At 37.9% G+C, this 68,805-nt stretch overlaps 1 protein-coding gene and 2 long non-coding RNA genes across 4 annotated transcripts; 2 read left to right on the top strand and 1 right to left on the bottom strand.

The window, feature by feature from the left end:
• Nucleotides 1–36,001: 36,001 nt before the first annotated feature.
• On the bottom strand, nt 36,002–40,709 carry LOC140048022 (uncharacterized). 2 transcript variants are annotated; one of them, XR_011845031.1, is made up of 6 exons: nt 40,208–40,709; nt 39,314–39,384; nt 38,672–38,755; nt 38,045–38,124; nt 37,423–37,512; nt 36,002–36,815 (listed from the first exon to the last, which is right to left on the bottom strand). It is a non-coding gene; the product is annotated as an uncharacterized lncRNA (long non-coding RNA). The 2 variants fall into 2 exon arrangements; XR_011845032.1 differs by having other exon boundaries at nt 38,676–38,755.
• An 8,140-nt stretch (nt 40,710–48,849) lies between these two features.
• LOC140047593 (uncharacterized) lies at nt 48,850–51,801 on the top strand. Its single transcript, XM_072092629.1, has one exon. The coding sequence runs from the start codon at nt 48,850–48,852 to the stop codon at nt 51,799–51,801; it is 2,952 nt and encodes a 983-aa protein (XP_071948730.1).
• A 14,627-nt stretch (nt 51,802–66,428) lies between these two features.
• LOC140046730 (uncharacterized) lies at nt 66,429–68,453 on the top strand. The gene is made up of 3 exons (XR_011844828.1): nt 66,429–67,157; nt 67,399–67,524; nt 68,156–68,453. It is a non-coding gene; the product is annotated as an uncharacterized lncRNA (long non-coding RNA).
• The last annotated feature ends 352 nt before the right edge of the window (nt 68,454–68,805 follow it).

Below are 68,805 nucleotides of genomic sequence, written 5' to 3'. Positions count from 1 at the left end.
TATTATTACTTATTTTAAGAAATATCTTGCTTGAAACAAGAATTCTATAAAATACAAATCGGAATATTCTTACTTATTTTAAGACAAATATTGCTTGAAACAAGAACTCTATAAAATGAAATTCGGTAAATTCTTACCTATTTTAAGAAAAATATTACTGGAAACAAGAATTCTGTAAAATCAAAATCGGAATATTCTTACCTACTTTAAGAAAAATATTGCTTGAATCAAGAATTCTATCAAATAAATTGAGAAAAATATTGCTTGAAACAAGCATTCTATTTAAAAAAATCGGTAATAGTAGAGGAAGCAATGCCCAAAAAGTGGCTTATTTAAAGAGTTAGTGCAACCGGCAAATTAACAAGCTGAATTATATATCAAAATGTTTATAAATTTATAGGCTTTCAGAAACTGTATGATGACACTTTCAAAACTGATGGCATTTTTTATTACAACCCTTTAAAGACAACTCACTTTTTTATTCTATGAAAAAAATCCACAAGTAGTTTAAAAAAGTTTTTGTAACTTATCATTATAAAATGGGGAAAATATGATTTTTTTTTTCCGGTTGTAGATTTTTATATCTTCACTTCTATTTCATGATAGGTTTTCTTGTTAAATGTTGCTTAAACTTCAAATATTATGAGAACAAAATAAAAAGAACCTGCTATTCAATATTCTCTAGGTTCTTTTTTAGTTTAATACATCCCTATTTTTCATAATGGAAGAGTCCAAAACTTGTGCGTTTACATTTTTCGCTGTGTCATTTGCTGACTATTTCAACTTGAATTGTAAGACTATCTTTTAATTTTGTTAATTAATATTTTATATATAACTACAATCTGTAAAGTAGTATTAATAACTTAATAAATCATATAGCATCATAGTAGCTTCTCAAAACATTGATTCTAGCATTACTATGTGTGTTTGCTGTGTTTTTGTAGGGACCGCTTTTTCTAGGCCCACTTGCTTTTCCGCTGAATTTGCTGCTGCTGCGTGCATAGTCAGGTCTCCCTAACAACATACAACATTTGTATATTTTAAGCTAAAAATGATGAATGGATAGAAATATCCAGCTCTAACATCAATATATTTTATGTGCTTCAAATATTGACTACGTTTGTGCTTTAAATATTGACTAGGTGAACCGTATGGCCTAGCCTCCCTACTAATAATAAGCTAGCTAGCCTTAGCTAGGCCATGGAGAATTTCTCCATGGCTAGGCCTGTAACTTTTATAGACACTCTATGCTAGGCCTAGTATAGCTTTCAGTACAGTATACAGTAATTGTTTTTTAGTACGTCATGTATTTATTTTCAATTATTATTTAAATGAATTTTTGTGAATCTATATTTTAAATAGTTTAGATTGGTCATATTTATATTAATTTAATAAGTTATTGAATTCATCTTTTTTAGTGGTTTGTGTAATTGTAACAAAAAGAAATATCATTTTAATGACGACAGAACCAACTGCTCATCACGACTGTTGTCATTTTTTTTTAATTATTGGTTTAACAAAGGTAATTCAAATAAATTAATATTATTACTATTTTAGTATTAGCTATTATTATTATTGTTATAATTATTATTATTATCTAAGTATTAGTTGTTATTATTACTGTTATTATTATTTATTATTATTATCTAAGTATTAGTTATTATTTATTATTATTATTATTATTATTATCATCATTTTTTGTTTTGTTTAGATTAAACCTTAGGACAACCCATGTAATTTAGATACCGTAGCTAGAACGGTCATATATTTTTAATTAGGCCTACTGCTCTAACAGAGGTGAGTTTAAATAAGTTATTTTACACTATTAATTTATTACTAGCGTTACCATTTTATAGTAATACTATTATTATTAATATTATTATTACTATTATTAAATTGTTGTTATTATTATTGTTTTTTATTATTTTTTGTTTTGTTTAGATTAAACCTTAGGACAACCAATTTAGATAGCTATAGAAAGATTATGCCTAGCTTTAGGAATGTAGGAACTTAAAAATTTCATTAGTCGACAAGGACAAAGGACCAACTGCCCATAAAGTACCACGGTTATGTGGTCCACCAGTACAGAGGCACGATCACTTTGCGCTCCATCTCCAGAAGCTGTTCTACATGATGGGCGTGTTGATCTCCGCAGTTTTCTTGGTGAACGAAAGCGAGCGAGTCGATCGACATCCCGGCAAGATCGACTTTGTTTTTGTGAGTCGTCCTCTGCTTTACGCGGTAGAGGCTGACGTTTTTGCCATAATAGTCAACTTTTTGTACCTGATGACTCGTTTCTCGTTTGAGAGACATCTGAAAAGATACAGACAGCCGGCCGTATGGGAACGCATGATATTGCACACTGCACCTGTCGGCGCGGCTGTCATGTTAGGACTCCTCGCGTACAGCATACCGTACTGTTACTTGACGACGGAGTACGTGCACGAACCGTTTTGCAGTTCCTCGTTCACTCCGACCACAAACCGAGTACTCCTCATACTCGCCGTCATCGCTTCGGTCGCCCACATGATATACGGAGTCTATCACCACTGGTGGTCCACGAGTACCGTGCACTCGGGCGACAGGAACAGGGGAAGAGGAGGAAACGATGACGACGAATTTGACGACGGTTACGAATACTCGAGATTGATGGACAACACAGACGACCGCCATCTGTTAGGTGGCAGAAGAAGCCACTCGAGCAGACGTTAAAAAAAAAAAACGTATACACAGTGTTTTTTTACTTTTACTTTTTATTTATTTTTCTTTTTTTAAATCATATTTAAGAAACGATGTGAACATTTTCAATGTAAAATAATTATTAAAAATAAATAAAATAAAAATAAGAATTTAAGAAATAAACCCAAACACATACGGCAAATTATCATCACCAGAAAAAAAAAAACACAAAAAAAACCACAAAAAACAAAACAAACAAAATTGTAATGTCGAAATACGAACGAAAGAGGTACCTTCCTCGTTCTACGGACTACCCGTCTACATCGAAAGCTGCCCGCGCTCGTTACACCGCCCAAGATGTGCAACTCCCTTCTGTCGGAGGTTACGGTCCCTGCTATCCCAAAATCAATAGCGTGAAGTTGAAAGTGTACATGGTCGGTAACGAACCGCGACCGGAACTGCCGCTTCTCGAAGAAAAGGTGAAAGGCGGCGAAATCCTGTCCATGCGAGAGTTTCAGAGCAGGTTGGACGACACGTTGCAGAAGGACTGCATAACGTTGTCTCAGATGGTGAGGCTGGCCGGAGACCGACCGATGGGTGCCGGCATCGTCGAAACTCTGTCGAAACTTGCCGCCGATAACGAAACGTACACGCTTTACACTCTCAGGTCTATGCCGAAGATGAGAGAGGCGATCGCAAACGGAGATGCGAAGTTTTCGAACGTCGGCAACGATCCGCGTTCTATCGACAGGTTCAGGTCTCGGTCGTCTTTCGGAAACGTCGCGTCCGTGGCGGTAGCGTTGACCAGCATTGCCAAGCAGCATTGGCATTTTCTGAACAAGAACGTAGTCAACAAAGGCAACGCGTTCCCCTTAGGAAATCAAGCGAAACAGCTGACCGTGCTGATGGTCGCTCGCATATGCTGCGCCAACTCGTGCCACTTTTTCGATAAAGAGCCGAAAGCTGTGGCCGTGATTCCGGCTCGGCTAATGTCTACCGTCGATTCGGTGCTGGAAGACGAGAGCGGCGGAAACGTGAAGTTCGACAAGCTGATCAAGACCGTTCTGAAACGCTTAGACATGCAGGAGGCGGGAACTGGTGTCGAGAGGTATCTGAGAGAGTACGACTGGAGCGAGAGATCCGCGCGACTCGTACAGATCGGAGCCCGGCTGACGGAGAAGGAAATCGACGACGACGACCAACCGCCCGAACGCAGGACGGCCGTCGCTTCCGGAGTCGATGATTCGCAGCTCAGAGTCCTGCTGCGCCGGCGCTGTCGTGTCCGTAAGTGCAACCGTCGTTTCAAGAACGACTACAATCGTATGCAGCACATGGAACGGGAGCACTTGTACACGATGGCGGACGTGAAGCAGGTGACGGACGTGGACGTCACCGAAAGAAGTCGAATGTATCAGATAGTGGACGAGCACACGCTGCTGAGGCAGTACCCTTTCCTCGAAGACGAGACGGACGCCGCCGTCCACCCGGACTTTACGAGACGATCCACCGAATTTTGCGAGGTGCACACAGAGAATCTTTTCAGGCTGACGACCATCGAAAACGAGTTGGTGATGTGGAAGAAGGTGAAGAACATGGACGAAGCGTGTCGTGCTCAGAGACGCTGGCGCGAAGAAATGTTGGAGGAAGGGAAAAGACTCGTGCTCGACGACGACAGGTTCAACGCGATCATGGCCATGTCGACGGCAGTGAGCAGAAGGAGGATCGACGAGAACCGGACCGACACGAACTTCCTGTCGAACATGAAAAAAACGGTGGAGGATAACCCGATGGTAAAACTCATGAGGATGAACGAATCCGACTTCGATCAGACCGTCTCCAACAACGACGGATACGACATGAGCGCTTTGACTAACAAAACGCTGGGCTACGACGGCGCTATCTTGCAGGCGAACGCGAGAAGGGCAGCCCAATACAGTTTTAGGTTGATAAACGCCAAACTCGATCCAGAAGGTGAAATCGCAGTTACGAACGCTAAAAGACGACTTAGAGAACAGTACGGCGGCGGCGACAGGTTTTCCGAGGACGAAGAAAAAGAAGAAGAAGAAGAAGAAGAAGAAGAAGAAGGAGAGGAAGAAACGAACGAATGTCGCCCTGGTGGCGGCCGCGGTGGCGGTGGCGGTGGTGGTGATGGCGGAAACAGCAGCGGTGGTGGTGCAGTAAGCACCGCTTTGGCCGTAATGAATCCGACCGCTATCAGGGTGCACAGACTCGACGCTTTCAAAGGAATAAAAACTATCGTCGACGAAGTCATGGATCCGCGAGTAAACTTTGGCCACGAGGCAGCTGGTCAAGTCTTAAAAAACATAGTGAATTTCACTAGATCGAAATTCAAACTGTCGGAGGCCGGTCGCAAAGCGGCCTTCGACTACTGTTACGGCCAGTTGCGAGGCATTTTCGATCTGAGCAAAGACCGCGAGCGCAGGCAGGCCGTCGTCAAAGTATTCTCCGACGTCTTCAGGTTTTTCAATTCCAACCAAACCGGACGACTCAACAACCTTTTCGCGAAGAGACGGTACGATCGCTCCGATCCGTACATGAGGGTCGTGGACGTGGACGGTGCAGATTCGTACGAGACGCTGGTCGGCGGACTGACGATTTCCATGGAGTACAATCGTTTAGACAAAGACGACGCTGCAAACGCCTCTGGCGAGTACGCCGAAGAGGTGATGCGATTCCAGCGTGAAACGTGCGCCATATGCATGTATGAGTTCGGATGTCGTTCGCTAGAAGCCCTGCCTTGCAAGGCCATCGCACTCGCCGAGTCGTTAGGCGAAAGCGCCCCGAACGCTCAAGAGCTTATCCGTGCCGCCAACGATCACCGCAGCCGAGGAGAAGAGGCGGACTGGAACGGTGCGCACATCTTTCACAAGTCCTGCTATCGGGAGATGATAAGGAATCGCGCCAAAGACACGCGAATGAACTCTGTCGAGTGTCCGAAATGTCGGACGGTCACTCACGATGCGGCCGCCTTGAACGTGATCCGAATGAAGTTGGTGAAAGCTAACTTTGAGGGAAACATAGACGAATTTGACGACGACGTGTTCGACGTCAAATCGGAACTTGGTCGACCGGTCCACTTTCTTGTGTCTTGCCAACAGGATCTCGATCGCTTGAAAGAATCGGTCAGAAAACTTTTGAAACAAAAGGACATGAACGCCGGCAACTCGAGGACCGACGCCACCAACAGACCTTACAAAATCAGCCCGTTGAGCTGGTACACCGACACCTGCGACGATGTCGAAGAGGACGTGGACAAGTTCATCGCCAAACTCAAAACCGAGACGATCGATGAACGACGTGCGCGTCTCGATAAAACGAGTTATGCACGTGAAGAGGATTACCCTCCGAAGACATTCAAGACTTCGAAGGACCGATCGTTCCTTTCGGAAAGACGCAATCTCTACGGATCGGAAGACTACACTCCCACGACTCCTGTCGCTTTCTCACGATAGCGACCGTCATCGATTTTTTTGTTTTTGTGAGGAGTTTATAAGAGGCCAAGGAAACTGCACGAACTGTTTATTGCACTGCAGTATATGACACAAGAACCTTTAGCCAGGCCAAAAAAAAAAAATAAAAAATTTTTTTTTCGAAAGTTGCCCAAGACTCGAGACGCATAACAATGATGTATCGATTCAGAAGATTAAAAAACTATTCAGACAAGTCAATCGTACTGGTCACACCGAAAAGAACGCAGGATGCTGAAAAGACAAAGGACGGGTACATAGGCTTTAAAGACGGTTCGCCTCGTGCTCCATGCGTCAAGCCTACTCCTCGCTTGCAGAGAAAAAGGTTGTTTAATGTAAGTTAAAGAGACGATTATTATTATTTTTTTTTTTTTTGTGTGTGTGATGTTGATGTATTCTTCCCTTTTATTTAGTTTCTCCCCCCCCCCACCCCCTCCCATTATCTATTTCTGATTTTTGTTTTCTTTTTTTTTTCTCTTCTTCTTCTTTAAACAGCAATGTGATTTATCAGACAAGTAGTTTGGGACAATTGAAGATGGATGCATGCAAACTTGATGATTTTTAATTTTAATTCAACTATTGCACTTGAACAGAGGTGAAAAAAAAAACCAAAATTTAAAAAAAAAAAAAAAATTAAAGAGGCAATTGACCAATATAAATGTCACCAAGTAAACTGTTTAATAAAACAAACCAATTTTTGAGAGAATATTTTTTTTTTTGAAAAATCAAAAATGTCAACGACCAACGTCTTAGACATTCCGCTGGAAGTGTTGTGTGATATCGTGAATTGTCTGAGCGACGATAATCTTAGCCTCTTGGAGGTGGCCAATGTGAATTCTCATTTTGGTAACGCATTGTATAATCGAACGAAAACGGTGACGGGTGCCTTGAAAGACATGGAAAGTAAAGAAGTGAACATTTCGAGAGAGACTCTGAACCGCCTACTCGTTCACGATCTGCAACACGTGCCTCACGATAAAAGACCGGAAGGCATCCGTATATCGCTAGCCAACAAGAAAGACGAAAATCCGACATTTTCATCGGAGGTTACGCCGTCGGCCTTCTCGACCCTGACGTGGCTGACGGTCGTCAACGCCAATCTCGAACCACGTTTCCTGACGAACGTTCTGAACGACGTCGACAGCATAGAGTACGTGGAGTTGGTCGATTGCTCCGGTTTGCCGTTCGACGAAAATGCGAGAGTTGTCCGAAAGGTGCGACCCTGGACGTTGAGATGCGTCGGCATGAGGGTGTCGCTGAAAATGCTAGTCTCGGCCTTAGGCCCAACAGGATACGACGAAAGACCTCACTTACGCTACGTGGTGTTCGTCGGCTGCACGGTTTCCGTCAAACTTACGCGTCATCACGACAAAGGTTACGACAGGTGGCTGCGAAAGTACGACGGAACCAACAGGGCCAAGTGCATGGTGAGACACATGAACTTGACGTCCGTCAGCGATCGCTGGAAGACGACCGAACCGTTCGATCTGAGCGAGGTGGACGATTCGTACCTTCTCACGACCAACATCACGCCGTATTTCGAAGTCGTAGAATTCTCGCCCAAACCTCGACTGAGCAAGCTGGGCCTGGCCAGGTTAATTGCTTCCACCAACCAACCTACGCAAGTGACCGGAATAAGGTTCGCGATGGACGTCAGAGACGGCGCGTTGGACAAAGTCGACGCGTTACCTTTCGAACGTTTGACGAACCTGACCACGATAGAGATACACGATTCCGAAATTTCCGACGCTTTCTTCGACGAACTCATGAACTCGAACGAAAACTTGAGGTTGGTCAAGCTGACGGGGTGCACGAAACTGTCATTCGACGACGTCGTCGTCCGCAAAAAAAGAACACGCTGGACTCTCCACATCGAGAACATGGATTTCGAATCACGGAAGCTGGTGGCCGCCGTGGAACCTCATCAGTCGATATTTCATTTCTCTTCGCTTCAGATCGATACATGTCGCTATGACCGCAGCGTCATGCTGAAGTTGATGCTTCTGCACGGATGGTTACGGGTGAGCGAATACGACATAAAGATAGACGAGTTTGTCGACCTCAGAAATTATCTATGAAAACACCCAACGAAAGAAAACCTAAAAAAAAAAAAAAAAAATGTAATTGCATGCTATGATTTTAGTCTATTAATATTATTAGACTTATATAAAATAAATAAATGAATAAAAATCAAAGAAACTTTGGCTCGTTTTTTGTTGTTGTATTAATTTCTGTTTATTTATTTTTTTTTTCGAAAAATATTAATTACTAACATAATCTTTAAAATTCATATGCACACATTATATATATATATATATATATATATATATATATATACACGCAGGCACCCACTCACACCACACCCACACAAACACACCCTGCACGCACGAACACACCCTGCACACACAAACACACCCGCACACACACGTAAAAAAACAAAATTTCACACGATGGAGAGTACCATATCGGAACTTGAATTACGGATTTTGTTGGATTCGTGTCGAGGGGGCATGCGCTGTTGCATCGACTGTTCTCTCCTTGCAGGAGCCGTGCACTTCTCTCGCGGCATTCGGTGCAATTGCGAGATAGCCGGATTAGGAATCCCAAACGACCATTCTTCGTTCCAGAGGTCCGATCTCCATCCCACCGTGGCGTTGATAGCTTGCCGCATGTCGTCTTTCTGCAGGTCGATCGTCGACGACAAGAAACATGCAGACGGAGTGGTGTTCGTCGACGTCAGACACATAGACTGGTTAACTGTGATACTCATCGGCATGTCGGAAAACATTACGGCGTTGGTGGACCTGAAGGAGAAAACGTTGAGCATCAGACCTTGCAGGATAGAAGAAGACGACAAAGAGGATCTCGCTCGCCTTAAAGCCGAAAGGTGTACCTTAGCGATGAAATACGTCAGGAGAAAGAAGAACGCAAAGAAGAACGCAAAGAAGGAGTTGAAGAGGCTGCGATGAAGATAAAGAGGTTCGCGGTCGGCTACGTGGTTACGGACGTCAAACTCGAGGCCCGGGACGAAGAGTACGACGTGACTCCCGACGTGGTGAAACGATGGAATCTCGAGAAGCTCCCGGTTCGTTGGAAGCACGTGAAGGGACGCGAGAACGGCAAAGGCGTGCATTCCCCGGACGGCATCGGCACCGTCCGGAAATGGTGGAGAGATCGCACGTACCCCGGATCCAACACGGAGAACGGCGGGGCCGTCGCCGTCCTGTTGGAGATCGAGGACGAGAACTTTCTCAACAGCCCGTTCTCTCGGAATCTGAACTGCCTGTCTCTCAGCTACAGGCGAGCCGATCACACAAAGTGCGTAGAAGTTTCTCTGGTCGAGACAGGCCAGAGGAAAGGAACGGTGGCCGTTTACTGCGATGACGAAGAAATGGCGCTTAGAGTTGCCAGAGAGAGATTCGGGTATAAGCGTGGAGCAGAAAACGGGCCTGCGGAGAACGTGATGGCGTCTGACGAGAACATTCTGCAAAAAGGTGGAGACGATCGAAAAACTTGCAAGCACCGTTTCGCAGGACAATCTCAACACCATACTGTGTATGCTCAAGAGCAAGGACGAGTGCAACAAACAGAAGCTAGACACGTTCAAAGAAAAGTTGGATCTCTGGAGGGTTCAGTTCGGAGATTTCATTCTGAACGTACACAAGATCGCGCAGGACAAACAGGGGCCGGAGTACAAGAAAAGGATGAGCGACTTCGAAGAGTTCACCGAAAAGTTGACGGCCCCGAACGAAAACGAGCACGTGGAAGTGGACGTGGCGGCTACGTTCAGGGCCGCCAACGAACTCGTCGACGACGCCACGTCGGACAGGGCTTTCAAGAACCAAATAAGCAATCTTTTAAAGCAGCGATTTCCGAAGATGCAAGAAGACGTTCACATCACCGGAGCCTCCTCGATTAAACAGATACTGGACGTTCACAGAAACTTGCTGGCGAAAACCAACGAGAACGCTGTCAGCGTTTGCAAAGATTACTTCAAAAGCGTCGAAGAGCGACTCGGCGAAAACGAGCGAGGTCGTTATTTTATTTTTTATTTTTTTATTTTATTCAATTTCCAGGTAACATACAAAAATCATAAACAAGGTACGGCATCATTCAACAAAACAGAACAAAAGTACTATCAGCACCTGCGGGTAACCAAAAGTGGATCAATTCAAAAGAACTGCACTGTCGAGTGGCTTTCCCAACTAATAGTACGAAAAACGCAATAGACATAAAAACACAATGATAGTCTAGATGAATTCGATATCAGTAATACATTTTTTCAAATCCCTTCTAAACCCCCCAAAGTTAAACAGGACTTTGTTACGAACTTCATGCGGGATACATTCCCATATTCGAGGGAAATTAACAAACAGGGAGTATTTAAATGCATTAGTTCTAGCATACATGTGTTTAAAGGTGAGGGACTCTGGATACCGAGAATTAATTGTAAGGTATTAAAATATATCAAAATCAATTAAATTATGCAAACACTTAACTACAAAAATTATACTATGAAATTTCATTCTTTGAACCATATCTGGTAAATTTAGAATCTTAAGCCTGTCAGTGAAATCGCCTTCAACACACAATTTAGTAACCCGTCTTAATGACTTGTTAATAGCTATATTATGTTGTTTTTGATGTTTTCGTTCGAGGAAGAGAAGACACAGCCGCATAAGCGGCGAACGACGAAGGGACTCTTCCCTCTCTCCCCGGAAAAGAGGCAGATATTACGGTTCCGACAACAAAAGAGAACACGAAACGGAGCAAAGGGATGAGCGTCCCTACAAGAGACAGAAAGCCGACGAGAGTAGCACTCTCGAGAAACTCGCCGATCTTTTGGAAAGCCGAGCCGCCTCCGCCAAGGACCTCAATCGACAACATCTTGCTCCTCGATCCCCAACGCCGATCCATTCGAAAACGACGACGGTAGACGCAGGCTACTCTGTCCCAGAAAATTATTACAACTACAACTACTGGGAGGCACGCAAAGAAAATAACCGCTATCGAAAACAATTTCGTCCCCGAAAATGATTAATTTTTTTTTGCAAAAATAAAAAAAATAAATAAACTATTTTTCGTTTTTTGTTTTTTTTTTTCACCCCGCCATTTTATTGGGTTTTTCTCCCCCAAAAAAACAAACACTTATCGTGGTCTCCGGTTGTAGTTGACGCTGAACCAGGTCTTCTTCCCTCGCACGGCGTTCTCAAAATTTTCGAACCAACTCGGAACGATCTCCGCAGACGGATCGAGTGCCGGCGGAATCGGTCCGTGGCGATCGCTGCCACTTCTCGAGAGTACGTCTCTGTTTGAGGCGGTCATGAGAGTGACCACGTCGCCGGTGGCAGCAGCTGCGGCAGCATCCTCTTTCTGCGATCTCAAACTCGTCAGAGACACCTTCAGTTTGTCCACGCATTCGACGTAACGATCGGTGGCTCTTGAAACCATACGATCGACGTCTTCTTCTACAAAGTCGTCTACCCTGTAGTTTTCCGAAAAGTATCTGTACACGCAACTTTCCATTTGCATTTGCATTTGCAACAAAAACAAAAAAAAATCAAAACGGAGAACCAAAAAAAAAGATACAAATAAGAAATACGATAACAATATTAGCCTTAAAAACCACCCCTAAAAAAAAAAACAAAAAAAAAACCTCCCAACAACAACATTACCTCACACTATTATGACTCTGAGGGTTCAGTTAAATCGATTGCCTTTTCCTGAAAGCAGTGGGCAGAATGCCACTCCCACAGACACCGGGTTCGCCCGCTTTCAAGAGTTGAGTCGCAAACATGCAAAAACGCTCGAGCAACTGCGGACCAGCAACGACGAGAACGGCAGGTTGCACAAGGTCGTCGAAGACCTCCGGAACGAGCTCGAAAAAGCGATCGAAGAACGTGACGGCCTTCGTGACCACCTTGAGCGATGCCCCGGGGCTGGCAGTCGATCCGCTTCCGAAGACGAGCCTACCGACTTGGAAATATTGGCCGAAACGTACGCGTCGATAGTGAGCGTGGACTTGAGCGAGTTGAGAAACAAACGCACGATCAACGGGATTGAAAGCTATTACGGCGTCGCTATATGGTTCAAGCAACTGCTCGACGACACCTTCCATTATCTGGACCAAAAACTCAACAAGAGTCTCGGTATGGATAAAAACGAGTTTGTTTCGATGCTGGTGTCAAACGGACTGGCCGGCGATCTTTGTCAAATGATGAGACAGTTTCAGATTTACACGTTGAACAAGAACAAACTCACAACTTCTGTCAATCACAAACGCATCTCCAAGAATCTTTCTCAAGAGTATCAAAAGTTCGTCAGGGTGATCGTCGAACAGATCACGTTGCAAGCAGCCGCCGCCGCAGTCGACACCCGGCAGACGTCGGCGTAGGAAAACACATCGAAGTAAGTCGTCTCCGTCACGACGTCGAACAACTTCTCCTCCATTTCCCTAGTCGGACCGTACGCCACCAGACGCGAATCCGGATCAAAGCTGCCGCTTTGGTGAAACTTTACGAAAGGCGGTATGGAGAGCGGAGCCATCAACGACGCCTCTTTGCACGAAGCTTCCATGATCTCGGGCGGCAAGTGTTCGCCGCCGCCGCCGCATCGTATGGTATTGTCGCTCGTCCAGTAGACGATCCCGGTCGAAGAATCTCGGCTGGTACGACCGTCGCCGAGGAACAGCTCGTCGTTGATGGGATCGTAAAGACCTACCTCGGAACCCTGATGAACGCACGGCCGCCACCTTTGAAACAACTGCTTGAATCCGGGGTAGCGATCGGCGTCGAGCAGCAGCCCCAACGTCAGATATAACCGAATTTCCCACACTCACGTCATATTGCGAATTTTGGACAAAAAGTGTTTTGAGAGCGCTTTTGATTTAAACATTAGCGCGAGCCTATCTTACCGCTGAAAATTGTATTGGGAAACCCGAAGACTTCACGCGAGCGAGACGAACTGACTAAGAACATTATTACTATAGATTTTCACTTCATACACGCTTATTATTGAACAATAGTTAGTATAAATAACTGCTAGTTAATTAGAGACATTCGATGTTACTAAGAATACTAAAGAAATTACTTATAATACAAATTTAAAAGATTTATAACGATTCTAGTTTAGGTAACATTCGCCCATTAACAATGAAAACAAACAAATCCTGCGTAGGAAATCGCGGAACTCTAAAAAGTTTGTTTTAATATCACGCTAAAATTGTTTCCGAATTTTTAAATACATATTTGTAAATAGCATGTTAAATTTCAATATCTTTACTTTTAATCCTCAAAAAATCAAAATGTTGATATTTTTTAAAAGAATTTTATGATCATTTGAAATCGGGTATATTTACTATCGATCGCGCTCCGCCGGTGCCCGAGTAGGTGTGTACGCGTCGCTTTTGCAGGCTCTATTCCCAGTAGCGAGTTTCGGTCGCGCTAACATAAGCAATGTTTTCTACATTTACATGCATTAGGGGTAAATTATGTTTAATTGTTTTTACCGCATAACAAAATTCCCAAATTTATTTCTTTTCTTGCCTAACCGCTTCTGTCACCCTAAAATCAAATACTTTAACTGCATAATTTTAAGTGACAATAACATACAAATAGGCCTACTTTAATTTGATCACTTCTTCGCAATACTTTAAAGTTGTTGTATACAATTATTTTAAGAATATAAATAAAAACACACAGAAACTAATAAAATGGCAACTAATTGAAAAGTCAAACTCATTTATTTCATCAATTAAATATTTGAAAAAAAATCAAATCAAGTAAGGTACTGCTGTGTAGGCCTTAAATATGATTATTGTATTTTTTAGTTTTAATTTGTATAATGGCCTAGGCCTAATAATATAGTACTAACAACATGTTTATTTCTAAAGGCAAGAATAACAAACAGCTTTATTTATTTACCTTCAATATTAAATCTATGAGAAACCTCAATTATGAGAATCATTTAAATTTCTGTCACTGTACATTTCATTATAATGAAAACCTTTAATTTAAAAGACATTTAATTAATAAGAGCTGGTCAAATTTTTTTGAATGTCAACATGCTGTCCATAAATAGCCGCTTTCAAGTGATGCAAATGTTTTCTGGAGTCAGATCCTATAAAAAATATAGAAATATAAAAAGTATCTTAATTTAAATATGTATTTGAAAGATGGGCTAGAGGTATACTGCATGATAAATTAGGCTGAAAAACCTAACATGTGGTCCAAGGCCTACTACAAGGCCTAGCTTAATGTTTTAAATCCCATAAAACGTTTGAATTTAATACAAGTACAAAATCTAATTTATATAGAGTTGTAAAGTGTGGTACATTCAGTACATTAATTAAAATAAATGAAAATGGGGCCTAATATTAATAAATAAACATGTAAAAAATTGGCCTAAACGACTACGTGTGTATCTATACGCATTGATTAACACACAGTACGCGTTGGACCATCAAGGCTAGGCCCAGCTTCGCACAAACCACCGTTATACATGTGATTTGTTTACCTATTTCAATCGCCATTTAAAAAATACCTGAAAATATCAACATGCCCATTTTTTGTCAAACGAATATTTACATTACATAGTAACTTTTTATTTAGTCACTCGTTTACTCAAAAATTGAGGAATTTTTTTATGGTCTCGTAAAAATGTACAATATTATTATTGATAAAAACCGTATAAAATTTAACAAAAAGAAGAGCAAATTCAATGATTACCTGACACGATCATAACTGCTATCCTGTTCCAAAAACCAAGTCACATGCTTCTTCAACCCTTGCTTTCATTATTTTCATGAATTATTCATAAGGAACTATAATTTAAGGCTTTCAATTGGTTAAAAGAGTTTAACCCTATTAAAATTTTTAATTCACATCATTTCCGGGTGATGTTGTCGCGCTTCGATGAATCTCAGAAATCACAAATGACCGCTAGAGGGCTCACTACTTTTTGTCTAGTCTAAATGAATGTGCCCCAGACGCACCAGCATCATCGACGGAACGGAACGTATCAGACGTAACATTCTTTGTTCGTTGCTTGAGCGTGGGACTTTCTTCTTCCTGTCGGTAACCGTTATCCTCGAGTTCAGAAACGTTGCCCTTTGAAAGAAGGTGTCGCGTACGTCTTCGTCGCAAAACAACGGTTTCGTCTCCCACAACGGAAACAGACAAGTGCTCGTCGCTATCGTTCCTTGACCGAAAGCAGCGGTGGCAAGAAGTAACCTTCGTTCCTCACCGGCCACTTCGATCCGAGTGCGATGACGGCGTTTCGATTCGATCACGCTCAAAGCTATCGTCTTGCCGTTGTCGTACAGATGTCTGTCGTACGAAAAGTGGCCGTCGTAAATTCTGACGCCGAAGTTCTTTCTTCCGTCCTCCAGTTCGACTGCGATCGCTGCTCGTCTGATTTCCGTCGGGATGGACGTTCTGAACCACAGTTGAAAGTGGAATTTGTTCTGCGCTATCTTACGAAACAACACTGTGCTCGTGGTCGACTTTGAAGAACCTCTGTAGTCGGATGCGATCAAGTATGCCACTTTGGGTGGATGAGGAGACTGGAGACTGAGAGAGAACATAACTATACCTTTATTTTGTTTGTGTGTTTCTTTTTTTTTTTTTTTTTTTTGTACAATTTTTACTTTGAATAATTAAAAAAAATAATATATATATATATATATATATATATATATATATCCAAATCTACAAATAAAAGGCTTAGCCATCGTTTATGAAGCCACGATGTAGTTGTAATAGTGTAATTTTTTTTTGTACAAAAAATTCCAGTTCATTCGTCAGAATGCTGCTGGAAGACAAAGAGCGTTTGCACTTACACCGTGTTCTACTCGCGGAATCGTTAGAACCTTTACCGGTGCTGAAGGGTCTGGTGAAAAGGCGGGTGTATAGATTGAGACAAGCCGAATAAATTCTCTCTATAGGCAGTAGGCAAAGAGTGGTTACCTTTATCCTTAAAGACATAGAAAAACATGGCGAGCATGCATACCAGGCGTTTGTCGGATCACTTCGAGACGCAGGCTACAAACACATCGTCTCTCTGTTCTGAAGGGCACGGAAGAAAGTTGACTATAACAGAAGCAACCGAAGGAATGGTTGTCGTCTGAGAAAAAAAAACGCATATTCAAGAACGTCGTGCTTCTTCTCTTAAACCGAATCCCTATAATGATTTGGACTATGTTATATGAAATATAGTTTACAGGCCCCACGAATAGGAAACAACATTTCGTAGCCGAGTTTTTGTGGTTTTTTTTTTCTCTCGTATATTTCTTTATTAAGTTTCTTCCACTAAAAAAAAAAAATAACAAACAAAAACAAAAAACAAACAACAAACAGTATTCCTAATAAAAAAAATATCAATGATATGGAACTTTAGACTTATAGTTAACGTCTTGATGTCTGCGTTTCGAATTGTTGGTAGTTTGGAAATTTATTAATTCTAAAAGTGCAGCCGGTAGCCTCGTAAAACAGTTTTTTGTAAAGCTCTTTGTCGAACTTGCACTCTACTAAATTTAAGGTGACAACTTCGAAGATCGGTGTCATGAATTTGACCATGCCGGCCTCTTCGACGACCATATCGATCAGGTTCAATTGCCTCAGTGCCGTGTTGGGGACCGTTCTCACCTCGCCGAAAGGATCGCCGCTGCAACGTTTCAACGTTATCGCACTCATGCTCGGGTGGTGCGACATGACAACGGCAAGAACATTTTTCTCCGCAACCGAATCTATCAAAAACAACGTCGTCAAAGAGTCCCAGCACACCAACCGCAGACCCTCGAGCATGCCGCATAGTTCCTCGTCGTAGCAGTCGAACGAAAGTTCTAGGGAGGTTTCGTTCAAGGATTCGGCTAAATGGTCGACGGCCGCCTGAAAACTGATCAAGTTGACACGGTGCATGCACACCGTGTCTCTTCCTCCCGCTTTGTAGGGGCGAACCTTCAACCGCTCGGTTTCTTTCCACACGGACGAGACCGAGGTCAGGTTGAAGTAACGACCGACATCGGGAGCGTTGCTGCGCCCGTCGTACGTAATCAACAGCACACCGTTCTTTGCTCGATTGTCCTCCGTCACTTTGCAGTCGGTCAGTACCACGTAGAAGGTGTATTGCGTGACACGCTCATCCGGAAGCAGGGTTTCGCGGACGTCGTCCAAGTGAACGTTCATGTTTCTCAAATGTATCGACGAATATCGTATGCCGTCTTCCGGGACGAGTTGCTCAGGGGACGGGTGGAAAACGTCACCGGTGCAAGAGTCCAATTCCAAATACTTTAGGGAAACCACAATCCCTTCCAAGATGCGACGCAATGTCCCCTTTCTAAAATGCACGTTCTTCAGCACAAGGTTGGCCAAGTAAAATTGCGGCGAGGTCAGCTGCGGATCGAGAAGAAACTTTCGGTGAACGCACATCAACACGTTTCCGGGTCGGTGGATAGAAAACTCGTCCGCCGTAAACCGACGTGGATGTCTGCACAATCCGACGACCGCCTCGGTGGCAACGATTTCCAAGTCGCCCGACAGTTTCTCAAGGAAGGGACTCGAATTGGCCCACTGTAACTTCGACGTGTTGTCTAAGAACGAGAAAATGTGCAGCAACAATTCGGTTGGCAGTTCAAACAAACGGCAACGAACGATCTTCTTCGCTTCGTTATTTTGTCTGCAACGTTTCGCTCGTTTTTTTTTGTAGTCCTCCTGCCATTCTCATGCGCTTGTTATTCGGCCAGACTCTATCCATTCTATAGATGTGTCAGAACCTGAAAATCCCACTATATATGCCGGGGTTGAGGAAAAACACATACATGCACACATCGGAGGGGGCTATTATTGTGGAAAATAGGTTGGTTATAAAAAGAGAACAAAACTGGAAATAATGCTGCAAAGAACAGAAAAGGAAAAACAGAAAATTCAAAGAACAGAATACTTTGAAGAGAGGTTTAAACGAATTTTGTGGATCGAAGGCTACGATGTGCATCGAGACGTTGGCACAGCAGACCATACCACGCACGAAATTTATTATGACCATCAATGGCACGTTCCGGAGAATTTGAAAAGTATGGACAGTCATCCAACGATAGCACACCCGAATTTGTTGGGAAAACCGATATTGAAAATGATGATCGCATATCTACTCCAGGGAGCGTATATAGAATTCACATACACTGGTCGACGTAGGCCTACGTATTTCATCGATGAATTGGACGAGTATCTGCAAGGAATCCGGTTGCAATACGTCAAAGGCGTAGTGGTAAAGTTTTACGATTTCACAAAGACAGAAAAAAGGGAAGTCTTGACAACGTTCTATCGTAACGTACCGGATGGTATGGAACGTGCGATGACCAGAAAACACACTATCCTACCGAAAACTCTGTCGGATGTCGTAGAGAACTTTTATGTTCCACAGGGATTCTCTCCCCTTCCAAAGTCGTTTATAGCAGGCACGCAGATGGCTATGCAAAAGGAATATAGATTTGTCATGAAGAAATTACATCCCGACATGACAACGGAGCTCGTACAAGAATATTCTACGTTCACACCATCTAACATTCAGGACGACATTCGAATTTCCGAAAGGTTCCTTCTAAAGAAGAGTGAAGAAGCTGACAAAGACGATGAAACGAAGACATTTGTAATATTTCAAAGTCATCATGATTGACAAAAATTTATAGAATGCATTTGGTTTTTCTTTTTTCTTTTATTAATTGTTTTCTTGAATAAATATCAATGATTACAGAATATTTTGTTTTTATTTTATATTTTTTTTTTTTTTTTGGTCCGATTACATTTCTCGTAATAATATTCATTATAAACATATGTTTTTCATTTTATTTTAATTTTTTTGCATAATAAATCGGTTTCTTTGACCGTTTCAAGAAACATCTCAACGGGTTCCAACATGCCTGGCTCGCGGACGTACTCGCAGTCGAACCAACCATAGCCGGATGTTTCGTGCAATAGTTTTGCGAAAAGACGTTCGTCGAACACGCACATTTCTAAATTTAACCTGACGACGTCGACGATCGGTGTCATGAATTTGACCATGCCGGCCTCGTCGACGACCATATCGATCAGGTTCAATTGCCTCAGTGCCGTGTTGGGATGCGTGTCCACCTCGCCGAAAGGATCGCCGCAGCAACTTTTTAACGTTATCGAGTTTATGTTCGTGTGGTGCGACATGACAACGCCAAGAAAGTCTTCCTCCGCCACCGAATCTATCAGAAACAACGTCGTCAAAGATTCCCAGCACACCAACCGCATACCCACGAGCATGCCGAATCGTTCCTCAAGGCAGCTGTCGAACGAAAGTTCTAGGGAGGTTTCGTTCGAGGATTCGGCGAAATGGTCTACGGCCGCCTGAAAACTGATCAAGTTGACACGGTGCATGCACACCGTGTCTCTTCCTCCCGCTTTGTAGGGGCGAACCTTCAACCGCTCGGTTTCTTTCCACACGGACGAGACCGCGGTAAGGTTGAAGTAACGACCGACATCGGACGGGTGGCTGCGTCCATCGTACGTAATAAACAGCACACCGTTCTGTTCGTGATCTTTCTCCGTCACTTTGCAGTCGGTCAGTACCACGTAGAAGGTGTATTGGGTGACACGCTCATCCGGAAGCAGGGTTTCGCGGACGTCGTCCAAGTGCACGTTCATGTTTTTCAAATGTATCGACGAATATCGTATGCCGTCTTCCGGGACGAGTTGTTCGGGGGAAGGGTGGAAAACGTCGCCGGTGCACGAGTCCAATTCCAAATACTCTAAGTTAACAACAATCCCTTCCAAGATGCGACGCAATGTCCCCTTTCTAAAATGCACGTTCTTCAGCACAAGGTTGGCCAAGTGAAACTGCAGCGAGATCTGAGGCAGTTCGAGAAACGGTTTGAACTTTCGGTGAATGCACATCTTCACGTTTCCGGGTCGGTAGATAGAAAACTCGTCCGCCGCACCGCCACGTTCACGTGTGCACAATTCGACGGTCGCCTCGGTGGCGGCGATTTCCAAGTCGCCCGACAGTTTCTCCAGGAAGGGACTCGAATCGGCGAACTGTAACTTCGACGTGTTGTCCAAGAACGAGAAAATGTGCAGCAGCAATTCGGTTGGCAGTTCAAACAAACGGCAACGATCGATCTTCGTCGCTTCGTTCATTTTTCTGCAACGTTTCGCTCGTTTTTTTTGTAGTCCTCCTGCCATTCTTGGATGCTTGTTATTCGGCTAGACTCTATACATTCTACAGATTTAAATCCTACTATATAATGCCGTGGGGTTGAGAGAACGTAACCAACTTGAGGAAGGTCCAGCGTTGTTCATGCTTTCCTCGCATATTATACATTTTTTTTTTTTTTTTTTTTTTTATCATGTTTTGGTATATAATATATAATTTTCTTTATTTTCATTCGTGGCTTTCAAACATCGACATAACCTTGTCTCCTCTGTGCTGAAGGAATGGAAGAAAGTTACTTCGAAGGCGAACCGTTGCTGACGAAACATCGCAAACTCCTCGCCACGTCCATGAACCTGTCGGCGGTACTCGAAGCATTGGTCGTCAGAGAAATATACTCGCAGGAATTCGAGAACTTTGTACTGCGTATGGACAGAGAGAAAGGGGTTAAAGAGAATCGGATGGCGTATTATCTCATCGACGACATTCGAAGGTATCCGAAATTACACGCTCACGGAGCTTTCGTGGATTCTCTTAAATGCGCCGGCCACCACGATCTTGTTGCCGCTTTGAGAAAAGGAGCGAAAACAACTTTCAACACGCCGTTCGAGAAAGATCATCCTTTTTCTTCTTTCAAGTCGGCGATGGTCCGTCTTTCGCACTACGAAATCGATCAAACATACAAGAAACGATTGCGAGAGAGGAACGTTCTTCTGAAACGCATCGACCGGTTCGCTGAAACGATAAATCTGGAGGCCACCGTCAGACAAATGGTCGTCCGAAGAATTTACGAACCCGAATACGCAAATTTCCTCCTCGACGGTGACAGACAGAGAAACGTTTACTTTTTCCTCAACAACGTTCGGAAGCATCAAGACGAGTCCGGTTACAAAGCTTTCGTCGAGTCTCTAAAAGCAACCGGTCAACACGAACTCGCATCGACTTTGGAGAAAAAGAAATACAAAAAGAAAAGACAGTCTGTCGAAGTTCCAGACTTCAGAATTTTGTCCGATCAAAAGTCGCAATGTTCGTGTATCTGACACGTGTCAAGTATTCCAAGATAAACGGAAAGTTGTACCTCTACGGCTGTCGTTGAAGACGAGGAAAGTGAAATTCACGTCGTACGTCGAAGACGAAACGGACGGAGAATGCATCATGCGCAGAGGCGACGATCCAATTTCTTGCGCCAAGAAGTACAGGAGGCTCACGACCGACGAAAGGAACGGCATCAAGGTCGACAACCTCTTCGGCAACCTCCCCTTGTCCGTGGGCGACCTGGACGCTCAGTGCGCGGTCGGGGTTCACGGATGCGCTTGGCACAGTTACTCCGAAGACGAAGACGGCAACGTCGAAAGCTTGACGTACGACGAGCAGATCCACTTGGAACGACAGAACGTTCACCCGGTGCGACTGTCGGTGTTGTGCGTAGTTCTCAGGTGGGACGTGAACGGTCGAATAATTTCGGCGATGCTGTCCGACGGAAAGAGACTGCATGGCAAAAATTCGGAGATCGACACGCTGTCGGAAATCGCAAAGTCGATCGAATCTGCCGACGTGTTCGTGTATCACGGTGGTCGGGTCAAGGACAGCATCGTCGCCAGATGTCGGGTGTGCGAGGTACCCCTTGCCGTTGACGGGTTCCCCGTGTGCTTAGACACTTTGAAACACGTACGGTCGCCGGCGGGCGGCGACAACGACTCCGTCTACGATTACGTCGGTTACGAATCTTGTCACGAGCTAGCGGCGAGCTTGTCGGCGAAGAAGCTAGACGACGACGTTTGCGTGCTGGAACGCTACGTGTCAGAGGTGGAAGCGAAAAAATTGGTCGAAATCGAGACGAACTTGTCCAGAATAGTGGGAAAGTTCCCCAACGGATCGTCGACCGGCGTCCTTTCGTCGGTGCTGTGCAGAGAAGCGCAGCGTCAGCGTGTGGTGTTTCCGAGGAGCAATGCGGACCCGAAGCCCAAAGGAAGCGTCAACGAAGACGAAACGTGCAGAGGCGGCCTGGTGCTGGACACCGTGTCCGGCATTCACAGAGACGTCGACGTGTACGACTTTCAGTCTTGCTATCCGAGGTTCATCATCGACAAAAACGTGGACGAGTCGACGGCTCTCGAAGACGGCTCTTTCGTCGACGCCGAAGTACGAGAAGGTCTGCTTCCGTCCGTCATGAAAAGACTGGTGTCGGCCAGAGAAGGAAAAAACATCACTCCCCAGAACTCCGCCGCGTACAAACAAGCGGCCAACGCATGCGTCGGATGTCTGTGCACGTCTGGCAAGAAAAGCCTTTACAACCACGTGACGGAAAAGTGCAAGGAACAACTGAACGCGCTAAAAAATTGCGCCGAAGAAAACGGTGCTCGGGTGCTGTACGGCGACACCGACTCGTTGTTTTTGGACATAGTTCCAGGCGGGAGACAGGAGCTGGAAGAGCAATTCGCCCGAGTCTTGGGTGAAGGAAGCTTTCAAAGGTTCAAACACAGGGAGACGCTTCGCGGCTTGCTGCTGACGGACAAGAAGAAAAGGTATGCGTGTCTCCATGCCGACGGGAGGGTGAGCACCACAGGAATGACGAGGCCCGGCGTCGAAAGATTCGTGTCTCGACTGGAACAGGTCATGATCGACATAGCCCTGAGGATCGGAGACAGCAATACGGCGGCCGACCATTGCGTAAAAGAATTTTGTCGAGTCGTCGACGAACTGAAGGACGACGAAGCGATCGAGGTCCGGGACGTCGTTCGAAAGGGCAAAAACGAGACGAACTCTCACAGATTCAAAAAGAGTTGCGCCGCCCTCGGATGCTACAGACAGACGCCTTACCACCTGAAACACGGAGGCGTTTTCTATCATCCGCTGTCGCATTTGTGCATCCATCCGACCGTGGAAGTCGAGCACTTGATCCGAGAGCTGAAAAAATTTTGCCAACTCGACAAGAGCAACGTTTTGAGCGTAATCGTTTGGAACGCGGAAGCAGGGGACTGCCGAACGAGCATATTGCATCGGTTGAAGGAGATCAAAGATACTTTGGAAAAGATTCCGACGCACCAGCCCCGGAAGGAGCTGCAGCTCTGCGGAGGGTGGAATTTGTTCAGTGGCAGTTGCTGTTCCACGGTGAAGGTGTCGACCGCCGAAGAAGAGCGACAGGTTAGAAAAAACGAACCGGTCTTTCGAAGCGTAGATCTCGAAAACGGGGAGAGGAGATTATTCATCGTAAGATGTACGAACGCTTTGTGTTGCGACGCACACCGATTCTGCGGAAAGGCATGGAACTACACAGCAAAAGATGAAGCGTAAAATAATGCCCCCCCCCCCCCCAAAAATAAATAAATAAAAAAATAGTTTTAAGTCTACTTTCGAAAGAAGAAGAAGAAAAAAAAAAAAAAAAAAAAGAAATGGTCAAAGGAAATAAAAACACAAAAAACCAAAAATATTGTTTAGCAGTTTTTTTTTTGTATTCTTTTGTTTGTCAATTTGTCAAAGTATTGCGCATCCGCAAATCACGGTCACGTCCAGATTTTTTACGCCGAGCAGTAGATTCCCTGAAACAAACGGCGAATCGAGAAATTTGGGTGGTCGTTCGTCGATCTCGTCGTTCATGCATCGTTTCAACCTCTCCCTTCTTATCTTGTTTTCGTCTACGGCGAGATCGTCTTCGACAGGCTCTAGGTGTTCTCCTAGAAAAAGCGAAATCACCTTTTCCTTGCATTTCCTGTCCGTTTCGTGCAACACGGTCGATTCGGTTATGCAAGAAGGCAACGTGGTCCCGGTCGCTCTCAACCGTTTCCAAACGCTTGGCAGGAACACGTCCGAGTCCGTCGTGAAAGCGGTGTGTCTTTCTTTGACCTCGGTGAGTAACCTCAGAGGACGGACGAATTTGGCCGAGACGGAATTGAAATATTTTCCGTACGCCCACCAGTCTCTCAACGGGTTCGTTGCGTCTTCCACGACGTCCTCGACAAATTCGAAGAATTCCACTTCCGCCAACTCGAAATTCAGGATGCTTTCCGTCGTTTGCGATCCTTCGAAAACGAGACGGGAAGATCTATCGGCCAGACCTACCATCAGTCATTGCGAGGTTTCCAGGGTTAAAAGGGCAGAGAAGAAGTCTGCGTTAAGCCATCCGATCTGTCGTCTGTCGTGCCCGACGAACATCGGAGGCGGGCCCAAATGCACGCCGCTTCTGCCTACGCCACCTTCCGTCTCGGCCAAATTGTCGAGGCAGGTTTCGACTGCGCAAGCGACGTTCTTCGGACACAACGGTAGCGATCTGTTGTACGACAGACACAGATGCCTCAATATTCTCATCAGAAGCTCGAAGTAAGGGTTGTCGGATCCGTAACGCCTTCCGTCGAAGTACCACTGGAACGTTGGAGAGGGGTTGCCACTTCTCACAAACACGCTCCAATCGTCCAGAGACTGCAGAGTTCGGGAAAGCGTCGTGTAGTCTGTGTAATCTTCGATTCTGGTCAACCAGAGACGACCGGTCAGATAACGCCTTCCGTAATCGTTGCCCTCGTCACCGCCGCCGCCGTCGTCGTGTTAGTCGTCGTAGTCGTACGACTTGAAATGTCTAGGGTCGACTGTCATTATCTTTGACCACCTGACCTGCACGGCAGGTTGAGGCAATCCCAACTTCAACACAGGTCTCTCTTTGAGCAAGTCCATAAGAAAGATTCTTGTGAAACATAACAACAACAAAAAAAAAAAATAATAAATAAAAAACACATATATGTATATAAATTTCAATTTCCTTTTATTTCAAATGACCATCATTTTCTTAAATTTAGAAGATAAAGTATTTTCACTTTCTGCTTTGCAATCTATCAATCTCTCTATTTTGTCGATCACTTCGCACAAGTCTTTTTTGTTTTTTTCATCCGCATCGCCGTCGTTGCCGCTGTGTTGCTTTTTTTTTTAAGCCGTAGCACTTTCAGAACCCTTTCCATGTGGAAGACCGGCATTTCGATGTATATGTTTGTGCTCATTCTTGTGTTGTTTTTTTTCCCCTTTCTTTTCTCCTTTTCTGTGAATTTTGTAAATATTATTCTTTTCTTGCAAGTCTATTTCTGTATTAATATACTGTAAAATGTTTACTATTTAATCAGTTATAGTTGTTTTTCTAAAATTTTTTTTTTTTTTTGCCTCTGTCTATTTCGTCTTGAGCAGGTACCTTGAGCTCAACAGTACTTCTTCTTCGTTGTAATATCCAAACAACGCACGGTATAAAAACTGTCAGGAATCCAGATCTTCGTAACCATTTTAACTTTTTGGTTACTGATTTAACAGGCCCGTAGAGTAGGCACTGTCACTTCTTCTTCTTCTTCTTCTTCTTCTTGATACTTAAATCATGTAAACAAAAATTTTCACCGCTGCCACCATGTAGTGAATTTATTTTAGTTGGTTCCGAGCTTTCTCAGGCGTATATATTTCCACGCGACGTACACAGCTGTCACTGAATGATAACTCATACAAAAGGTATATTTAACTCAACTAGAACTTTTATTCCTTGTAATTCGATTAATACATCTTTCTACCACTACCAGTCAAGCCTTAATATTCTCTTTATCATCTTTCCATTTATCTACTCTGATCTTATTCTCTCTTCTTCTCTAATATCTATTACATTCCACTTTTATACTGGATATGCAAATTTTAGGCTTCAGAGGAGGATAACATTTTCCCTCCAAAAATTATACGATTTTGATTGGCTAATAATATAAGACGGACCTGGTCTAAAGCATCCTTCTCTAAACACAGAGAATCACAACATAAATAATATGACACTTGTCTTCTGTGATTGTTCATCCATTTTAAAGTGTCATAGTAAGAAACGTTCAAATAAATATTGTGAATGTTGCTACCACATTTTGTGTTGATTTCTTCACCATTTTCCACTACTTGCTCATATTGTTCATTCAAGTGTGTTAATACCTATTAAAAGAAAGACATTATTTATTAAAATATGTACATAAAAAGTTTAATTGTGTGAACGTTGGTTTGAACGTTATTGTTTTGGAAGAATTTTCAACATAACGGTACTAAGTACTGTAAAGTACACATTCCAAAAAATATTCAACTTAGATTATTTGGTCATTTTCTCTAAAATAATTACATTATTGGATGTACAGTATAGGCCTAGTTACAATTTTCACAAATTTATATTAGCATTAAAATCTAATTAATCATGAAGGAAAAACCAAGCACCATAATCGCTCCTGGCCCTGGTGGTGACCTTATTTTCTATTTTTGGCAGCCATTCACAAGTTTTCGCTTTTTGAGTTTCGCTGCTCTTATGTATAATTTTTTTTAATCACAAACTCTACATAGAAAAGAAAATTAAATGTTTTAAAATGAATGAAAAGTGATATGAATAATGATAAACTAAAGACTATTATTAATATTATAGTATTATACTAAAAATAAGACGAGTTGGTGGTGTCGAAATTCACACAAGTCACAATAAAACCATGGAGGTATAAAATATTTTATTTTTATACCTCATGCTAAAACCTTATTCCTTACTCCATGCTCACAGATGAATGTTATAGGCCTAATCCTATTTAAAGCTAGGTTGGCAATAACTATTAATAAGGCTTACAAGTTGTATCTATTAGTATTAGCTAGGCCTGCTACTCACTCAGTGTGAACCCTCACTCAGGCCTACAACTAGGCCTAGTACTACTACCACTACTAGACTAGATACTACTCTAGGACTAGCCAATAGATAGGGGATAGTACACTAGATAGCCAGTACAGCTGTAATGGGCTAGCTAGGCTTCCTATACTAACTAACAAAGCTGGGATCAGGTGCCGTTTTCGGCCACCTTGACTTGTATGGACTATACCATTATAAAAAGATGGGAAAATAGGGGTGTCCCATTTATTAATTGAGTGTGTTCATGTGTTAAAATACTGCTCCTTTTGTTCTTTTGTTTTTCTTGTTGTTTCAGCAACAAAGGGAAAACAACTACGCCCTGCATGCTGTAGAATTAATTTCAGTTTTCAAGTTAATGCAGTATATTATGGCTCTTTATTTCTATATAATTTTTACAGGTTTATAGATACAGAAAGTATATAAAGAAAGTTTTTATTCCAGTTAGGCCTACAAATAAAAAATATAATTTACCTAACGATAACACAGTAGTACATTTAATAAAGATGACAGTAGTACATTTATCACATACTGATTATTAGCATGGAGTAAAATTCTTTACTCCATGTTATTAGGTAATCAGTAAAACAATAAACATTATAATTTTGTCAGTGAATCTGTACCATTTTGTTCCCAGAAAACACAGCGTTTGACATTGCATGTTTTTAGGTTTGGTCTTTCTAAAAAGTTTTAAACACGTTTTTAAACGTTTCTGTGTAGAAATACATGTTTTAATTGAACAACGTTTGCATCAAAACGTTATAATAGCGAATGTAAAACGGAGCTGATAATGTCGCCATGAAGAGGATGATTGGTGTCTTCCAATATAGCATGGAATACATCGGCAAGCTGTTCGCTGTAGAACGAGTCAAGCATTTGCATACTAGACAAACCAATTACTTTCCACGCTCTACCCAGCACCTTCTCAATTCGGTCTTTATCCCCCTTACATTCCCTTACTGATATTCCTAGCCCAATATACAATATGCCCAAATAGAACATCACTGATTAGTAAAACATAAACATTCTATAGTACAAATATCCTGCTTTACCCCAAAGAACCGAGTTTCCTCAAGCAGTACAGCCTTGTATTTAACCTCTTAACTACGATCAACATGTCCACCCATTTAGCTTTAGTCAAACACTACTGCCAGATACTTATCAATAATTGTTAACAATCTCTACTTCCTTTACTTTAATTAATGTATACTGTCAGACCAATTATGTTTTCGAAAATCAATCCTTATTTCTTTCGTTTTATTTATGTTTAGTTCAAGAAAATAAAAAATATGATTTATCTACCGATAGGATTGGGCCGATTAGAATGCATTTGCCAATATTCGTACATATTTCACAACATTATAGAGTTTAGGTAATTTAACCGATTGTAATGTAGTATTTAGGATGTTTTAATTCCGATTGTATTGTAGTATTTAAGATTTTCTAATTTCGAATCCGATTGTACAAAAATTTAAAGTGTTTAAATCTAGATAGGAATAACATAGGCCTAGTATTTAATATGCTTTAATTTTGATTATACTGTAGTGTTTAGTTTAGTTTTTATATATAATAAGTAAGTATACCTACTTATATAGTTTTTATTTATTTATTTATTCATAGGAATCACCTTTATATCGGTGTCACACATTTATCAGTTAATGGTGCATCCAATTTACAGACAAAATTACAAATAACATAAGCCACAAAGTTCTAAATACTAATACATAACATCAAAACAAAATGTAAACTAATTAATTAATTTATAGATCTGTATGAAAATACATAATACGTAAATTGTACAATATATATAACTACAAAAATTAAAACAGAACAACAAAAATACAGGATAGGCCTAAGAAATAAAACTTACAGATACATCCTCATAGAGATGTATGTAGCTTGTTTACTATATTAATCAATTAGTTGAGAGAGGTAATGCGGATAACATTGTAGATCTAGTAACCCATGCTTTCATTAAATATGTTTTACAATAAAAATCAAACATTTTTCCTAATGTTTCATTTTCAGTGAATAAATTGTCTAGCATAAAGTGGTGTTTTAACTGAGGTCCACAATTAAAATTATCCCGGTACATACTTAATTATTGTCTAACAGAGTTTAATGAAGGACATTTAAATAACAAAATGGTTTACTGTTTCTTTTTCGTTTGTACTACACATCTTACATAATCCTGTGTCATGATTTGACCAGGATTTTCTATGACCCTCAAGATCTAGAGAGTTTGATCTTGCTTTAAATTTTAAATTGATACTCTTAAAATTAGTTTTATCTAACAAATATTGTTCAAAGTTTGGTTCCTTTATACATAGTATATTCCGTTAACGTTGTGTTTTGCATGGAATTTCGTTTTGCATTGTGCCTTTGAAAACCACTCGTTATGATCAACTTGTTTATTATTTTTCCTAAATGGCTTTATCCAGTTAGTAGATGGTTCTTCATTAAATTTGTCTATAAAATTAGTTTTATATAAAATATCTTAATATAATATAATAATATTGTAATATAGTAATATTGTTACAAAATCTTGGCATTCCCTAACACTAGGCCTACCTAATAATAACATGCCTTTTTAAAATGCTAGTTTTTGATGTTCTGTATTGTTCCTTGTAGTTTGTACTGTAGGTTACATAACAGAACAATTGTATTGTCTTCCCATTAATAGACACCCTTCTCTACATAAAACATAATACACCACACCCCTATCATAATAATGGTATAGTCCATATAAGTCGAGGTGGCCGAAAACGGCACCTGATCCCAAAGCTGCACCATAGAAACTACAGTTCTTACTTACCAATCTGCTAGGGCCTAGCCATAGTCTTTTCTTCAAGTAGGAGTTGTTTTTGTTGTTGTTAAACTACAGAACTTTCCCACATCGTCGTCTCGCCATATCACGTCGTATTTTTTTTCTGATGACCTAGAGGTCACATACACGCACAAGAATCATACAATATGCATAACTCATAAGCTAATTCAGGTCAAGGGTTAAATTAAACCGGAAGCCAGCTGGCTGCCAGCCAACCGACTTCCGGTTGACTATTTTTTACTTTAAATTACGATTTTCTAAGGTAAATAATTTTTTTTTTGATCCAATTTTTTTTCAAAGTGAATAACTTTTATGTATCATTAAAATGGCCTTTAAAAAAAAAAAAAATTGTTCAGGGGGACAATACATCTTTAAATAAGCCAGTGGGTAAATCTTTATGGAATTCATTCAAAAGGAAAGCAATATGCTTAACATTGAATGTGAAAGATATAACAATAAAGAAACAAGTATAGAAAAATGGGTAGCTTTAAGAAATACTATTATGTTAATATAAATTCTAATTTGCTCGATTATCAGAAAAGGAATTCACAGTGATACGAGTTACAGGTGGTGCTGATCTGATTTAAGAGCCATTGTCTGTAAGAATCAAAGAAATATCAAAAAGAGTGGCAGACTCAAAAAAATGGATTTCTTTCAAATTTTGCACATGGCTATATATGTGTTGAGAGAAATCAAATATGAAGTATTTTTTATTTCACACGTATATTTCCATGGCAACGGCCAAATTTGTGTTTTTGACAAATTTTGTTCTTTTTTAAGGTTTTTTAAAATGGATATTGGTACTACTTTGATGAACGATATTTTTGTTTTGTTCATTTAATTATAAAAAATAATTAGTGTATGCATAATAACAATGCATTGTGTACCTGTTTCAAATTTTTTAATTTTTTTTTATTTCATACTTTGGGAGATACCATTTATTTAAAAAGGGGTGTTTTTCACTTTTTTTAAATTGTTCAATGCAACTAAACTTTACTTCACCATAACGCCCAAAGTGGTGTATTTTTTTAGCTGATTTATTACAAATAGGTAGTTCTAATGTTTAATAATTGATTTCTAAAATAAAATACTGGGGTAAATTTAAAATCTACAAGCAGTGTTGCGAAAAACATAGGCATTTTTATAAAAAAAAAACATGGTATATTAGTAAAAACATTTTATTTTCTTTGATTATTTGATTTGAAACTCATTGGTCAGAAAAATTCTTAATGTTTTATATAGTTCTAGTTGTGTTGTGAGAAAAAAAATTAATTTTTAATTATAGATTCTGTAGTTCCCAGTTTTAATGTCATTTTATAGGTTATATCCTCTGGAAATTTGAATAAATTATCAGATCGTTGTGAATTTTAATCTTTGCAACAGATTACTCCTCTCTTATTTTGAGGCTCCTCTTTCATTTGTTTACTTCTTTTATTTGCTAACCTAAGCAGATCCCACATGCCCATCCACCACCACTTTCGACTACCACCCCTCACCCCCCCCCCCGACTATAACCATAAAACTGCAACACTTTGGTCGATCATCCACTATAGAGTGTCAAATGCATGCATTCAAGCACCACCCACACTGCCGCTACTATCGCCCCAATAAATAGACGGATTCAAACTCCTCCATCCCACCCCTCCCCCTTTCTCCAAGCCCCCACCCACCCCAAGTTAAAAATTGCAATGCAAAAGATAGGACATAAAGTTAAGTTTTTAGACCCTCGCCTTCAACCCCCTAACTATTTAAAAGTCCTGGGTCCACCACTTTCCCCTCCCCAAAATAGAACCAATCAAAAGTCAATGATATACTCAGGTATGTTAATGCTACATAACAAATATTGAAGCCCTTATTTGAAATTTCATTTCATTTAAGGTCAGCATGTAAAATATCACACTTTATTATTAAATATTGGTTTTAAATTCTGTATTTTTTTTACTGTGATGGTTAGATTCAGTATTAATTATTAATTAATAATTATCTGATAATTATTTAATTTCCCTTAGTTATGCATAGCAACAGTTACTATGGTAACTAAACATGAGATATTCTTTAGATTTTGCATATTTATCTCATACAAATTAAAATTTGTAGATTATTAGCAGGCATGCCTTATTTGCATTTTCAAATTTCCGTTTCACAAGGTCATATTCGTAAGCACTTTCTTCTGTGATTATTTTTATTCATGAAAACCCCATATTTTATTTACAGCGGCCACCTCCCTTAACGGACGCACTTTGAAAAGCCTGTTTGTTCTTCCTATCTAATTAGTGCATTTGGTGCTTACCGTAAGCAGCTGCGGGCACCTTTTTATACTAAAAATGAGATTTTTTGTAAGCGGCCAATCGAAAAATGTGATACTTATTGCATGGACCTATGAATTAGAGGTGCATGTTTATTGTATTTCTTTATATATTAGCTTTATTTTAAAGAGGTTTTAAAAACATTACTGTGAAGAGATGAGAAAACTACACAGATTTTGACCGACTATTTTTCATATGATAAAAGTTTTTAAAATTTGTCTGAAAATGCTAAAAAATACTAAACCACCTGATTATTAATAATAATAGGCCTACAATTAGCTGGAAAATTGAGAGGCTCGTTTCGTTAAGAATATCGTATATAGCCATAATAAGTGATTTTGGCCCTTTATCGGCAGAACCTCCCGTAAGGGGTCACCGCCCGTAAGCGGCCACTTTTCCAGGTCCCGAGGGTGGCCACTTACTCAACTGTATTTAAAAAAACAATTATCCTTAGTTATGCATAGAAACAGGTTCTAAGATAACATAAATAATCCATTTTGACATAACTTGACCCAACAAATGACCCTTTCACAAGGTCAGATATTTTCTGGGATTCAGTAGATAAGTAAATTTGGGAAAAGGTAGTAAAGCTATGTAATCTATTGTTTGTAGTCATGAAACCCCATATTAAAAATATTGTACTTAGTTACGTATAGAAACAGTTGCTACAATACACTATAGGTCATCTGACCTCAATATGTAAACATTTTTATTTTTTCATGAAACTCCATATTTAATTTTTTTTTTAAATATCATTTGTTACGTAAACAGGTTTAAGATAACACTAAAGGTAATTTTTTTTTACCTTTATTCAGATTCGTCAAGACTTTCTTTCTGAGATTATTAGGATTCAGTATTTAAAGTAAATTTGGCAAAAAGTAGAAATGTAAAACTATGTAGAAAAAAGGTTTTGTATTTATGAAAAACCCCTTATTTTTTTGAAATTTTCGCATAGAAACAGTTACTATGGTAAAATGTTGACCTCAAAATGAATGAATTTACAAGGTCAAGTTTGTCATTAATGGAATGGAGTAGAAGTAAAATTGAGAAAAATTACAAATGCAATCAATTCTTTGTATTTATAAAAACGCCATTTTTTACATTTAAAAAAAAATTACTTTCCTTAGTTACACATAGAAATGGTTGCTAAGGTAACACTATAGGTAAAATATGAAAATTTTTGAGAATTGTTATGAACTATCTTGTAAATTTTGATCAAACATTAATAGTTGTAGTAAAGTGGGGACCTGTCCTGTTTTGCATTCTGACCCCTTTTGACCTCAAATGACCTATTTACAAGGTCAGATTTTTTGTGAGGTCTTTCTGTATCTCTTTACACAAAATAGATTTAAAAATTTATAAAACCATTGACGCAATTATTTCCAAGTTTAACATTATTTTCCATCAACTAAATATTTCAATGCAAAATACTGTTTTTCTGGCAATTAATTGAAATAAACCTGGCAACACATTCTCCTATTTTATCTAAACTATTCGTATGACTCTAGTATCATTATGACAAGCCATATATACATTTTATTATTGGATTAGCCATATTTAAATTGTGTTTCATGTGTTTTGTTTGTTGATATTTTGTTATATTTTTTATATTTTTCGTATTTTCCTGGCAACACAAAACCTATGTACGAAATTTACCCCAGTGTTTTTTTCGTGATTATTGTTGAAAAACCTATTGACTATCAAATTAAAAAACCTCATTGATTTAAAAACACCACTTTGGAAGTTATAGGTACGTTTATGAGGTATACTTTTATAAAAAAAATATTTTTTAAAAACACCCCTTTTTAAAATAATGGTATCAACCAAACTCCATTTTGTAATTTATTTTTTTTTTCTACATTAAATGGAACTCAATACATGTTGTTTACACTGCTATAAACAAAAACTGTATACTGTAAGTATTTTTGGTTAAAATAAGTATACAAGTTTGTACTTTTTCACTATAGAAAATCTGTGAAAAATGGCAAAAACATCAAAATTTGGATAATTGACCATTGTCATGGCAACGGAGGCTAAAAATTAAAATGAATGTTGTAGATATGCTTTTTATTGAAATGTCTATTCATGGTAAAAATTTGAGAGAAATCCATTTTTTTACATCTGCCACCAAATCTTTGATTTTTACAGACAATGGCTCTTAATTCGTTTTATTTTGTATATAAATACATTGTATAATCCGGGTTGTAAAATTAAAACAAACAATTGAAAATCTCACAAATTCTTTATGTGTAAAATATTTTAAAACGAAGAACATTAATGAAAATAGGAGGCAATACGGAATTCATAAATGTAAAAATGTTACTGATGAATTGTAACGACATTGGGAATTAACAAATGTGTTAAATAATATGATTTTATGTAATGACATGAGATAATATAATGAATGTGGATAAAAGTGGTGTTTGCACCACAAAAGAGAAAAAACACAGCTGTTTCAACCAATGTAAAATAAATAGAAAAAGTCAAGCGACCTCAATATTGTCAGACGGCGATATGTGCCTGAGCGTGACGCCGCGCGAGTGGTTGAATCTCGTTCAACTTTCGCGACATTTGCAACTTTTATAACTACACTTTAAATTATTTTAATCAATTTCGTCATAAATATTATAAAACCATTTTTATACTATTTGTTAGAAAATAAGTTTTTTAATTACCGATTTTTTGGAAATAATAAGTAATTAAGCATAACACCAAGTTTACAAAATTATTTACACCCGGAAGTTTTAAAAATTCGCTGTGGCTAAAGATACGGTACCGTATTCTAACTTCTGTTTACTAAAGGTACGGTAATATTGCATTACGTCTTAATCAGCCAATGGGGTTCTGGTACGTGTGTGACGTCATCGTATAAGGACTTTGGATTTTTCATATCGCGTCTGTTGAGAATTCCGTTGGATGTGTGTGCGCTGATGAGGGTTTTATTTTTATTCCAAATGGCCTTTAGGCCTATATTTTTTACTAAACTTTGTTTATAATGTTGACCATAAACAAAAAGCAAATGCGGACAATAAAGGGGCCCTCAAATACTATGATTTTTAGACAGTAGCCCCAGGGCTGAGTCACAGTAAATCAGCGCACACATGCAGCTGGCCCCAGCCTGGCATCGCTTTCCCTACACAAACAAACTCATATAATGAGGTTATAGTACGTAGTAAGTAGGCCTAGGCCTCTTTTGAAACGGTTTTCGGTATTCTAAATTAAAATCAACATGTTTTGGCTTTTCAATAATAATAACAGACGTAGGCTACATTTAGTTTTTGTCACACACGACGGCGATAATAGCGATAAATGAAGCATAAAGACAATGCGGTTGATCACTGTTTTCGCGATATGAAAAAAATCCAAAGTCCTTATACGATGACGTCACACACGTACCAGCACCCCATTGGCTGGTTATGACGTAATGCAATTTTACCGTACCTTTAGTAAAGAGAAGTTAGAATACGGTACCATATCTTTAGCCACGGCGTTAAAAATTAACATCGATCGGCCTAGCAAATGTAAACAATGGAAAGTTTGAAAAAATGCTTGTCAAATTGTACACTTTTTGTTTTTATTCGTAATTTTCATAAATACTTGGAAAATCTAGGTAGAAGTTTGATTATATATGCTTACATGAGACATTGAATTGTTAGGAGGTGACTGTGAAAATCTCAAGAAATTTTCATTGAAAAACTCGACTGTTTTGTTAAATGCGAAACAGCGTATTTGGCGAGAGGTCGATGAACGCGTCTGATAACCGCTCGCTAGGCTGTACGCAACTAGGCCTAGGTTGTAGCTAGGCCTAGTTGGTACGTATAAGTAGTGTAATCATGCTATACATCATTTTAATTTACAATAGATTAAATAATAAGCTTAATTATTATCATTGTATTTATTTCAACTGAATATAATTCATCATAAATGTAAAAATTTAGTAAAACTACTAACTACCAGGCCTAGGCTAGGCCCTTAAAATTAAAGCCTATACAAAAATACTCAAACTACTGTATGATAAATATAATATAAAATTAAAGGTTGGTAAAATTAACATTTCTTTTCATTTTTGTAGGCAACACAGTTTCACGAAAAGGCTTTACGTTCTACTTGCTTTTGTTGTGGAACAAAATTTAAAGAAAAAGATAAAAAATACAATTTTTAAAATATGAAAAGCCGTCACAAATTTGCACTAAATCTAACAAATGTAAAATCACAACCTATATACATTTGTACAACCTGCCATTCACGAATTTGCAATGGATACTGTATACTACCACGCTAACATTTAAATTAACAGGGCATGGAACAAATTGCTTGGCATGCTACACCAACAACTTACAACAACTATGACCTGGGCAAAAACTACATTCACAAGTGAAAGAACACACTGGCGTTTAAGGGAACAGTTTTTTTATTTGGTACAGCTGCTCCATAATCTGCTTTTCTTCCTTATATCTTCACTCTTTTTGAAAGTTTATACTAACAAATTTATTTAAATGAACATACCTCATAATCAAATAACTGTTTTCTCATCCTAATTTATATACATAGTTTAAAAACTGCCAATTTTCAATTAAGATTACATCATACATTGTACATTTCTATTCAACAAAATTGTCAGAAATTTCTATTATTTAAATGTTTAAAGGTCCATTCTACAGTCACCACAGATTGACTTTTTCATCACAAAATTTCTGAAATTATAAAATGTATTAATGTGTAAATTAAGTATTTTTTAATTACATAAAAAATATGATACTAGTATTTTTAGCAGAATACAGGCATATTGCACCAGGTGTAATACAACCTAAGCTACATATGCTTGAGCACCATGCTATTGCATTCATGAGAGAATGGAAGGTGGTCTCTGAACAAGGCGGGGAGCTAATACATGCCAAACTCAACCGTCACAAAACAGCAGTGTGGATTAGAGTCAAACTTAGACTCATCTGACTTTCACATCTCCAATGATACAAAATGAAATAATAAAACCCAACAAATGCAAGAAAGCCAACAAAGAATGATTCATTAACATTAATGATCATAAAATATTGTACATTTTTAAATGTTAAAGGAATATTGCATTGTATTGATTTCCTATTAACAATGCCTAATGATAAGGAACATGTAAAAGTAATACTATAGTATGTCTATATTTCAATTACTAACTAATTACTATTGATTGATAGTACTACTGCTGTACTGTACATGTGTTAGTGATTGATTGTTAAAGTTACAAATTCATAGCATGGTAAACACAATTTAAAATTTACTAGTTCTTGAACAGTAAAATAAACTTACCTATATAGATGGTAGGTATAGGTATTGGTCCAAATCTGTTTAAAATGTTTTAGCCATTTTGGGTTGCCGCTATACTATATTATTATGTACCTAAAAAATATTAATAGTAATAGTATAACATTATAATAAGAATTAATTAAAATTAACTTATTATATTTACTATGGTTGCATACACACTAATTTGAATATGCAGTGATGAGCAAAAACAAATGTTAAAATTCATTATTTATAATAATTGTAATTATTACATACAGGGTAGGCATATATGCCTTATGTCATTGCATAGAGTATATATAACCAGGTATCCTCATAATAAACATTATTTGTAATAAATACTGTAAATATATTAAAAATAAAAATTAATAATAGCCTCTAGGCCTAATTAGGTAGCCTACTAATACCTAGCCTATTGCTCTAGGCTAGGCTAAATAAGCTGGAAAGCTGCTTCTCTTAGGCTGCTAGTGCAAGAAAGCACAAGTCTAGCTAGTATATTAAAATAAAAATAGGGCCTAGCCTAGCCTAGCCCAGCCAGTGGTAGTGATTGGTTGTTAATATTGAAAATTAATAGCATGGTAAACACAATTTAAAATTTACTAGTTCTTGAACAGTAAAATAAACTTACCTATAATATAGATGGTAGGTATAGGTATTGGTCCAAATCTGTTTAAAATGATTTTTCCACTTCGGGTTGCCGCTATGTACCTAAAAAATAGTAAAACATTACTATAAGAATTAATTAAAATTAGCTTATTAAATTTAATATGGTTGCATACATACTAATTTGAATATGCAGTGATGAGCAAAAACGAATGTTAAAATTCATTATTTATAATAATTGTAATTATTACATACAGGGTAGGCATATATGCCTTATGTCATTGCATAGGGTATATATAACCAGGTATTCTCATAATAAACATTATTTAAATAAAATACTGTAAATATATTAAAACTAAAATTAATAATAATTAAATAATAATAGGCGTAGAGCCTAGACCTAATTAGGTAGTCTACTTATACCTAGCCTATTGCTCTAGGCTAGGCTAAATAAGCTGGAAAGCTGCTTCTCTGTAGGCTGCTAGTGTTAGAGAGCACAGGTCTAGCTAGTATATTAAAATAAAAATAGGGCCTATAATATAGGCCTAGCCTACCCAGCCACTGGTAGTGATTGATTGTTAATATTGAAAATTAATAGCATGGTAAACACAATTTAAAATTTACTAGTTCTTGAGCAGTAAAATAAACTTACCTACTGTATATAGATGGTAGGCTGCTAGGTATTGGTCCAAATCTGTTTAAAATGTTTTTGCCACTTCGGGTTGCCGCTATGTACCTACAAAATAGTAAAACATTATTATAAGAATTACTTAAAATTAGCTTATTAAATTTAATATGGTTGCATACATACTAATTTGAATATGCAGTGATGAGCAAAAACGAATGTTAAAATTCATTATTTATAATAATTGTAATTATTACATACAGGGTAGGCATATATGCCTTATGTCATTGCATAGGGTATATATAACCAGGTATTCTCATAAGAAACATTATTTAAATAAATACTGTAAATATATTAAATTAAAATTAATAATAATTAAATAATAATATATAGGCGTAGAGCCTAGACCTAATTAAGTAGTCTACTTATACCTAGCCTAATTGCTCTAGGCTAGGCTAAATAAGCTGGAAAGCTGCTTCTCTGTAGGCTGCTGCTAGTGATAGAGAGCACAGGTCTAGCTAGTATATTAACATAAAAATAGGGCCTATAATATAGGCCTAGCCTACCCAGCCAGAGGTAGGCTAGTGATTGATTGTTAATATTGAAAATTAATAGCATGGTAAACACAATTTAATATTTGCTACTTCTTGAACAGCAAAATAATCTTACCTATATAGATGGTAGGTATGGTCCAAATCTGCTTAGCCACTTCAGGTTACTGCTCTATATATGTAGGCTACCTACAATAGTATAACATTATAATAATTATTATAACAATTTTATAAAATTAACTTAACTTATTAAATTTAATATGATTGCATATTAATTTGAATATGCAGTGATGAGCAAAACCGAATGTTAATATGATGCTTGTCATTATTTATATTGTAATTATTGCATACAGGCAGGCAGGGTAGGCCTATAATATTCCCTATGTCATTGCATACATGGTATATATAATCCTCATAATAATATTAAATTTACAGTTTTTGTAATGAATACTGTAAATTTATTAAAACTAAATTAATTACACTGATTAAATAATATTAAAAATATATAGGCCTAGGCGTAGATCCTGGGCCTAATTTTAATTAGGTAGCCTACTAATACCTATTAGGCTAGTAGTAGGCTAGCCTACTCAAAGGCCAGGCTAACTAAGCCAGAAAGCTGCTTCTCTGTAGTAGGCTGCTAGAGAGCACAGGTCTAGCTAGAGGGCCTAGGCCTAGTATTAAAATAAAAATAGGGCCTATAATATTGGTATATGCCTACCCTACCCAGCCAGGCCTAAATAATTAATATAATGTAACATTTCCAAACTCATTTGGGTCAGCTGTCACATGAAAGGCAGTGTTGCAACTAGAGTAGACACAAGCCTAAGCCTAAAAATGACACAATTTGAAACGGCCATAGCTCAAAAATTCAACCATCACCTCTCGACCATACTATGTTATAACATTCACAGATAACTAAATTATCATGCAGTACCAAAGAATTAGAGTGAAAATTACATTTTTTAAAGATACGGACAAACAAACATGTACCAAATTTGGAAATGTCACTCACGTGCGTAAATTGGTATATGCTTGTATTTTAATTTATGGTCCACCCTTCCATTAATTTTCAGCGTTACATTCCTTGTAAAAAACAAAACGACAACGTGCTTGTTTCATCCAGGGACTCTTTAATGAATATTCATATTTTTAGCGACCCTTTATTTTTTTATCTCATTCTCATTGGCTGTTTAAAACATGTCTTTAAATGACGTTTGACTCCACTCTGCACACGTGGATTTGTAAGTAATTGTTTATGTATTGTTACTCCAGCGATACGACTTGTAACGTTGAGGGCGCATGACTTAATTCGTATGTTTGAAACAGCTGTGAAAAAAAGCTATCGATGGAATGGTGGGTACGAAATCCATGATAATTTAGTTACTTATCTAAAATAAATTCGACGGGAACCTGATTTTACAAGAGGACCTCTTATATGAGTTTGTGAGGACTCCGTTTATAGAGGACATCTTAATATCTGTCATGTTCTAAAGACTCCTTAATATCAGTTCAAATTGATCAGTTTTTTTCTAATGAAGAATCTGGGCAATTTACAATCAAGCAACAACACCACATAATTCTACGTGAATTCTGCTGTACCGCCTGATTACGGTATATAGGCCTACAGTATTAGCTTCAGAATAAATGACGACGCATTCTACAGATATTAGAACAAAATGAAAATATTAAATTGGCTTCGTCGAAATGTTGTACCTTGATAGACAGACCCCCAAGCAGACAGCCCACATTACTGTACAGACAATCTGCACTGCAGCACAATCTATTGGTTTTAACTGTACACGCGGTGATTCAACCAGGGAAGAGTTAAATTTAACTCTTCCCTGATTCAACTAAAAGTAGTAAAAACATTTTGGCACACTTCAAGGCGTATCATATAATTTGCGGACCATGACCGAAGCACGGACCATGACCGAAGCACTTCCGCTTCGATCTATTCGACGAAAATCAAAAAAGGATAACTATTTTCTGCTTTATATTTAATTTAATGTAATAGCTTGATCTAATAACAGGCGTAACAACACAGAATACATATTGTAGTTTAATACTGGCTCAAATATGTTTGTTTTATATATAAACTGTATTTTACAAAATTACAATAGAACTTCATTTTGCAATAGTACCTAATTTGGCGCCTTAGACGCCAAATTAAGTGCGGTACCTCATTTGGCAGTGGTACCTCATTTGGCGTGACAGGGCCAACTCGTTCGTAGTGGTAGTAGGCCTCTATCATTTCCAACTCCAAACAGAAGAAAAAATAACATCGCAAAAATGGCATCTTCTTCCATAGTGTATAGATGAAACAATGAAACCCTTAAAATAACTTTTATTAAATGAACCGAGAACAAAATTAACACAATGCAAACGTGAACGAATACAATAATGAAAATGGTAAAACCGCGCGAATACATCGGACAGCGAGGAGGCGACGATGATTGTTGACAACTCCGCCAATTCAAGCGATCAACGATTTGACCTTTTATCCTAGCATGCACTGTGTGTTGATGAAACTTCCGGTACAACACGGTATCGTGATTTCTAGTGTATAGTACAGTAAACAACAGCAAACGTTAAGGTGGGTTGACCTCGATCCCAACAACACGCTAAAAATTAAAGCCATGTTCAAATTTAGGGTGTTGTATAAACACGACCTTCAAGACAGAGGTTATTAGCGGATATTATCCTGTCTCAAGATTGTTCAAGTCAAGTTTAGTTCTATGTAAGTTTACAGTTGCTGCTACCATCGCGTTATTAGTGGATATTATCCTGTCTCAAGATTGTTCAAGTCAAGTTTAGGCCTAGTTCTTAGTCTGGGCTCCAGACGTTTCATACGTGTATTACTTGAGTTTGGATACTCCGTCTGGGGAAACACGCATAAGTCACGTGGTTTGACACCAAGAATTCTTGGTGCATAAATTATCCAGTTGACTAGTTTCAGCCGCATGCCATTGGCTACTCACTCGTACATCGTTTTAATATTCATATTTCAGAATTTCAAAGACTCAACGTCTAAGACGATGCGAATGCGCTATGTTACGTTTAGACAATGTGTACTTGGCCGGGTACATTGATGAAAGTTTCCGAAGGCTAAAAATGATTTTATATGCCTAGTAGTCTGGTAAACATTTGATGAGATTTTTCCCAAGAACATGAAAACTCGTCTTGATATGATAGGCTAGCTTCTCCGCCAACTCAAACATTGAATGGATCATTTATTATGCGAAAAAAATTAGATTTAATTCCCACCCAGACCCTGTCCTGTTCTGTGTGGTGGTGTAGCCTGTTGTGTGCCGGTCGGTGGTGGTATGTAGGCCTACCTTATTGGCGTTTTATTTGGAAGGTCATACGTACGAGTTGAGTAGCCCTACGAAGGAGGCCTAGGCCAGGACTAAACAATTAATAAACAAAACAACTTGGCAACACGATTTTATATTTCAACAGTTGTTCAGTCTCATCGTACATTCAGCATACTGTACGTACGTACTCGATCTTTTTCATTTTGAAACAAAATGATCATTGGTTGATTCGAAATCCATATTTACATACCGCCTGCCCCATATAGCCAAATACGGTATGATAACCTACGTCATTCTTATTGGATGTTTGCGGTTTGCAAATCGATTTCTATACGTGTTTCACAAGTCTGTATTTTCAGACAAAAATCGCGGTCGAAATAAAAACAAATAAATAAAAAAAAAAAAGACAATAAATACAGACTTGGGGCAAGTCTAGCCTAGTTCTATGTAAGTTTACAGTTGCTGCTACCATCTCGTCCAAGTCAGAGGTTATTAGCGGATATTATCCTGTCTCAAGATTGTTCAAGTCAAGTTTAGTTCTATGTTACATGTAAGTTTACAGTGTTATTCAAGTTTACAAACGCTACCCAGGCTACTTTCAAATACAATTATTTGGATTTAATCGTTTTACTTTATAGTGATTTTATGTTCAATTGGTTAGCAGATAAAAGGTATGTTATTTCTACATTATATTACTCTATATGTTTAGAACGAGATTATTCACACTTCTAGTTCATTCGGCGTGAGTAGCAACAAATTGACGACAATCATCACCCCTAAGTTGAAACTTTGAATAAAATATCAACAAAATATACAATTGTGTTTATTTGCATGGTATCGCACACGTCATTGTCTTACAACAATTAAATAATTTTAGGGTGGGACAGTACCTAATTATAACATTGAGTGATTTAGTATTATAGGTCGTCAGCCGTCCCAACCGATCTTAGTCAGTTATAAACATTTGAAAATAATTGAAAATCTAAACTTATACAATGTACCACAAATAACATTTTGTTGCCATAGGCCTAATTACAAGAACAGTTCTAATATTCCAATAACGGGGCCACCAGGACGAGGAAGCTTGACACTTATTAAGCATGTGTGAATATTGTATGAATAAATATTGCAATAGAACTATACTGTATGTATGCATCTACGGTGTCTCTTATTAAGCATGTGTGTTGAATTGTATATATGCTGTGTTTACAGTTATAATTTACCGTATTTTCTGCACTTAATTTCGGACAGAGACTAACTAAACCTTTTCGACATCCAGGAATTATTATAGAATATTATATATTATAGAATTGATGGAGTGGAGTTGTGGCTACCAATTCAAGGGTCCTGGGTTCAAGTCCTGTCATATGTCAGGATTTTTTCTAATGACAAATTACAACTCCACTCCCAAAGACTTGTAATAAGACTCTGTTAAGCATAAGTTTCCTAAAGAGAAAGAAAGTTATGAAGATGAGATAAATTATAAAATAAAATTAATATTAATCCCTACCGTTTCTCGACCCTCAGTCACCGAGATTAATTTGTTTAGCATTGGGAGTACATTAAAATAAAGTATGTCAATTAAGGTCCAGGGACCACCAAATGGCCATTCGTAAGTTTCCATCTCTTTACCAACTTTCAAGGAAGTGGCCCAAATAAATACGCTCAAATTGAATTAGATAGTATTTATAAGCATTTATATACATCCACATCGTATTTTCGATTTGTGTGTCATCATTATCAACTGTCTTTTACGTTTTCTATTACTTTTATTTTGTTTATGTGCTTGTGGAATTAACATTTTTTTAGATGACAGAGATACCACCTAATTTCACTATCATGGGATGCCCATTGACATCCTTATACCAATACCACCAGCGACAGACATTTTGTCTGCTGCAATGCCCGTCAGACCCGCCGAGGGAGGGCCTAAAAATGGGGTTAGCATAGAATAGTAAGGTACCACTCAAAATTAATGCCAAATGAACAAGTTGTGTTCATACAATACTAAATGGGTAACGACAGACTAATTGTCTGCTGCACCGCAAGTGTCAGACACCCTAAAGTTTGACTGGAGACCCCCTTCCCCCAACTGGCATAAATTAGATATTGTAGATACCACCAGCAACCAAGGCAGTGGTTGTCTATATAGGCCATTTCATATTCATTACAGGTTGGTTGCTGATGGTATCTACAATATCTAAGGTTACATATGGTATACTTATGGTAAGAAGGGGAGTCTCTAGTTAAACTTTAGAGGGTTCTGCCTGGGACAAGGATAGTGTAATAGGTCATTTCGTATTCCTTACAATGTGCTAAATCATATAACATTGGTTGCTGTCATTGGTGATATTGGTATATATATGGTATATATACATGGTTACGTAAACAAGAATAGAAAAAAAAAATCAATTATCGTAGAGTATATAATAAGCATCATTCAGTTAAACTATGTCTCATTTGAGGCTTAGGGAGTGAAAGAGTGTGAGTTATAACCATATATGGCGGCACTAAATCAGGATTGAACCCCGGACCTTAGGATTGGAAGGCAAACACCAACCTCTATGATACAGCTCTACTCCAATGGCTGTCAATGGTGAAAACATAACGGCACACAACATAACATAAACATGCTTCGTAGTTTCTTTTCTCCAACTACAATTTGGTTTTTAATTACTCCTGTAAACAATGTGCATTATGATGATTACGTCATTTTATAGACAAAGGAAACTTTATAGTATGCGTTTTCAAAAATAGGTGAATAAACATATACAGTACATATTTGTTTTTTTATTGACGAGGTTGTAATAGTAACTTCAGTAACTATTACAGTATTTATTTGTTATACGACGTACATTTATTCGAAAAAATAAGTCTAGATAGATAACTTAGGCGTCTGAAATCACGGCCCAACAAATCAGTACTCATGACAGCAATTCGATCTAGTTTTGTTCACACAAATGTTTCCAGGAATTTTAACACCGCAACCAATGATTAGCCCTAAATATTTAGTAAACTGTATGATAATCCCTAGCTTAATAAGAGGTACACTATACAGTTTAATTCAGTGCACAAACTGCAGTGTTCGCAGCTTTCACGCTACAGTAATTTCACTGCAGACTTCGTACGCAGTTGTTTACCGCTTGAAGATTTGGACGCTTACACTGTAAAAAAAAATTGTTAAATTTACGGTAAAAAGCTGGCAGCAGTTTTGCCAAGGAAAACCCGTAAAATTTACGGTTAAACTGTAAATTGTGTAACGGTCAAAAACCGCAAAACTAACATTTGTTTGTAATTTATTTTACGGTTAATTGTATTTTGTTCTACAATATACTGTAAAAAAAATTTTCAATTTACAGGATTTTGTAAACAAAATTACATTGAAATTTAAAATAATTTACAGTAGACTGTATTAAAACAGTTTCTCGTAAATTAAATTACAGTGAACTGTTAATGAATTTACGGTTTTCCAAAAATAACCATGTATTTTACGGTTTTTCCTTGGCAAAACTGCTGCCAGCCTTTTACCGTAAATTTTTCAATGTTTTCTTTTCTTTGTATACAGATGAGTCACATACAGTGCATCAGGAAACAAGTTTTTCATCTACGATAGCAATATTTAGATTTTTACTCCGAAATGTACAACACTTTGTATTTTCACATTACTATGTAAGACTGAAATGAATAAAGCAAAGCATTGTTATGGTTAACAAGGTACACTATTTATTACACATTCTACGATTCTATTACCAGATTACAGGATAAAGTCCTAAATCACATATTACAAACCAAATTTTATTGTTACACGTAATAGATTTGTACTTTTTGTCTGTCTGTTGTATAAAAACTAAACAAATTCTAGTTTTCTTTAAATTAATGTATAAATGTAATGAAATGTACTTAAATTTGATTATGAATTGCAAAAAGATTATTATTGATTTTAAAAAAAACAACAGTGGCCTGCATCGTCAAAGATCAAAGTCCAGGAGCCTATCCTGGCAAGTCAATGCTCATTGTCATGTTGCTTGATGAACATGCCTGTCAAAATTATAAAAATATATTATAAATAAAATTAAATATTAATTATTCCACAACATATATTACAGATGAATCAGGCGATACAACTGTAATGAAATGTTAGCTTCAATTCAAGGTTAATTATAATTATTTAAACTGTATAATTATAATCATAAGCGTATTGTTGTTCGAGCAAATCAAAAGTGCTTACTACAATAAAGCACAGGTAACTCACACCCATGGCCGGCTTGCAGTGTTGTAAAAATAACATGAACACTTTAGTTGCTTTAAAGCTATATAATACACACAATACTTTTATAGCCAGGGTTATTACACATTTCTTGGTAGTTATATTAACTGCAAATGATCTACAATTTAAAAATTTAAAAAATACAGTATGTACTGTATTTTATCATATCCTAATATTACTTGTATTGTAGTTTTTAAATTGAAGGGGTGTTAGATTTTGACTAAATATATGTTACCATTTTACACCCTAAAAATAAATGTCCCTCCTTCCCTTCTGAACATTTCTTTGAATAAATACGGTTTCTATGTATGCAAACACTGATAAATGTACCTTTGCTAGGGGTTCTACAAACAATCAATTTTAATTAATTAAAAGAAAGTGTAAATGGGCTGAGCCAGATTGTTGTAATTTTTACCCAAATTAAGTCATTTTAAATCTCAAAATAAATCATGATTAAATTCAAAATAAATATTTAAACCACCTACTTTTTATGTAGTCCATTCCAGGTCACTCATTTTGTTGATTATGGTGAGAACCTTAGGATGTATTGAATAATTCTTCTTATTTTTTCTGACTGCTGATTTTGACCCTTTGTCAGGATTCATTAGCATAAAGCATCTGAAAGAAACAAAATAATGTAGTTTATCATAAATTTGATACTGGAAAAGAATAAGCAAATTGCATTTTATTAGGAAAAAAAATAAAGCATTCTAATATTTATAGTTGTGAACTGTTAAAAAGCTTGCTTTTATAGTCACTTTCAAATGAAAGACATTAATATCACCAAGTGTTATATTACATTTGGTCTAAAAATAATTAAAAACACTACTGTAGATGTTCAAATTCAAGCCAGTAGCAGCATAAAAGCCAGTGAAACTATACAATAAGTATGCAAAACATACCTTTGAAAAATCCATCGTAGCTGCAACATCTCAGCATTATACTGGATTCCAAAACAGTAGTATGCAGCGAACAGCATTTCTAATCCAGACACACACACGTAACAATGTTATTATTAATACAACATGGCCATCAACAGCCAGCATCCACTTTGATGTTGTTAAAATTTCCTCTGTAAATTAAGAAAAAACCTAATAATTTCTTACAACATAACAAGCACACTTTTATTTGATACAAGAAGAAGTCTAAAAAAAGAGAACCTTATTCTCAAGATGTTTCAATGCCAAAATAAACAATGCAAGGACACTTTAACATACTCTACTACACTACTACTGGGTGGGCATAGTCTGGACTAGTGAATCCTAGCTCGGCTAGTAGGCACTAACCAACCCAGGGCGGGAGGGGCCGTCGGTCCCAATTACATTAAAAAAAAAGTTGTATGTAGGCCTAGCTACTGTAGGCCCTATATAGTAGTTAATAGGCATAATTATTGTTATTTAATAATTAATAACTATAAATAATGTCAATTCCTGAAAAGATACTAGGCAGGCCTAGGCCTACTTGTATACAATTTATGGTGGAATAATAATATTTAATATACTATAGGTTAATTAAATAGAAATGTCATGACGTCATTTGTTTTCAATTTGTGAGTTGCGTGCCAGTGCGCGTACAATACGCAGGCTGAACGAAATCATATACAATTTGGTATCGTGTGAGATATTCATGCTGTGTAATCATCTTTATTTGTTATTTAGAACCCTTTGGGTGAGTTTAATTAGAATCGTTTATTAATATGTTTAGCCAGGAGTCTGCAGGGGCAGTCTTTGAGTTGTGTATACCTTTCAAAATTAGATATTTTATTGTTGTTAAAGTTCATATATCTAGGCCTCGCTTGACGTTATCACTTCGAGTCGAGTCGGCGTACGAGTGTCTACATCTTTCTATTACTATAGAGGGGGTAGTCGTACTATTCTCTATTATCATATGTTTCGAAGTATTTGTTGACTACAGAACTATCTACTTAGTGTATTTTGTTTGTTCTTATAGACAACCCAACACAGTTGTTGAATAATAATAAATCTAATAAAGACAACATATTGCAACAACGTGTTCACCTCATTATTTCTCACCGATTCCACAACAGCTTCAACAACTAGTGAAATAATTACAATGGCAGACTTAAACAAACTGAAGCTTACCAGACGGAACAGCAAAGGTCAGTTAACAAGGACTCTGTCCATGATAGAATCACTACTTAAAGAAAATTGCGAACCAGATGTTTTAAAAACTTACATTATCAAGGCGGAGGAACAGTTCAGAAAAGTTGAGTTAAAACACTCTGAACTGATTGATGTAATTGAAGACCAGGGAGAATTTGAAACGGAAGAGAAATGGATGTCAGAATGTGAGATGGATTTCCTTCAAAAGTTGGTATGTGCAAAACGGGAGATTACCCTGCGCCACTCACAATCTACAGTCGATGTACCATTCTCAACTCCAACAACTCCTCTTCAAACATCAGCCTCAACGCAGCCTGCTGGTACGGTTGCCTCGCCGCCTGCATTCAGTTCACCTACACCTCGACCTGCTATGGCAAGGTTAACGCCTACCATGGCAAAGATGAAGTATCCTACATTTAATGGCAACATCCGGGATTACAAAAGATTTAAAGAATTATTTACACATTGTGCAACTAATCTAACTGAGATTGAATGTTTCTACCAGCTAACTGAATCTATGATTAACAGCAAAGAAAGAAACATGGTTAAAGGATGTATCGATGTGGCTAGAGCTTGGGAAGTGTTAGATGAACGCTACGGAGACAAAGACAGAGTGGTTGATAGTCTGTTGAAGGATCTAGAGAATTTAAAGTCCTATGAAAGTAAGGACAAGATCAACATTCCAGCCATGAGTCGTTTTGTCCAAACCCTTCAAACGTTTGAAACCAGAGCGGAAACTATTGGTTTATCTGGAGAATTGAACAGCAAAATCATGCTGAGCCAAATAAAACAGAGGTTACCAGAAGAACACAGAATAGCTTACTATAAAAGCGTTAGGGACAACGACACAGGTCATTCTCTCACTGGCTTGGTTAAATGGCTGTACAGCCAATTATTGTTGCTTGAGAAAGCTAGGCCCATGACTGAAACTGAATCATCTTCATCGTCAAAGAAGGCTTCAAATGCTGCTGTAGTGTCATCTGCAGAAGGATACAAGTCAGACTACAATAGAAATCCCAAGTGTGCACTGCATCCAACTGCGAATACTCATTGCTTAAAGAGTTGTAACAAGTTTCGAAGTTTGTCTCAAAAGGAGAAATATGAAGTGATGAAAAAGAACAGAATCTGTTTTAGATGTGGTCACAACAATTGCTCTGCTGGTAAACCTCCATATGATAAGAATTCCTGTCAATTTGCCGCACCTTGTGGAACTCCATCTTGTGGAAGTAACCTTCACTTCCCGGCTGTTTGTCCTGTCTTTTATGAAAGAAAGGATCAACCCAATCTTAATTGCAATGCTCAACCATTTCAACCAGCGGATCCAACCACAGTTGTTAAGCAGGCAGGCATGGTCACCCACAATGGAGAAAGTAAATTACAAGTGACTTTACCTACTGTTATGGGGTACCTGAGATGTGGCAAAACCCGCCGTCTAGTGCGTATCTTATTGGATGGTGGAAGCCAAGCGACACTTCTGAGATCGGGACTCATTCCACTTACTAATCAAGATGTTTATCAAAAACACGATCTGAGTCTGGTTGGTGGTAAGAAAATTACTAAGAAACTACGATTGCTGAATTGCTACATTGAAGACGTAAATGGTACATGGTCTTGTCCACTCACCGTCACAGAAATAGACGAACCCTGCGGAGATGCTCCTATAGTATACAAAGAACAGCTTAAACAATACAGTCATCTAAATGAAATTGATTTACAAGTTGCTCCATACCCAACTATTGATGTACTGCTTGGTGTTGATAACACACACTTAATGATTTGGGAAGAGTACCTCCGAGGTGAATGTATCAATGAACCTGTAGCCGTGAAATGTCCTTTTGGATGGTTTATCCAAAGAGGACAACTCACCACATCAGCACTCTTCAACTATGTTAATGTGTCTGCAGTTGGACCAATGGAAGATTTTCTTGGCATTGAGACAATGGGTTTAGAACCAAAGAAGTGCAAATGCTCTGAACATCTAACAAATCGCAAGGCAACGGAAGCAATTGATCAGAGTGTGAAACAACTGCCAAATGGAACTTATGAAATTAGATTGCCTTGGAAAAGGGCACCAAATGACCTTCCAGATAACTATGGGTATGCTGTGAAGAGACTGAAGAGCCTAGAAAAGCAATTTGAGAATAGAAGCATAGAATGGGAAGTGTATTGCGAACAAATGAGAGATCAACTGAAAAGAGGTGTCTCTCGTCGAGTGACAGAAGCAGAGCTACAAAGAGATAGAGAGGCTGGAAGGAAGATGTGGTTTTTACCACACTTTGCCGTAACCAAAGAATCTAAAACAACACCTGTGAGAGTGGTATATGATGGGAAGGCAAGATTTCAAGGCCATTCTCTTAATGATTATTTATATAAAGGAGAAAATGTTAATACAGATCTTTTTGATGTTGCCCTACGATTCCGAGAAAACGAAGTTGGTATAATTGCCGACATTAGTAAGATGTTCCAGGCTATTAAAATCAGTTCTGATGATGCCCGCTTTCATCGATGTGTGTTCAGGGAGAATCCTAACCATCCAATTCAAGTGTACGAGTTGACGACTGTTACATTTGGTGACAAGCCATCACCAACTGCGGCTATTGTGACTTTGAGGCATATAGTATCTGAGCATGCACCCGGTGATAAACAATTAGAAAGAATTGTTACTGACCAGTTTTACATGGATGATTTGAATAAATCAGTTACTGATGCTAATGAGGCTGACAACTTAAAGTCTAAACTCATTGAGACTCTGAAGAAAGGAAACTTCAATATCAGGAAATGGCAATCCAACGTTAGGAATATGTGTGATGAATCAGAAGACGCCACTGCTGCAACAGCTTTGGGAACAAAGTGGGACCTTGTGAACGACACTCTAAAGGTCAAAGAGGTAAAACTAATTTAAGGTCTAATCCCAACTAAACGTAGCATTCTGAAACAAACCGCTTCTTACTATGACGTATTCGGTATGCTTTCCGGTATCCTTGTCCGACCGAAAACACTGTTACAAAAACTGTGGCAACTAAACATTGATTGGGATACACCACTTAACCAGAGAGGTGAACTTTGTGCTATTCTCAGTGAAATCAATAGAGACCTTGAAAAAGCAAGTGACATAGAAATTCCAAGATGTCTTATTCCAGAGCCATTTAGAGGGAAAAGACCATTACCAAAAGTATCTCTGCATGGTGCAAGTGATGCTTCAGAAGATGCTATGGGTATCGGAGTTTGGCTAAGGTGGTCACATGAAGAGTCAACTGAAGCTTATTTGTCGTTTGTGTGCGCCCGAGCCAGACTCACACCACTTAAACAATCAAGCATCCCCAGGAAAGAACTTCAAGCAATTCTGCTGCTTTCAAGGCTGATGCTCACTGTAAAGAATGCTTTGAGGTTTGACATAGTTTATTCAAAGATTTGGACAGACAGTATGACTGCCATCAGTTGGCTGAGAGGTCAATCTAAATCTTTCCGATCGTATGTTGCATACCGTGAGATCACTTCTGAATTTGACCCGATCAAAGATATTGCCTTTGTACCATCAGACCAGAACACTATAGATATTGTTTCAAGAGGAGGAAACATTGACGATATGAAGAAAGTCATCGATGGACCAGGGTTCCTACGATTCCACAACATAACATTTGTTGAATGGGAGACGGTGTTCTGTCAGATATCTGGTCTTATCAATAGTCGACCTTTGACGGCCAAGTCATCACTGCCTATGGATCATCCGCCGTTGACTCCTAATCATTTCCTGATTGGAAGAGGTGATTTACAGTGTCCGAAAGTACCGTGTGAAGAATTCCATGGAAATTTGAGAAAACGGAGAGAAATTTGTAACTCTATGGTGAATGGTTTCTGGCACCGATGGATGGAGTGTATCCATAAGCTCTCACCAAGACTTAAATGGCAGAAATCAATGGAGAATGTAATGGAAAGTGACATAGTACTTGGTGAGAACAAGAAACGTGGTAGTTGGAAAATGGCAGAAGTCAGTAAAGTTTATCCAGGGAAAGATGACCTTGTTAGGGTTGTTGACATAAGATTTGCAGATGGTATCAATGCTAAGAAACCGGTTACTAAGTTGATCATGCTAATGAAGAGCACCGAACGTTCAGACATGTAGTGATATGTGGATCAGATGATGTTCCTTGACCACTGTGATTGATGATTTAAAGTGTAATTGACATTTATGAACTTTTCATTGTTACATTTAAAGTTGTAGACTTTGTTACTAGTTGTAACCATCCGTCACTTTTTAGGGGGCTGGGATGTCATGACGTCATTTGTTTTTAATTTGTGAGTTGCGTGCCAGTGCGCGTACAATACGCAGGCTGAACGAAATCATATACAATTTGGTATCGTGTGAGATATTCATGCTGTGTAATCATCTTTATTTGTTATTTAGAACCCTTTGGGTGAGTTTAATTAGAATCGTTTATTAATATGTTTAGCCAGGAGTCTGCAGGGGCAGTCTTTGAGTTGTGTATACCTTTCAAAATTAGATATTTTATTGTTGTTAAAGTTCATATATCTAGGCCTCGCTTGACGTTATCACTTCGAGTCGAGTCGGCGTACGAGTGTCTACATCTTTCTATTACTATAGAGGGGATAGTCGTACTATTCTTTATTATCATATGTTTCGAAGTATTTGTTGACTACAGAACTATCTACTTAGTGTATTTTGTTTGTTCTTATAGACAACCCAACACAGTTGTTGAATAATAATAAATCTAATAAAGACAACATATTGCAACAACGTGTTCACCTCATTATTTCTCACCGATTCCACAACAAGAAAAGTACATTTTAATTACTTTATTGAATAATGTTAAATTCCTGAACAGTGAAAGTATACCGTATTTAACATGGTGGCCTATATAGGTCTGGATCCTATAGGTCTACTACTACTACTACGGCTCCCTTTCACTTTCATCAACAACAAGACCTAGCTAGGCCTACTACTAGCCAAGCATTTGTATTTTGTACTGTATGGCCTAGCCTAGGCCTACCTCCTGACTGCTGAGTCCTGGTCTAGCTAGAGGCTAGGCTTTTTAGGCAGGCCTGTAATGTACAGTAGGCTATGTCAGGCCAGAGTCTGAGAGTAACGCCCGTATTCTTAAACCGGACTTTAGTCGTAGTTCAAGCTAAAACTAAAAAAATGACGTCATTTTAATTCATAAACCGAACTTCAACTAAATCACCGACTAAATCAGGCCAACCTCGACTAAATCGAGACGGATTTTGATCGATTTTTTTAGTCCTGGAGGGGGCAGACTAAATGGTCGACTAAATGGTTTTTAAACGATGTTTATAAAAAACGTAACAGTCATTGAGTTGTTATATTGGCCAGATATTGAAGAATGAAATATCTATATTTATATTAGCTTAATTAAATATACATTGGTATAAATTATAATAATGAAAATCATCTTTATTTACAACTGTATACAAATTACATTATTTTCTTCGCGCAAGTCCGACTTGAGCTACGTCACGCCATAGCGACAATGGGAGATGCGGCAATTCACCACGCGATGGAAGGTTTAGGGGGCCTAGCGCTTTCTTGTCACGCTATGAAGTGCGTGGTTCGTCGCGATCATACTTTGTTGGGGGCCTAGAAAATATAAAAGTTACCGTACCGCCATGGTTCCTAAATATATTTTGTAGATTTTGTTTGTTGTTAACCAAAAGTACTTCACTGTTAAATTAATACTGATCTTGTTCTAATAATTAACGATTAAAATTATTTTTCTTGTGTATAGTCCTGATGCGTAAAAAGTTTTGTAAGAAAATGGAAAGTGATATCAATGTATAGTAAGATGTACGACTTAGAACCAGTGTAGGTATAGGGAGAATGAAGATGAAAGGAAATAGTATAGTAAGATGTACGACTTAGAACCAGTGTAGGTATAGGGAGAATGAAGATGAAAGGAAATAGTATAGTAAGATGTACGACTTAGAACCAGTGTAGGTATAGGGAGAATGAAGATGAAAGGAAATAGTATAGTAAGATGTACGACTTAGAACCAGTGTAGTTATAGGGAGAATGAAGATGAAAGAAAATAGTATAGTAAGATGTACGACTTAGAACCAGTGTAGGTATAGGGAGAATGTAGATGAAAGGAAATAGTATAGTAAGATGTACGACTTAGAACCAGTGTAGGTATAGGGAGAATGAGGATGAAAGGAAATAGTATAGTAAGATGTACGACTTAGAACCAGTGTAGGTATAGGGAGAATGAGGATGAAAGGAAATAGTATAGTAAGATGTACGACTTAGAACCAGTGTAGGTATAGGGAGAATAAAGATGAAAGGAAATAGTATAGTAAGATGTACGACTTAGAACCAGTGTAGGTATAGGGAGAATGAAGATGAAAGGAAATAGTATAGTAAGATGTACGACTTAGAACCAGTGTAGGTATAGGGAGAATGAAGATGAAAGGAAATAGTATAGTAAGATGTACGACTTAGAACCAGTGTAGGTACGTATAGGGAGAATGAGGATGAAAGGAAATAGTATAGTAAGATGTACGACTTAGAACCAGTGTAGGTATAGGGAGAATAAAGATGAAAGGATATAGTATATGCTTGGCATATAATGAACAAGGTACCATGCGAATAATAAGAACTATGATAAGTATCAACCCATGCTATGCAACGGTGAATGCTTGGCATATAATGAACAAGGTACCATGCGAATAATAAGAACTATGATAAGTATCAAACCATGCTATAGAACGGTGAATGCTTGGCATATAATGAACAAGGTACCATGCGAATAATAAGAACTATGATAAGTATCAACCCATGCTATGCAACGGTGAATGCTTGGCATATAATGAACAAGGTACCATGCGAATAATAAGAACTATGATAAGTATCAACCCATGCTATAGAACGGTGAATGCTTGGCATATAATGAACAAGGTACCATGCGAATAATAAGAACTATGATAAGTATCAACCCATGCTATGCAACGGTGAATGCTTGGCATATAATGAACAAGGTACCATGCGAATAATAAGAACTATGATAAGTATCAACCCATGCTATGCAACGGTGAATGCTTGGCATATAATGAACAAGGTACCATGCGAATAATAAGAACTATGATAAGTATCAACCCATGCTATGCAACGGTGAATGCTTGGCATATAATGAACAAGGTACCATGCGAATAATAAGAACTATGATAAGTATCAACCCATGCTATGCAACGGTGAATGCTTGGCATATAATGAACAAGGTACCATGCGAATAATAAGAACTATGATAAGTATCAACCCATGCTATGGAACGGTGAATGCTTGGCATATAATGAACAAGGTACCATGCAAATAATAAGGACTATGATAAGTATCAACCCATGCTATGCAACGGTGAATGCTTGGCATATAATGAACAAGGTACCATGCGAATAATAAGAACTATGATAAGTATCAACCCATGCTATGCAACGGTGAATGCTTGGCATATAATGAACAAGGTACCATGCGAATAATAAGGACTATGATAAGTATCAACCCATGCTATAGAACGGTGAATGCTTGGCATATAATGAACAAGGTACCATGCGAATAATAAGAACTATGATAAGTATCAACCCATGCTATGCAACGGTGAATGCTTGGCATATAATGAACAAGGTACCATGCGAATAATAAGGACTATGATAAGTATCAACCCATGCTATGCAACGGTGAATGCTTGGCATATAATGAACAAGGTACCATGCGAATAATAAGAACTATGATAAGTATCAACCCATGCTATGCAACGGTGAATGCTTGGCATATAATGAACAAGGTACCATGCGAATAATAAGAACTATGATAAGTATCAACCCATGCTATGCAACGGTGAATGCTTGGCATATAATGAACAAGGTACCATGCGAATAATAAGGACTATGATAAGTATCAACCCATGCTATAGAACGGTGAATGCTTGGCATATAATGAACAAGGTACCATGCGAATAATAAGGACTATGATAAGTATCAACCCATGCTATAGAACGGTGAATGCTTGGCATATAATGAACAAGGTACCATGCGAATAATAAGAACTATGATAAGTATCAACCCATGCTATGCAACGGTGAATGCTTGGCATATAATGAACAAGGTACCATGCGAATAATAAGGACTATGATAAGTATCAACCCATGCTATGCAACGGTGAATGCTTGGCATATAATGAACAAGGTACCATGCGAATAATAAGGACTATGATAAGTATCAACCCATGCTATAGAACGGTGAATGCTTGGCATATAATGAACAAGGTACCATGCGAATAATAAGGACTATGATAAGTATCAACCCATGCTATGCAACGGTGAATGCTTGGCATATAATGAACAAGGTACCATGCGAACAATAAGAACTATGATAAGTATCAACCCATGCTATGCAACGGTGAATGCTTGGCATATAATGAACAAGGTACCATGCGAATAATAAGGACTATGATAAGTATCAACCCATGCTATGCAACGGTGAATGCTTGGCATATAATGAACAAGGTACCATGCGAATAATAAGGACTATGATAAGTATCAACCCATGCTATGCAACGGTGAATGCTTGGCATATAATGAACAAGGTACCATGCGAATAATAAGAACTATGATAAGTATCAACCCATGCTATGCAACGGTGAATGCTTGGCATATAATGAACAAGGTACCATGCGAATAATAAGAACTATGATAAGTATCAACCCATGCTATAGAACGGTGAATGCTTGGCATATAATGAACAAGGTACCATGCGAATAATAAGGACTATGATAAGTATCAACCCATGCTATGCAACGGTGAATGCTTGGCATATAATGAACAAGGTACCATGCGAATAATAAGGACTATGATAAGTATCAACCCATGCTATAGAACGGTGAATGCTTGGCATATAATGAACAAGGTACCATGCGAATAATAAGAACTATGATAAGTATCAACCCATGCTATAGAACGGTGAATGCTTGGCATATAATGAACAAGGTACCATGCGAATAATAAGGACTATGATAAGTATCAACCCATGCTATAGAACGGTGAATGCTTGGCATATAATGAACAAGGTACCATGCGAATAATAAGGACTATGATAAGTATCAACCCATGCTATAGAACGGTGAATGCTTGGCATATAATGAACAAGGTACCATGCGAATAATAAGGACTATGATAAGTATCAACCCATGCTATGCAACGGTGAATGCTTGGCATATAATGAACAAGGTACCATGCGAATAATAAGGACTATGATAAGTATCAACCCATGCTATAGAACGGTGAATGCTTGGCATATAATGAACAAGGTACCATGCGAATAATAAGAACTATGATAAGTATCAACCCATGCTATAGAACGGTGAATGCTTGGCATATAATGAACAAGGTACCATGCGAATAATAAGAACTATGATAAGTATCAACCCATGCTATGCAACGGTGAATGCTTGGCATATAATGAACAAGGTACCATGCGAATAATAAGAACTATGATAAGTATCAACCCATGCTATGCAACGGTGAATGCTTGGCATATAATGAACAAGGTACCATGCGAATAATAAGAACTATGATAAGTATCAACCCATGCTATGCAACGGTGAATGCTTGGCATATAATGAACAAGGTACCATGCGAATAATAAGAACTATGATAAGTATCAACCCATGCTATGCAACGGTGAATGCTTGGCATATAATGAACAAGGTACCATGCGAATAATAAGGACTATGATAAGTATCAACCCATGCTATAGAACGGTGAATGCTTGGCATATAATGAACAAGGTACCATGCGAATAATAAGGACTATGATAAGTATCAACCCATGCTATGCAACGGTGAATGCTTGGCATATAATGAACAAGGTACCATGCGAATAATAAGGACTATGATAAGTATCAACCCATGCTATGCAACGGTGAATGCTTGGCATATAATGAACAAGGTACCATGCGAATAATAAGGACTATGATAAGTATCAACCCATGCTATGCAACGGTGAATGCTTGGCATATAATGAACAAGGTACCATGCGAATAATAAGGACTATGATAAGTATCAACCCATGCTATAGAACGGTGAATGCTTGGCATATAATGAACAAGGTACCATGCGAATAATAAGAACTATGATAAGTATCAACCCATGCTATAGAACGGTGAATGCTTGGCATATAATGAACAAGGTACCATGCGAATAATAAGGACTATGATAAGTATCAACCCATGCTATGCAACGGTGAATGCTTGGCATATAATGAACAAGGTACCATGCGAATAATAAGAACTATGATAAGTATCAACCCATGCTATGCAACGGTGAATGCTTGGCATATAATGAACAAGGTACCATGCGAATAATAAGAACTATGATAAGTATCAACCCATGCTATGCAACGGTGAATGCTTGGCATATAATGAACAAGGTACCATGCGAATAATAAGGACTATGATAAGTATCAACCCATGCTATAGAACGGTGAATGCTTGGCATATAATGAACAAGGTACCATGCGAATAATAAGGACTATGATAAGTATCAACCCATGCTATAGAACGGTGAATGCTTGGCATATAATGAACAAGGTACCATGCGAATAATAAGAACTATGATAAGTATCAACCCATGCTATGCAACGGTGAATGCTTGGCATATAATGAACAAGGTACCATGCGAATAATAAGGACTATGATAAGTATCAACCCATGCTATGCAACGGTGAATGCTTGGCATATAATGAACAAGGTACCATGCGAATAATAAGGACTATGATAAGTATCAACCCATGCTATAGAACGGTGAATGCTTGGCATATAATGAACAAGGTACCATGCGAATAATAAGGACTATGATAAGTATCAACCCATGCTATGCAACGGTGAATGCTTGGCATATAATGAACAAGGTACCATGCGAATAATAAGGACTATGATAAGTATCAACCCATGCTATGCAACGGTGAATGCTTGGCATATAATTAACAAGGTACCATGCGAATAATAAGAACTATGATAAGTATCAACCCATGCTATGCAACGGTGAATGCTTGGCATATAATGAACAAGGTACCATGCGAATAATAAGGACTATGATAAGTATCAACCCATGCTATGCAACGGTGAATGCTTGGCATATAATGAACAAGGTACCATGCGAATAATAAGGACTATGATAAGTATCAACCCATGCTATGCAACGGTGAATGCTTGGCATATAATGAACAAGGTACCATGCGAATAATAAGAACTATGATAAGTATCAACCCATGCTATGCAACGGTGAATGCTTGGCATATAATGAACAAGGTACCATGCGAATAATAAGGACTATGATAAGTATCAACCCATGCTATGCAACGGTGAATGCTTGGCATATAATGAACAAGGTACCATGCGAATAATAAGGACTATGATAAGTATCAACCCATGCTATAGAACGGTGAATGCTTGGCATATAATGAACAAGGTACCATGCGAATAATAAGAACTATGATAAGTATCAACCCATGCTATAGAACGGTGAATGCTTGGCATATAATGAACAAGGTACCATGCGAATAATAAGAACTATGATAAGTATCAACCCATGCTATGCAACGGTGAATGCTTGGCATATAATGAACAAGGTACCATGCGAATAATAAGAACTATGATAAGTATCAACCCATGCTAGGCAACGGTGAATGCTTGGCATATAATGAACAAGGTACCATGCGAATAATAAGAACTATGATAAGTATCAACCCATGCTATGCAACGGTGAATGCTTGGCATATAATGAACAAGGTACCATGCGAATAATAAGAACTATGATAAGTATCAACCCATGCTATGCAACGGTGAATGCTTGGCATATAATGAACAAGGTACCATGCGAATAATAAGGACTATGATAAGTATCAACCCATGCTATGCAACGGTGAATGCTTGGCATATAATGAACAAGGTACCATGCGAATAATAAGGACTATGATAAGTATCAACCCATGCTATAGAACGGTGAATGCTTGGCATATAATGAACAAGGTACCATGCGAATAATAAGGACTATGATAAGTATCAACCCATGCTATGCAACGGTGAATGCTTGGCATATAATGAACAAGGTACCATGCGAATAATAAGGACTATGATAAGTATCAACCCATGCTATGCAACGGTGAATGCTTGGCATATAATGAACAAGGTACCATGCGAATAATAAGGACTATGATAAGTATCAACCCATGCTATGCAACGGTGAATGCTTGGCATATAATGAACAAGGTACCATGCGAATAATAAGAACTATGATAAGTATCAACCCATGCTATAGAACGGTGAATGCTTGGCATATAATGAACAAGGTACCATGCGAATAATAAGGAAAGATAAAAAAAACGAGATCTTCTTCAAGCTATTGCTAAAAATAAGTAGAGATGAGCAGGCCACGTTGCAAAACTCCATGACAATAGATGGACAAGCAGGATTACGGTTTGGCAATAAAAGATGTGATGAGAGATAACCTGAGCAAATATAAAAGCAACTGAGAATAGAAAAAGAGAGAAATGGAAAGCTTTGAAGGAGTGATATGTCCTGCAGTGGAAAAAGAAAAAAAGCGTCATCACCCGCGTATATATTTTAGAATATGCTAAACAACTTTAACTTGTGTTCATACTAGATATCTTCGATTAATTGTGATGAATTAGATACATTTTGGTGATGTATAACTTTATATTTTAAATCCGAACATGAACAAAACGATTTTAACTTTTTAGTAATTATTTGATAGATTATAATTATTAAGACGTGGTTTAGTCCTTCTAGCCCCAAGTCTGTCGCCTGTGATATTAATAATTAATTAATAGGCCACAACCTCCTTATAAATGTCTGCAATTGATTACATTTAGTACATGTAGTTCTGACTTGCAGTAATTTCAACCATGATCCTTTTTTTAGATTGATTTTTCGTAGACATTTTAGGCGTACATTCGTACCGTACCGTATTTATTCGTGACGAAAATAAAGCCCATGTGGTTTGTTCAAATAAATACACGTCGGTATTACTTTTTAAATCATTATTATATGGATTTATAATTATATTATTAATGTTAGCATGGACTCACGTCAGTAGTTTCCCAGGTACGTCTTCTCAAGATTGCGCCCTCTCCACACATGGTTCTCGAATACATAGTAATTCCAGCGTAAAAAAACTTGTGATTTCAAATGTACGTATCGCAGGATAATACATTGTCGTTTTCATAAACGAATAAATAGACAATATGATTTATGTAGTCAAATTAGGTGCATTTATACCAATGTAAACCACATACAGTGTGTTCATAATTGGTGTCAACGGTCATAAATTGTATTTCCGGTCATTTTATGTGAAAACGTTTCATTACTACAAATATAAATGTATTTATTCTGAACAAAATGACACCAAAATCGATTGAAAATGACCAGTAGTTATAGAGATAATATACAAATATGAGGTCAATGGTCAAACTGAAAGAAATGTCATTTCTAGTCATTTTTGGACGAAATTTTTTATTAGAGCAAATAGAAATATATAGTTTGTGAACAATTTGAGACCAGTTAATTCTCTAATGTGTATAGTTACCAAGATATGAACATTTTTTTTTTTGTGGTGGCCATTTTGAAATCAAGATGGCCGCCATACCGGACATAGGACACTTTGGCACCTCCGATATTTTGAATCTTTATACATCAAAGAAATGTTGTGCCAAGTTTCATGCACACCTCATGGCATTAACTGCTCTACTTTTAGTAACGAAATATTGTTTCATGTTTTATAGGCCTATAAATATACATTTTATTAATTTTATTGTTTGTTAGGCAGGATAGTCAGATGCTCACATCACTATGACACATGTCTTGACAAGTTAGTGAAACAGTGTGGTGATAGGTGATGTGAGATTCCGTTTTCGGACTTTTTCTGTTGTCTTGGTCAATTTATTCGGTTTTTAGGCTATTTCATGGTTTATTTTACATCAACATTTTTTCATTTTCACACTTGTGCTAAACAGCGCATAGAGACTATATTTGTATTTTGCGCTATATAAATTTAAAACCATAAAACCATAAACCATAAATAACATACCACTAAATAAAGCAAAACATTTGCGATTTAATACATTATTAAAACTGTCTCTGTTATAGTAGATTGAAATTGTAAACTTTGTAACGATACATCACTACAACGTTTATATTTTTTATGATTATTAATTAAAACGTTGCAACTGTCACTAATAAAGTTTATTTGTATATTATGTGTTTATATATCTAACAGTAGGGTATGGCGCGCCAAGCTGTCATTTATTCAGAAATAAAGATATCTTTAAAACTAATTAATAGACATATCTCTATTTAAAACTAAGGTATCTCTATTAAAAACTAAGATATCTCTATTTAAAACTAAGATATCTTAGTTTTTAATAGAGATATCTCTATTAATCGAGATCTCTATAAATAGAGATATCTCTATTATTAAAAACTAAGATATCTTAGTTTTAATTAGAGATATCTTAGTTTTTAATAGAGATATCTTAGTTTTAAATGGAGATATCTCTGTTAACAGAGATATCTCTATTAATAGAGATATCTCTATTTAAAACTAAGATATCTATATTTAAAACTAAGAGATAAACGAAATTTAAGCTGGAAACCCCACATCAAATATATATGTAATGAGATTTCTAAGGCCTTTGGTATCATCTGCAAAGTAAAAATATTTTTCCTTTACACATATATTAATAAATCTATATTATAACGCTCTTATCTTGCCACATCTTCAATATAGAAACATTATATGGGCAAATGAATACCCAACACATTGAATTGAAAAAACTACATAAGTCAGAAAAATTAATAGTTAGAATAATAACGAACTCGAAAAGAGATACTAGATCACGTACCCTTATTTAAACAATTTAACCTACTCACAATTTACGATTTAAATAAGTTACAGGCTGTAACTTATTTAAATCGTAAATTGTGAGTAGGTTAAATAGACAATATGTTTTAATATCATCTTCGACAATTAGGCCTACTTGATCAAAGTTTAAAAAGTGAACGCGCAAAAACCCTTAGAAATTCATTGAAAATGTGCATACCATTCTCCAGACTTGCAATAAGTCACACAGATTCATATTCATTCACGGACCAAATACATGGAACGCGCTCTATAAAACCAATAGATCAAAATCTGTATAGGCCTACTCTGCTAAAAAAGAAACTAAAGAAATGATATTGAGTACATACTTGTTATGCCTACTGAGTCGCTCACGATCGGCATAGTGCTTCCAATGGACAAACAGGATTCATCCTGTTTTTGTCCTTTTATACTCACCTGTGGTGGTCACTATTAAAGTAGAAGACATTTTTCACCGTACCCCACAGGGGAGCGCCCCGCCGGAGGTGCTTACCGGTCGTGGGCGACCATGTTGAAGTACTTATGAAGTACTTACCAGTGGAAGTTGAGTCAATGGAAAGAAGACACAACGTGACAGTGACTGCAACAACTACTAATATTAAAATAACTGCTCCTACAATAATGGCCATAATATGTTCTTCAATCCAGGATTTGCACCCTGACCTATCTTGTTGCTTTACATCTTGAAAGACAAAACGTTTGGTTGCCCCACATCTTATTTCACCCGATGTATTATCGTTTGCCGTTCCGTGAATTGAAATAGTGACTGCCTCAACGCCTGTGTTTCCATTTGTTTCTTTTCCACTACTCATAATTCAAATGTAATTGATAGATTTCCCCGTTAGTGTTTAGTGTCCAGTGTTTATGACTGTCATGTATCCAAATATCAAATTACTGTATAACACACTGGCAACATAAATTATATTAGCTACAACAAGTAGTCATGGAGACGAAATAAACAAGGAAACACACGTGTCAAGTTTCTTTGGAATACAAAAATATTCTTTTGCGATAGATAGTAAGTCTAGAAGAGAGTTTTCTACTAAGATAGATATGATCAGTGCCATAAAAATACAAACAATAACTCATAAGCCAGTCTAGAATAGCACATTTTGATTAAATTAAGGTGAGATAAAGATTGAATATGGCTATTGCTTAAAATCAAGAAGAGCTCTGTTTTTTTTTTTTTGTTTCGCTAACCATCCATAGACGTATTTCATCAATGCACCCAGTAAGTTTGTGTGTAGCAGCAGATAAATCATCCTCCTACCTATGATCTAAACTGACATACAATTAACTTGTGCATAATTATGCGATATCATCAGCATGACTTCTATACGAAGCCATGCTATTATAGAATCTGTTACCAACAATATGGCTGCAGTAGCGTGCTCAAGTTAGTGTTTTTACCAACCGACCGACCAACCAACCGACATAGTGAGCTCGCGACTAAAAATAGCATTGTTGGTATTATCTATAGGCCTCCCAATAGCTCTTTTCACCCTTTCATAAACATTTCTAGCTGCATTGATACAATAATAAAAAAAAAAAATATTTGTCTGTAAACGTGCCTAAACTCTATCGACACAAACCCACCCAGGTAGCAAGCCCATATGGGGCCCATATATATAAATTACCTGGGCAAGTTTATGTGGGCTATGGAATATTCAACCCATATGGGGCCCAGGTGGGAAAACACACATATAACCTGCCCACATTTTACCCACATGGGGCCCATCTGTAAAATATATGGGCAGATACATATGGGCTTGCCCATTTTCAACCCATATGGGATTCATAAACTAAAAGCTGGGAAAATGCATATGGGTTTGCCCACACCCAATATACATGGGGCCCATATGACATAAACCTGGGTTGTTACATATGGGTATGCCCATACTGTACATGGGGCCCATCTGTATAATATATGGGCAGATACATATGGGTTGCCCATTTGTGACCCATATGGGATTTGTAAGTTAAAAGCATGGGCAAATACATATGGGTTTTCCCATACAAAAAATACATGGGGCCCACATGCCATAAACATGGGCTGATACATATGGGTATGCCCATATACAATGTACATGGGGCCCATATATACAATTTATGGGCTGGTCATATGGGTTTCCCATTTTTTACCCATATGGCAGGCCTGCCATATGGGTATCGTAAGCTAAAAGCATGAGCAAATACATATGGGTTTTCCCACACACACAATACATGGGGCCCACATGCCATAAACATGGGCTGATACATATGGGTATGCCCATATACAACGTACATGAGGCCCACCTATACAATAGATGGGCAGGTACATATGGGTTGCCCATTTGTGACTAATATGGGATTTATAAGCTAAAAGCATGGGCAAATACATATGGGTTTGCCCACACAAAAAATACACGGGGCCCATATGCCATAAACCTGGGCTGATACATATGAGTATGCCCATATACAACTTACATGGGGCCCATCTGTACAATATATGGGCAAATACATATGGGTTGCCCATTTGTGGTCCATATGGGATTCGTAAGCGAAAAGCATGGGCATACATATGGGTCCCATTACAAATGCATTTTGGTACACCCACAACATACATGGGGTTCATCTGTAAAATATATAGGCATGCAGTTGCCACATATGGGATAAGAAACGCCCTGATAAATTATTTGTTACCCACAAAACGTAAAAACGTATAAAACGTACATGAACCTACTATATGTAAACATTTCCATAAAGATGGTGTAATTAACAGTACCGAAAAGATTTAAGATATACATTTCAATATTACAGACAGATAAAATTACTGAAGTATGGGAATGAAAAGTATTGAAGATTGGGTGGCACGATACAGTATTAAACAATACAATACCTATGGACCAATATGAATTAAAAACAAACTAAGTACTAAAATCAATGCATTCATAATGTTTTATATAGGCATGCACTATATAATGATTGGGAATCTTTGACAATGAAACAATCCGAGGTCAACTTTCAAAGGCAAGTACAGTATTCCCTAACCGAGCATTAACTGTTAAGGCACATTCCAATATGATGACCATAGTAAAATAACCATTGCCATTGGCCAATGGAACATAAACTGACCTCAATGTCGAGTTCTCCCACATTTGAAACACCTCAAACCTGAAATCAAGTTTAAACTTTTAATACTGTACCTTTTTAATACAGTACACTATACCACATAGTGTTCATTGCAGCGTTCTGTCAAATGAAATTGACTCAACAGCATAATTATGTCTTCAAAAGTAAACTATAGTGCAACAAGATGTAAGGTAAGTTATTAATTTGAATACTCTTCTAATTATTATTATATAATACGGCCGGTAATGTAACAATGTAAAGCTTTTAATTACAATATTATTTTAGGCATTAAATGCATGTGTGCAGCATGTATGTTTAAGAAGCAGGCTTGGCCATGGCTAGCAGATTATAAAATGTTAGAGGTCCATGTTTTGTGTATAATTATTATATAAAAATCATCTTAAGTTATATTTCTATTTAACACATTTTCAGATCATAGGCTCGTATTATGTAGCCGAGATAGCCAGTACAATAACATTGTAGCACTAGCTAACAAAAATCAATCGGACTGGAAAGAAATTTCAGAAAAAAATAAGATGCCTGTATAATCTAACATCGGTAAGTGCGTTTAAATCACATAATTTAAATAATTTTTATAAAGAAGATGTTAGTTATATGTTATTATACTGTAATTTCTTATCCTAAATTATGTAATTATATATTCTAGGTTTTTTTTTTTTTTTTAGTAATGTGTTTTGTTGTGGATCCCTACGAGACAAGTTTTTAACTTCTAGAAGGGATCCATGATAATAATGACTACCAATTACTGCTTTATCTAGGTTCACTTTAATATCTTTTTTCTATTTTGTATTATTCATTCATATCTAAATAAATATTATCTGAATTATCTGAATTATATATTAGTCTTCTTTCAATTATTAAGGAACGTATTCATGTACACTTATAATACTATAATTCAAATTTCATAATTATTTCTTCTTTCAAAAGCAAGGTGGACATTTTTTTTCTAAATTATAGAAAATAATAAAACAATATTAACATATAAACATATTAACTTGTTAATAGGAGGGTAACATAAATAAATCTTGGAATAGATTTATTTTTTAAATCATTATTAAAAATATCATAATCGATCGAAATAAATCTGTCCTCAACAGTGTTTTGTTTACAAATTTGGCAATCTAAGATACGTAAATAATTGAGTTTACATTTTTGTTTCTTTTTTCAGGAACCCAAAATCAAATATTGTGGCAACAAATGACAAAGTGACAATTTTGTAGAAGGCAAAGAAGTACTGATGGGGCGCGATGGAAGGCTTGATAAGCTCGAAATAAAACCCGTAGATAAACTTTACGACGCTTGGTTTAAACGCTACAGATTCATGTTGAACATTGTCAAATTTTTCATTATTTATAGATCATTTAGTATTTTTGTTGTTGTAAAGAATTTAACTTTCGATAAATCACTCATCAAGTACTCACTTCAGCTATTTCCAGTAGCCTTTGTCGCGCAAATTATAAATAATAAATTCATAACAGTATTTATAATTGTCCTGTATGTGTAAGTTGTGCATCTGTGGATTTTTTTACATTTTGATAGCCCATTGCAATGCCCATACGTTTCTGGATATGGGGCCCATATGGGTTTTGTATGGGATGGGCTTCCTAAAATGGGACCCACATGGGTACTGGGAGCAAAACCAGAAGAATCCAATATTGGCAACCAATTATGATACCCATTTGTTTTCAGATATGGGCCCCATATGGGTTTTGTTCGGAACGCCCGTAATTACTACGGAAATTTGGCCCAATATTACGGACGTAGGGAAATGAAGATAAATAAATAGGGTACTACGGAAATACTTAAATGATGGGGAAT

The sequence above is a fragment of the Antedon mediterranea genome, chromosome 4 (assembly GCF_964355755.1).
Source record: "Antedon mediterranea chromosome 4, ecAntMedi1.1, whole genome shotgun sequence".
NCBI classification, from domain to species: Eukaryota; Metazoa; Echinodermata; class Crinoidea; order Comatulida; family Antedonidae; genus Antedon; species Antedon mediterranea.
This window is presented reverse-complemented; position numbering and strand designations above follow the sequence as displayed.

Coding starts and splice junctions, on each gene's coding strand:
- LOC140047593 (XM_072092629.1), top strand. CDS start 48,850: ATGGCAGACTTAAACAAACTGAAGCTTACCAGACGGAACAGCAAAGGT.